The sequence below is a fragment of the Cupressus sempervirens genome, chromosome 9, assembly GCF_028749045.1.
Source record: "Cupressus sempervirens isolate cs-2001-9-10 chromosome 9, ASM2874904v1, whole genome shotgun sequence".
Lineage (NCBI taxonomy): Eukaryota > Viridiplantae > Streptophyta > Pinopsida > Cupressales > Cupressaceae > Cupressus > Cupressus sempervirens.
In genome coordinates, this window is record NC_143126.1 from 762,297,609 (window position 1) to 762,369,697 (window position 72,089).

The 72,089-nt window shown below is 35.1% G+C and overlaps 1 pseudogene; it reads right to left on the reverse strand.

The window, feature by feature from the left end:
* Nucleotides 1-12,246: 12,246 nt before the first annotated feature.
* On the reverse strand, nucleotides 12,247-30,958 carry LOC149540907 (ribosome production factor 2 homolog; annotated as a pseudogene).
* Nucleotides 30,959-72,089: the final 41,131 nt, after the last annotated feature.

The following is a 72,089-nucleotide window of genomic DNA, read 5'->3' on the forward strand; positions in this document are numbered from 1 at the left end:
TCATGTTTAATTAGAAAGTTTCAATTGGACATCATTAGACCTTGGATAACTGATTTACCCCCCCCCCCCCCACCCCTCTCAGTTATTCTAAAGAATTCTAACAATTGGCATCAGAGCTCACTGCTGATTTGTTTCAAGGTACTAGCAGTAGGAAGATCAAGATGTCCAAGAGAGAAGTTCCCAAGCTGAATAAAGACAACTTTTTTGCATGGCAAAGTCTGATGAAGCTACACCTTGGATCAATAGGTGACTATGCACAAACCACAATCATAGTTGATCATGTAGACCCTATAGGACCCCTCACTACAGATGACATGAGCAAGAAGAAGGAGCACAATCAAGTGATGTTAGATAATGCTTCAGCACTAAGCTATGCCGAGTATGATGACATCAAAGGATGTGATACTACACATCAGATGTGGGAAACATTGTCAAGAATCTATTGAGGAGATGACAATTTCAAGAGAGCCAAAAGAGAGAGCCTAAGAGGAAAGTTTGATGATATGAAAATGGAAGAAGGAGAAAATGCTGCTTAATATGGTTCAAGGATGAAGGAAGTAGTAAGTGCCATAAGAAGTCTAGGAGGATAGTTAGCAAAAGAAACAATACGTAGCAAATACTTGAGAACTTTACTTCCCATCTATGCTATAAGAGTATCAGCCATCTAGGAGCTAAGGTGTGTACCAGGCAACACATTGTCATTTGAAGGAATAATTGGAAGACTCACTACCTTTGAGCTATCCAACTTTGACAACTACAAGCCAAAAAAATTTGAATCTACATTCAAAGCCAAGATGACATTAAAAGACAATGAGGAGATGCAGACAAAGAAAAAGAGTGGAAAATGAAAGTATGTATCCAATGATAGAAGCACTGATGAATATGATGTGGACCAACTGGAGGCATTACTAGCAAGAAGATTTCATAGAGGAAGAGGAAAACTCAAAGGTAAGCTACCAATCATTTGTTTCAATTGTAATGAAGTTGGTCACATTGCAGCCATATGCACACAAAAGAAAAATTACAAGGATGGAGGCAACTTCAAGAACAAGAAAGAGGACAGTAAGGATTACAAAGGTAAAGGAAAAAGATGCTACATTGTTGAAGAAGACTCTGATGAGAATGATGATGAAGTAGTCTATGTGGCTATGAAAGATGAATCAGATGAAGATGAAGCAACTGCCCTGGTAACCTGCATGAACAAGAATGATAGATGGATCATAGACAGCGGATGCTCTCATCACATGACTGGAGACAAAAGTAAGTTCATTTCCTTTACTCAATATGAAGGAAATAGTGTTATATTTAGTAACAATGCACCATGTTAGATAAAAGGGAAAGGTTGTATCAAGCTTACTGAAAGGATATCATGTGATAATGCATACTATGTTGAAGGCCTGAATTATAACTTGTTAAGTGTCTCACAGTTAGGCAACATAGGATACAAGGTTGAATTTGAAAATGGAATTGCTAAGATCTATGATTCTCAAGGAAGTCTAATAGGAAAAGGTGACTAGACTAGGAGTAATTTGTTTTACCTAGACATGGAAGATGCTTCTTGTCTCATTGTTCAAACTGATGATGTATGGTTATGGCACAAGAGGCTATGTCATGTAAATTTTGACAATTTGATAAGCATAAGCAAAATGAAGAAAGTCAGAGGTCTACCAAAATTGAAGAAGCCTGATAACACAATGTGCAAACAATGCCAACTATGAAAGATGAAAAAGTAAACTTTCAAAAGCAAGGCTTATAATTCTAATGAAGTATTAGAGTTAGTTCATATTGACTTATGTGGTCCTATTGAAGTACAAAGCTACAAAGGTGACAAATACATGATGTTATTTGTAGATGACTATTCAAGGATGATGACAATCATGTTCCTGAAACTAAAATTAGATGCATTTCAAATGTTCAAATGGTACTTGGACAGAGTAGAGAAAGAGACTGGGAAGAGTCTAAAATGTCTTAGATCTGATAGAGCAGGTGAATTCACATCAAGAGAATTTGAAGAGTTCTGCAATGAAAGAGGAATCAAAAGGTAGACATCAGCACCTAGGACTCCACCTCAGAATGGTATTATAGAGAGAAGGAATAGATCAGTCATTGACTGTGCTAGGACCTTAATGATGGAGAAAAATGTTGCACTCAAGTACTGGAGAGAAGCTATAAGTGCTGCAGTCTACAAACTCAATAGAGTTCAAGTCAAGAAAGGTACAAATGCAACACCTTTTGAACTATGGTATGGACATTTTCCTAATGTAAAAATTTTCAAAATATTTGGATGAAAATTCTATATATATAAAGAGTCTAGAAGTGGAAATTTTGATGCAAAACGTGAGGAAGGTACATTTCTTGGTTATTCTACAAGAAGAAAAGCTTATAAGTGCTTGAATGTTAACACTAACAAAGTAGTAGAAAGCACAAATGTGAAATTTGATGAGCTTGCAGAAGTTCAAAGTGTTGAGAACACCAAGAAAGTAGAAGAATACAGGACCTTTGTATACTTTTATGAAGGTATACCTAATAATGGTGAAGTTGCAACTCAGAATGACAATTAGCAACAAAATCCAGTATCTGCCAAATCACAGACAATGAATGCCGAGCAACAGACACATTCAAAAGTTGAGCTACAGAATGTAGAGAATGTTCATTTAGATTCTAAGAATAGCTAACAAGAAGAAAATAAACAAATACCTGATGAAAATATACATGAAGATTCAGATTCTAAAAGAGACAACATGCAAACAAGGAAAGAACCAGTATTGGAAAAGTATGTAAGAAGAAATCATCTTGTAGATCAAATTATTGGAAACAAAGAGGTAGGACCAATGACAAGGAATAGACTTAGAAGTGAAACATGTATGCTCAACAAAATGGAACCAAAAACAGTAAGAGAAGCTATATCAGATGATGACTGGTACAATGCTATAAAAGAAGAAATAGAACAAATTGAGAAGAACGAGACATGGACCTTAGTCTCAAGACCAAACGACAAGAATGTAATTGGAACCAAGTGGGTGTTTAGAAACAAGTTAGATGAAAATGGTGAAATCACAAGGAAAAAGACAAGACTAGTTTGTAAAGGGTATGCACAAGAAGAAGCACTAGACTATGGAGAAAATTTTGCTCCAGTTGCTAGAATGGAAGGAGTAAGGACCCTACTGGCATATGCTACCTTCAAAGGATTTAAAGTCTATCAGATGGATGCAAAGTCCACATTTTTGAATGGTATACTTGAAGAGGAAGTCTATATAGAGTAACCAGAAGGTTTTGTTGATGAAAAGAATAAAAATAAGGTATGAAAATTACACAAGGCTCTATATGGATTAAAGCAAGCCCCTAGAGTTTGGTATGAGAGACTTCACAAGTATCTAGTGCAAATAGGATTTGAAAAAACTGATGAAAATAGAAACATGTACATCAAATCAGAAGAAGGTAAGGATATTCTTGTATCTAAAATATTTGTGGATGACATAGTTTTTGGAGGAAAGGAAGTACTTTGCAAAAGTTTTGCTGACAAAATGAAACATGAGTTTGAGATGTCTATGTTTGGAGTAGTCAAGTTCTTTGTAGGATTGCAAGTACATCAACTAAAACATGGCATATTTGTGACACAATCAAAATACATCACGAAGATACTCAAGAAATTTGGATTGGAAGACTCCAAACCTGTCAGCACACCAATGGCAACAGGACATAAGCTATCTAAAAATGATGAATCAGCTGAAGTCAATGAAACAATGTATAGATTCATGATTGAAAAACTACAATATGTTGTACATAGCAGACCAGACATAGCATTAGCAGTAAGAATAGTGGTCAGATTCTCTACTAATCCTAGAGAAAATCATCTCATGGTAGTAAAAAGGATAATGAGGTATCTCAAAGGAACTTATGATTTTGGCATATATTAAAAAAAGAATGAGAAGTTTAAGCTCAATGCATACACAGACGTAGATTGGGGAGGCAACATTTATGACTACAAAAGTACAAGTCGAGGAGCATTATTCTTAGGTAAGAGGCTAGTTACTTGAACTAGCAAGAAATAAACATGCACATCTTAGTCCACTACAGAAGCAGAATATGTGGAAGCAATAGTCAATTGCACAAACATTGTGTGGCTTAAACATCTATTGAAAGGAATGAAAGAAGAGGTAACCAAACCGGTGATAATGTATTGTGATAATACAAGTGCCATAAACATATCCAAGAATCTAGTAATGCATGCAAAAACCAAGCATATTGCAATCAAGTATCACTATGTCAGAGAATTGGTGGAAGATAAACAAGTAAAGATGGAATACATTGACACAAAGGAACAAATTGTAGATATCTTCACCAAACCATTGCCCAATGATGCTTATGAATATCTTAGAGGAAAGTTGGGGGTAATGCCCCTAAGTCAAGTAGTTTAAAGCAACAAAGAAACTGCCCTGCATCAACAAGAGTAGATCATTGAAATATCTAAAGAATGATGCAGAGGATGACAATAGGAGTAGAAACTCCAGATCAATCACAAGCATGGTGACAAAAAGAGAAAACATGAAGATGCAAAGCTTATATTTAGCATGTTGAAGATGCTACATCTTTGGCATTTATGCCAAAGAGGGAGATTTATGAGAAATTGATCAATGAAAGGATTAGATATGGAGATTTATGAGATTAGTAGTAAGGATGCAACAGTCTAGAGGGAGAAGCAGAACAAAGGATTTAGTTTGTATCAGCAAAAGGAGTTATATAACAAGTAAATAACATATAAAATTTTGGTGGTAACTAAGTTGATCAATTGATCAGTTTGGTTTGCCATCAATACCAAAGAGGGAGATTGTTGGAAATGATTGAAAAGATCATGAATGAAGAATAATGGAATTGGTAAAGAATGTTTTCAATCATTGTTTTTTCATTCATGTCAAACTTGCTACTTGCAGGAATCAAAACTGCTTAAGTGATTCAAATACTATCAATTGGCTAGTTGACAATGGGGTGGCAATCAATAAGATGTAACTAGAGTACCTAGAGAAAGGTTGAAGTCATGATGTTGTAATGAAGTATAAGGATCAGCTAAGCCATTGATGAAATAGTGTATTGAAGACATCCTCTAAGAGGTTGGACACACTAAGACATATCAAAGATGTAAGGTTTAACTAAGTCATTTGTAAAGCCTAACTAAGTTCATTAGAGAGAGTCGAGCAAGCTAAGATAGAACTGATAAAATTCTTAGTTGAAGCCAATCAAGTTCAACTCTAGTGTGTGCCAAGTGATCTTTAGGTGCCGAGTAGCCTTTAGGTACCAAGTGAAGATCAAGTGCTGAGTGACTTCAGGTGCCAAGCAAGATACAAGAGCCGAGTGATATTCAAGTGTTGATTCTTCAAGTGATGAGAAAAGAAAAAATACTATAGGTGCTGAGTGCCAATAAAATAACAATAGAAGTTGAGTAACACAGAAGGAGCCGAGCATCAGTAAATCAATGATGTTGAATTGCTGCATTATTTGTTAAGTCAAAGATTCACCAGATTAGCAGTGATAAGTTTGTTACATCAAATTTTGTGAATTAGTTGGATGATAAGGATGATGAGTAGTTGTCACAAAATTTTAGGTAAACCATGCAAACCAATTCAAGGTGAATGCTAATTGACTTATCATGAAGTCTAGAAGAAACAATTTGGAGGGAAAACAATACCATTTTCTCAAGATCAAATTAAGATTTGAGCAAGAAATGAAGAACATAACTTCTTTATAAGGAGTTACAAGTCAGAGATCAAATGTGCATGCATGAGAGGGAGTTGGTCATAAAGTATGGTCGTGAGAAGAAGCCAAGAGGAGTAAGAACAGAGCATCAAGACTCTAAGTTGATCAAGTGACCATAGAATGCATTGGCATAACAAGTGGAAGAGCTCAAGGAGACAGATCTTGAAGGGTGAACAAGTTGTCAGCACTACAAGGGAGGAAAGCCAAGCAAAGAAAAGAACTGAAGAGTGATCTAAAATTTGCACAATTAGGGTTGCAATCTGTATCAGGTCAGAACCCTTCTAATACTTTCTTACCATTGTATTAGATATTGAAATCCTACATTACTAGGTTAGCTTAACAGCTAGGTGGATAAGCCTTAGGAAAAGGATAAAGAGATCCCTAGGAAAAGGATAAGCCTTAGGAGAAGGATGAAGAGATCCTTAGGAGAAGGATAAGAGATCCTTAGGAGGAGGATATGAGATCCTTAGAGAGGGATGAAAGATTCTTTTGAGAAGGTGACTGTAAATCCCATGGACTTAGGTGACCCTAATAGCTCTATGTAAATCCTTTAACACGGTGACATTCCAATTTGAATGTTCTTAAGTCCTCTAACAAGGCACACTCCTAACAGGGTGTAGAAATCCTTTAACAGGGTCACATTTAACAGTGTGATGTAGCCTTTAATAGGGCAGACCATCAGAACTAGTTGAAATCAATTGTACAATTATTCAGTGGGTATCATCCCCACCCCAGTCTTACCTTCTTATTCTTGGAGGGTTTCTGGGTTATCAAAACTCTTTGTGTTATGGTGTGATGCATGTTTACTTTTCATGATTGTTTAATGTTTAATTGCATGCATAATAAGTAAGAAGAAGGAAAACACTTCTAATTCACTCCTATTTAATTAGAAATCTTGAATTGGACATCATTAGACATTATAAAAGGTGTCAGCTACTATTTTTCTATTATTCTAGCCCTAATTTTGTAAGCGAAAAAAGCTTGTATAAAAATGCTTAGGGTTAGGGATTTTATTATGAATTGTGATATTGTAGCTTCTTATGATAGTATTGAGTTGTAAGAGATTATGGATTATAATCAAGTTGTAATCACTAAATCATAATAATATTAGACTTTTTGATGGTTGATGTAGCCTAGGTATTGGGTGAACCACGCCAAACCTTGGTGTCTTTTGTTCTCTTTAATGCGATCTACTATTTTCGTGTATTGGTTATATTTGCATGCAGTTGTTATTTATGTCTAAGATTAATCCTAACAATGTGAAGAATTGAACTTCAATTCTATGCTCAAATTCTTCCACAAAGTCCTCCAAAAATAATGAACAAATTTAGTAGCTCTGTTGGAAAGAATCCTTTTCAGGAGACCACGTAGCCTCACCACCCCTTTGAAAAATAAATTTGCAATAAGAACTACATCATGAGTCTTGTGGCATGGAATGAAATGTGGAATTTTGGGGAACCTATCAACTACCAAAAATATTGAGTCATTACCCTTTGTGTCCTTGGCAATCCAAGAAAAAATCCATACTTATGTCCTCCCAAGGCTTCGATGGAACAGACAATGGCTGATAGAGTCTAGTATTTTGACTAAATCACTTAGTTGTTTGACATACTTGAAAACTATGTACAAAATTCTTCACATCCTATGACAATTGAGGCCCAAAATAATATTCACTAATAATGGCAATGGTCTTATCTTGACCAAAGTGTCCTCCCATCCCTCCACTATGTTTCTCCTCGATCAAGTTCTCCTTCAAGGAACTCCTTGGAATACACTATTGACTGCCCTTGAATAGAATACTATCCTAAATAATGTAATCTAGCCACCTAGTCCTATCTAGAGTAACAGGTTCTTTACAAGCCTTCCAAGCCTCTGCAAAGTCAAGGTCCTCAAGGTATAGATTCTTGAGTTCATCAAACCCAACCACTTCAACCAACATTTCTATCAGCAATGACTATCTCCAACTTCATGCATCTGCAACCCTATAAGACCTGCTACTTCTATGTTTCAATATAAATGTATAACTTTGCATGAACTCTACCCAGTTCAAATATCTTTGATTTAATTTACCTTGGCTATTTAGATACTACAATGCCTAATGATCGGTATACAAGACAAATTATTTTTGTAGCAAATAATACCTCCATTTTTTTAAGGCCTGAATTATTGCATAGAACTCCTGATCATAAACATAATACTTCATTGAATCATTCAATTTTTCACTAAAATAGGCAATAGGTTTAGTTTATTGGCTCAACAAAACCCCAATAGCACTACCACTAGCATTGTAATCCACCTAGAGCACTTTGTTGAAATTAGAAGTGCCAACACAGGTTGCTTTGTCACCTTCCTCTTTGGAAATTCAAAACTCCTTAGTCCACTTGAACTCTTTTCTATCCCCCTTCATTGTTTCAGTTAGGGTTGCACATATATTACTGAAATTTCTAATGAACTTCCTATAAAAACTAGCTAGACCATGGAATGACCTCACCTCAGTGGTAGACCTTGGTGTAGGCCATTCCAAGATGACCTTTACCTTCTTTGGGTCCATTTTGAGAACTTCAGTTGATACAACAAACCCTAAATAGACTAACTCCCTTTTGACAAAGCTACACTTCTTCAAATTAATCAACACTTTCTCTTCCCTCAACCTTTTAGGGACACTACAAATGTGCAATAAATGTCTATCTAAAGACTTACTAAAAATCAAAATATCATTTAAATAAACAATAATAAATTTTCCCAAAATTTTCTTTAGTACCTCATTCATAAGTTGCATGAAGGTGCTTGGTGCATTCATCAATACTACTCATATAGACACTTATTGGTCTTTAATGCAATCTTCCACTCATCTCCCTCTCGTATCTATATATGGTGATAGGAACTCTTGATATCTATCTTTGTGAAGTACTGAGCTCCACTCAAGCAATCCATAAGATCATCTATCCTTGGAAAGGAAACTAGTACTTGATGGTTATTTTATTTATATCCTTAGAATCTATACACATTCTCCACTCTCCATCCTTCTTTGGTGCCAACAATGCAGGTACTACACATTGACTTAGACTCTCTTGAATTAAACCTTTCCTCAATAGCTCCTAAAGTTGTCTATTTAGCTCCTCAGTCTTAGTAGGATTCATCCTATGAGTAGCCTTGTTAGGAAAGCTAGCACCAAGGACTAGATCTATTTGATGACTAATTTGCCTTATTGGAAAAAACCTTTTTGGAACATTATCATAGATGACATATCCATACTAACTTAATAGACCTAAAACTTCAAGTGAACTTTACTACTACCTTCCTTATTCTTTCTTGGAATTAAAGCATAACACATGTGCTGATGTTTTATGCTATCTAGAAATTTTCTTCCATCAACAAGACATACCCTAGCACTACTAATACCTTTTCACCCAGCTTTATTAAGGGCTTCAATTTGTGGTGAACTCTAGCCTTTGTTAGAGAGTATGTATTTGCATGACCATCATGTATAGCATGCCTATCAGACTGCCACAACCTTCTCAACAATAAATGGAACACATCCATTGGGATGATGTCATAGAGAGCCTCATCATGGTAACTCCCAATCTTAAACTTTAGCAAACATTACTCACTAACTAGGACCTTATGATCATCTCGCACCCAAGCAATTTGATAGGGATGGGGTGTTTCTCTCTCTTGAGCTTTAGCTTTAAGACCATTTCCTCTAATACCAATTTGTTAGTGCTTCCACCATCACACTTGCACCTAGTATGAAAAAAACTCCTTATTAGTCTAGATTTAGTCTCACCACTCAGCAAGGCCCTTTCATTAACTAGAACCTCTCCTCTTTTTGCATCCTCTGAATACAATGACTATGCATCATCATCCACATGAGCAACCCTTTCTTGACCATCATCTCTCCTATTTGTCCTTTCTTGGTAGTGAGGGCATTGATAGATACGATGACCTACTTCATTGCAATGAAAATAGGTACCACAAAAGCATCCTCTTCCTAAACCTTGTCAACATCCTCTACTTCTTCCTCTCTGATCTCCAAAGTTTTGATCACCAAAGTGGTTGAAGCCCTCGTTCCTCTGGTTTCAGCTAGTACCCACATCTTCATTTTTCTTTTAGTTCTTGTTTTGGCCTCAGAATAACCTACCACTACCCCTTCCTCCTTACTATGCCCTCTTTTCCTTCCATCAAACTTTTTTTTAAAATTCTCCTCAACTCATAAGGCAAACTAGTATGCCTCTTCGATGCTAGTCATTCTAACCAGACTTAACTCCTTTTGAATGCTAGGCCTTAACCCATTAAGGTAACTATCAACCTTCTCCTTGTTTTCTTCTACATGCCCCACCCTAATAAGGACTTGGTAAAATTCCTCTATGTATTCCTAGATAGATTTTCCTACTTGCTTTAAACCTTGCATCTTCTTGAACAAATCAAGTTCATAGTCAACAAGAATGAACTACTTCTTTAGTTTGTCCACCATGTGATCCCATCTTGTGATTTTCTCCTTTCCTCTTCTATTTCTTTCCAACTAAATCTCTTGCCACTAGATTTTGGCATGGCCTTCACAAACTTAACCCTATCAGGGTCCTCGATATCCTCACACTCAAAATATTCCTCTAGCTCATTGATCCAATTGATCAACTCATCTGGGTTTAGATTTCTCGAAAAAATGCCAACATAAATTTTAGGTCTTCTTCCCAGATTGGAAATGGACCTAAAATGCTTCTTCTCTACTTGGTTATGACTTCTCTATCTCCTTCCCCTTCTTGGACAATATTTTCTTCTTCTTCATTTTCCTCCTCATTTTTGTTTCCTATGGAATATTCATCCCTCCATGGATCTCCTCTTGCAATGCCTGAACTTTTCTCTAGAGGGTTCTAACCTCAAGGGGAACAACTCTAGCCCTTCCACCATGCTCCATTCATGGAGGTATCTTCTTGCTATATCAAAATCCACAACCACATAGTCCTAGTGTAAACTGCCTCATAGTTGGCGCTCTGTCTACACACTCAAGAAAACCTACTTTGATACCACTTGATGAGGGAAAAACCCAAGACAAAATGAACACAACATGAAAAAGGGAATATTATTATCAAAAGTGATATGATATTACATTTAGTACAATAAAAATAGACTCAATAACATGTCCTAGGGGTTTATAATGTTGTTTGATTCTGGAGAAAAACACTCCTCACAGTATCTTCTCTCAAACTCTACTAAAACTGTGTTTACAATGCCTGAAATGACCTTAAGTAACCTGAATAAGATTTAGGGTGAAGAATACATTTTAGAATATGCCATTTTTCATCCATTGAAAAAACAAAAGGTTCTCGAAAACACATTAGAATTTGGTGTCAAATTAGAAGAATCCAAAAATGGTATTCCAACTTCTAGGAGGCATAAGTTTTGATCTAGGACTTTGATTGATGAACTGTTTACATTTTTGAAAAGCTCTCCAAGTGCTCTATACCCCTATGGAGAGCTATTCTCATCCCCTAGTTTTTGGGCCCATATGAGACCATTTACTACTTCAAATCTAACTTTGAAGCAGTCTTAGGGGGTCTTTGGGCAACTTAAAACTGCAATAACTTTTAAACTGTAAAGCCTTTTGACCTGATTCTCTTTCTAGAGTGCTTTAAATTACAATTATAATCATCTCCAACTTACACACTCTAACACATCATAATTATGGATCAATTATAAAATAACCTATTTTCTACACTAGCACATATCCCAAGGTGCTCAAAAACACTAACTCAGAAAACCAATAGTGGAACTATGAGAGTTGGAATCTCTATTTTACACAAATGTGTATCCAAAAATAAAAACACATTAAATAGAAACTAACACTAAGCATTTTTGGGGTGATACGGGATTTCCCTTACACCACTAGATGCTCCTACATCAAACTCAAAATACATTCTCCTCAATAGCTTACCTGACTCTTCTATCTTATCATTTTCTTAGCCCTTGAGCTACTTTTCTATCAAGAGATGGCCCCTAAAATCATTGCATGCCCTTTATAGAGGAGTGTTTACACAATTAGAGAAGAAACCTTCCCTTTACCTCCATCTATTCAAGAAAGGAACTTTAGTTTTGAGTATCAAAAAAAAAAAATAGGGCATGATCACAACATCTACTCAATTGATGATGCATGTCAATGAAGCCCTCCTCATACCCAAACCTTTAACTTTTAGCTAAGAAAACTCTACTCACATTGCCAAAAAAAATGTGCAAAAAACAACTCTCCACATACACCACATCCTTATTTCGGTAAGAATTTGTGAACAATGGAGCAACACACTATTTCAGCAACAAGAGGTTAGTTATATCATGCATAGTTTTTGTCTGATGTCTCATTTCCATTTTATCTCTTGTGTTTTATGCCAATAGTAATCTTCCAAATAGAAGGAGGTGTCTCCTCTTCTTTCCAATGTATAACTCATCTTTTCCATATAATTTTTTTTTTAATACAATTCCTAATCAAGGTCAAATGAATGTCTACTCATCTTTGATCCTAGACTTTTAAAAAAATTCACACAATGCATGAAAAGAACTATATTATGACCTAATGTTGTGTAGATACATATGACATCTAACCTTTTAAAATTTATTTTTTCAACAACCTCCCCTCTGAACGTCTCCAGTAGAACCTCTTTCAAATGTTTCAAGTGCTCCTTGGTCTCAAAACCTTCCCAATAAAGGAAAATAAAGGTTTTGAGCCTACTCGTGGGGCTATTTTCTTTCAATAGCCAAATGATTCCATTGAACTAAAATTTTCTATGCCAACCTCAATTAGATCATATACATGATGCTCATTCATTCTTCCCAAAATGAGATTGTTAGGCCACTTCTTTTAATGTGAGCCAAAAATGAACAAAATGCAATTAGTGTTTTGGGAAAGAAATTCCAAGGTAGTTTGATGTAGGGATGAGAAGAGAACAACCAGGGCCAAAGGCATGCCTATCTATTCACCTAGCTAAGCATAGTCACATAGCAAAAACTAATACAAAATATAAATAACTTGGGATATAGAGGAAGTAAAAAACTTCATTCATATATTTATCCAAAGATCAATTACATGCCCAGGTGTAAGGCCTTCTAGGTTACAACCACATATATCAATTCAATTGTAATCTTTGATTATCCTACTTCACATTTTTCTTCCACTCTCTCTCTAAGCTACCTCTTCCAAGACTCAAACCAAGGTCTCTTAAATACACACATGGCCACAAGTCAGCCTAGTGTAAATACAACCAAATAAAATCTCATATTAAATGCTAGGACAAGCCACAAGTCAACTCATAGTTGACATCTAACAAATTATATTCAAAGGTTAGTTTCAACAAGAAACCACACAAATAACTTGGCAAATGAAGACTCCAAAAAATATTGACAATTGGCATCTAAACAAATTCACCAACCACATGAACTCGACATCCTAAGGATGACTCAGCAACTAAAGTACAGTCAGCAAAAAAGGAAACTTAGCAACCAAAGAACACTTGGTTGCGAAGACTAATTTGCAACCAAAGAACACTCTACAACAAATGACACTCAAAAATAACAACAAAATTGATAACAACTAGGAAGCTTGACCTCCATGAGAAGCTTAGCAAAAATTAAGAACTCATCAATGCAAGACATTGCAACTCAGTAGAAACTAAGAAAATTGAAAACATGTAGGATAGAAGTGCAACCTAGGATGTTCCTGCATTAGACAACCAAGGTAGAAAGAAATGATTCTCCTGAATCATTAAGATTTCACAACTCAAGCTAAATCCAACTCAAATTGACAAATCCATGTATCATCTTCACTAGGTCTATTTTTTCTTTTTACCAAATATCATCTTACCAACTCTTTGCTCTAGTATCCATTCAACTTCTTCAATCTTCTTCTTAGGATAGTCATCTAATACCTCCACTTCATCTTCTTACTCATGATATTTGTATAAATAAATAAAATGGGTAATAAGAGATATATCCATGTTATTAGGTAAATCAACTTCATAAGCATTACCACTATCAAACTTTTTTAGAATCTTACAAGGTCCAAAATTTTTCATCTTCAACTTACTATATGTTCCAACAAGAAATCTTCATTTCTTCAAATGAACTATCACCTCATCACCAACTCCAAAAACTTGATTTCTTCTAGACTTATCAACATTCTCCTTATACTTTTGACTTCTTTGTTCCAACCTCAACTTCACTTCCTTATGCAAAGAATCCATAAAATCATCAAATTCTTCCACTACAACACTTCTCTTTTCTTCACCAAAAACTTCCTCAAATCTAATATACCTCTAGGTAGCATTCCTATAACAATCTCAAAATGTGTCTTCCCTATACTCCTATTCATAGAATTATTATATGCAAACTCAACTTGTGCTAATAGCATCTCCCAATTACTTGGCTTATCTCCAACTAAACATCTCAACAAATTACCCAAGCTTCTATTCAAAACCTCTTCCTATCCATTTGTCTGTGTATGGAATATATAACTAAATTTCAAATTAGTACCCATCTTATTCCATAATGTCTTCCAAAAATAACCAAAAAAAATTACTATTCGTTAGAAGTAATACTTCTTGGTAATCCATGCAATCTCGGAATCTCTTTAAAGAAAATTTCATTAACATGCTCAAAATCTAACATCTTCTTACATGGTTTGAAATGAGCCATCTTAGATAATCTATCCACAAAAAAAAATATAGAATCTCACCCCTTCACTATCTTACAAAATCCAAGAACAAAATCCATCTTGATGTCACTCTAAGGTTTCTTAGGAATAAAAATAGGTGTATACAAACTGGTATTCTAACTTACTCCTTTTGCAACTTGAAAAACTCCACAACTCCTTACAAATTTATGAACATCCTTATACATTTGTGGCCAGTAATACTTATCCTTTAGCAAACTCAATGTCATATCAATTCCAAAATGTCCAGCATATCCCCCACTATGATTTTTCTTAACCAAATTAACTCTCATGGAACTTCTAGGGATACACAATTGAATTTCTTTGAACAAGATACCTTCTTGAATGAAATATTCATCATACTTATGTGATCTATTAGATTTGGTGCTATACACTCTCACCATGTCTTGAAAAAACTAGGATTAGTATCATACAACTCTTTCATTTCATCAAAACCAAGAACTTAAACCTTCATCTTAGTTAATAAAGAACATCTTCTGCTTGATGCATCAACAACTCTATTAGTAACTCCACTCTTATGCTTGATAACAAATGTGAAACTCTACAAGTATGCAACCCATTTCATATGTCTTTGATTCAATTTATGTTGGCTTCCCAAGTATTGTAAAGCTTTATGATCAGTATATAATACAAACTCCATAGGAATCAAATAATGTCTCCACTTCTTCAAGGCTTGAAAAATAGCATAAAATTCTTGATCATACATGGAATATTTCTTTTTAGTATCATTCAACTTCTCACTAAAGAAAGTAGTAGGTTTACCTTTTTGAGTTAATACAACTCCTATTGCACTACCACTTGCATCACATTCAACTTGAAATACCTTATTGAAATTATGCAAAGCCAATACAGGAAACTCATCAACCTTTTGTTTCAAAGTCTCAAAACTCTTATTACCTCCATGTGTCCACTTGAATTCCTTTTTATCTCCTCTTATTGTCTGAGTCATAGCATTACAAATAGAACTAAAATTCCTTATAAACTTTTTATAAAAACTAGGCAAACTATAAAATGATCTTACCTCACCCACATTCTTAGGTGTAGGCATTCCAAAATTACTTTTACCTTCTTAGGATCCATCTTCAAACCATTAGCTTAAATTAAAAATCCTAAACACACAATCTCTTCTTTCATAAAAGAACAATTTTTAAGATTAATCATCAACTTCTCTTCTTTCAATCTCTACAATACTTTTCTATCAAGCTCAATATGTTCTTCCTTAGTCTTACTGAATATCAAAATATCATCCAAATAAACAATCACAAACTTACCCAAGAATATCTTCAAAACTTCATTTATTAACCTCATGAAAGTACTAGATGCATTAGTCAAACCAAAAGGAATAACCAACCATTCATACAAACTATCTTTTTTCTTAAAAGAAATATTCCATTCATTACCTTCTTTGATTCTAATCTGATGATTTCCACTCTTCAAATCAATCTTGGTAAAATACTTTTCTCCACTCAAACAATCCATTATGTCATCCATCCTCGACATAGGAAACCTATATTTCACTATGATCTTATTCATAACTCTAGAATTAGTACACATTCTCCATTCTCTGTTATTTTTAGGTGCTAATATGGTAGGTACAACACATGGACTCAAACTTTCTCTGATCAAACCTTTATGCAACAACTCGTGTACTTTTTTGTTAAGTTCTTCATTCTTTGTAGGTGTTAATATATATGGTTCTTTATTTGGAAAACTAGATCTAGGAATCAAATACATAAAATGACATATACTCCTTACTAGTGGTAAACCATCAGGTATATCCTCTGCAACAATATCTTTATACTTATTCAACAAATTTTCATTTTCTACTGGAACTCAATCAATACTACTAGTTTCTATTGTTACTTGGTCACCATTGACTCGTACTTGATTAATACTATTTTTTGACACTTAGTTTCTATTGAAACAACTTGGTCTTCTTGGAATTATAGTAAAGTAGACATTATTCTTTTTCATTTCCTTTTCAAATTGTTTCCCATTAACTATGCAAATTCTCACAGTAGTACAATTAACTTCATCTAGACTTTCAATCAAAGGAAACATTATTTAATTTTTCTCATTCACCCAAAGGGTATATTGATTCAATCTCATCATGTATATAATATCTATCATATTTCCAAGGTCTACCCAAAAATAATGACAATAATCCATAGGAATAATATCCCACAAAACTTCATCAAAATAATGTTCAATCTTGAACAACATAATACATTGCTCACTTACCAATGTATTATGCTCATCCTTGATCCATGAAACATAATAGGGTTTAGGATACTTCAACCTCTATAATTGCAACTTTGTAACTAGCCCTTCTAATGCCAAATTTGTAGAACTTCCACTATCAATGATCACCTTGCAACATTTTTTGGCCATCTTACATCTAGTTTTGAAAACACTTCTACTTAGGATAGGTTCCTCATCACTTCCATTATTACATAAGGCTCTTCTCACCATCAAATTTTCTCTAGCCTCATGTCCACTTGGTAAATCCCCAATGTCTCCTTGATTCACAACATTATTGTTACCTTGCCCACTTTCATAGGATCTATATTCAAAGGATCTATGCTCTTCTTTATCACATCTAAAACAATTACCACAAAAACCACCTCTAGAATAAGAATTACCTCTTCCTTGGTAAGAACCAGTACCTCCTTGGTAAGACTCACCACCTTTCTAGTTGGTCTTTCCTTTTTCATCATTCTTCCATTCAAATTTTCCCTTATCTAGCATAGAATTGTCAGATCTGCCACCTTCTCCATAAGATCTACCTCTACCTCTTTGTATTTGTTCATGCTTCTTTGCCAATATCTCTTCATCTTTCAAGGCATATTGGTATGCTTCTTCCACACTTTCAAATTTCACAAAGTTACTCTCATCTTGAATTCAGATCTCAATCCATTTATATACCTTACAATTTTCTCAAAATTATCATCTACATATCCATATCTGATGTCCAAACTATAGAATTTCTTGATATACTCCTTTACAATCATATCTCCTTGTCTCAAATTTTGCATCTTTCTCAACAAGCTAACTTAGTAATCAGTAGGAAGGAATTTGTTCTTTACCTTGTTCACCATTTTCACCCAAGTTTTGAGCTTCTCCTTTCCTCTCCCTTGTCTATCAATTTTAAAATGCTTCCACCATAGTGAGGCATGTCCTTTCAACCTAGTAACTGCAATCTTCACCTTCCTCTTATCAGAAGTGTTTTCACAGTCAAATAACTCCATTTCAAAGACCCAATCTAACACAACATTAGTTTCCAATTTTCCATCATAAAGAAAAACTTCTCTAGTACACTTTGAATTTCCCCTAGACAATAACCTCAACTACCTTTCCTAATATTGATCTTCTTCAGGTTCTATCTTAGGGTTTGGTGCTACTGCTTCATCATCACTCACAACATCAAGATGTGCTCCTCTCCTCTAGGGAGTCTCTACAACATCTAATCTGGCTACAATCTGCCTCAATGTTCTTTTCAAGTGTTTAGTGGAGGTCAAGCTTCCTATTTATTGCCAAGTTTTTGTTGTTGCCAAGTGTCCTTTGCTACAAACTGTTCTTGCATAGAGTCACACAATGGAAACTATATATATATATATATATATATATATATATAACTTAGGAGATAGAGGATGTAAAATAATTCATTCATATATTCATCCAAAGATTAGTTACATGCCTAGTTGTAAGGCCTTCTGGGTTAGGACCACATATATCAATTCAATTACAATCTTCAATGATCCAACTTTGTATTTTCCTTCCTCTCTCTCTAAGATACCCCTTCTAAGACTCAAACCAAGGTCTCTTAAATACATGCATGGCCACAAGTTGGCCTATTATGAATACAACCAAATAAACTCTCATAATAGATTCTAGGACAAGCCACAAGTCAACTCACAATAGACATCTAACACAAATTTAATTCAAAGGTTTACCTCAATAGGTAACCACACATAGAAAACTTAGAAAATGAAGACTTCATGAAATATTAACACTTGACATCTAACAAAACTCAACAACCACATGAACTCAAAATCCAAAGGATGACTCAATAATCAAATAACACTTGGCAGCAAAGGACACTCAGCAACCAAAGAACATTTAGCAGTGAAGGATACTTGGCAATAACTAGGAAGCTCGACCTCCACTAAATACTCGGCAAAAATATGCAAGATAGCAGTGCAACCCAAGATGCTCCTACATCATAGTTTCATCCCCACTCTCAAATGGTCAAATATCTCCATTATTTTTAGTATATTTGATGGCATTTCCACCAACCGTCTTGAGATGAAATATGTCAGTCAAGACTGAATTCAATACATTGCAAGTCTTTATGCCATGCAAGATTAGCATTCTCTTGGCATTTTCAACCAGCTTTGGAGTATGGTTTTCAAGAATCCTCCTTGCATGATTTGTCTTAGGTTTTACAACCTTCAATATCCTTCCAGGTCTCTAAAATAGTGAATGAGAAAATATATAACAAGTTTTACGAAACTCCTGAAACAACTAAGATGCCTTTGTACATATGAGATATGAAGAAGTTAAAATGTGACCTATTGCATCACATATCATCTATATTGAATTGATAACCAATGATGATGATAAGTGCATATTGGGTGCTATCCTTTTAACCAAGAATAATTCATCCCCTTTAGTGATTTGATGAATTTAATCGAGCCCCAAAGTGGGTCCAACTAAAAAAAATGTTTTCAAATGACTAAAACTTCAAATTGATCTATTAATCATGTGATATTGATTTGATCCCAATTTAATCATTACTTCATCATTTGAAACTCATTTTACCTCTTTCTTTAAACTGTAACTTTTTTCCAGGAAGGCCTTTGAACTGGCTTAAAGAACTTACTGAAACACCTGACTAAGCTCTGAAAAAAGACATATTGATTCTTTGTTATACATTCTTGCACCCTATCAAATTTTGTCTATTACAATATTTGGGTCAACAGATATTGACCATCAAATTCACTCACTTGAAATCACCTACAAAAAAAACATGTCAGAAAATAGTAAATTATGTTTAGTTTTGGCTTTGAAAATAGGTCAAACAAACACTTTTGGTGCAAAAATTGGGACATTAGTTCATTGTCATGAGGAGAGAATAAACCTATGATTTGGGTTCATGACAAATAAATAGGTGAATTTTTCAAGTAGTCAAAGTGCGGTACTCAGAATTGCAGGATTGGGGACATTGGTAGAAAATTGACTTGCTCAAATAGAATAGACCTGGGAAAGTGTGTAGAGAAATTTGCAAAGACTTAAAAATTGGCACACTTTCTTAGAGTAGAGCATAGTGGTATAATCCATTTGATCTCACCTATCACAGATTTAGAGTTATGACACCCCAAATAGGTCTTCTGATCAATTTGCACTTTAGACACTAGTAGAACTTTATAAATTGCATTTGGAACCGTGTTTGAAAACTAGTCAAAAAAAAATTTCATAGGCTCAAATCTAAAACATAGAAAGAGTCTGACACCTAGAATAGAATGAAAAAGAAATTTTCTCATTTTGGCCATTTGGGTCAAAGTTATAACTTATGAAGCAGGGCTTCCTAGAATTTTGAGCAATATGCATCAGCATGACAATAGTAAAGAATCAAGTTTGAGGGATTCAAAACCTAGACAAAACATATCAAAATGACTTGAAAAATAAAACATAGGTTACATGATATACATACTAAAAATTCCCAAAGAATTGAGTCCTAATTCTTAACTAGGTGTAAGATATTCAATTTCAAACTAGGCCTCATGTCACTGTTTGACACTTACGAAAAAATGTTGATTTGAACAATGCTCAAAATGAAACTTCATAGAATGACTTAGAATGACAATTTATCATCATGGGCCACATGCATTTTTGGATACAATTGATTAATTTTGTATTGTCTTTAATGTTACACAAATGTCATATCATTATTAGTTAGTATATGCGTAGCTCACTCAGGCAGTGAAGACAGTTTTCTATGTCTACTAAGCATTCCTATGATTGCCTAGTTCAGAAGGTAGTGTCTACCGAGTTCACTTGGGCATCAAAGGAAAATCTACAGAAGATGAGTGTTAACTGAGCTCACTTGGTTAATAAAGTTGGATGGAACTAGTGCTAACCAAGCTCACTCAGTTGCCAAAGGATCTTCATGAGTTTGTAGTGTTAACTGAGCTTCTGTTGGTTAACACAGGAAAATTCTTCTAAGTTAGTTTCTACTGAGCTGGGTCAGCTAACAAAAGATTTTCTTATTTTGTCATATTAAGCTTAATTGATATATCTATTAGTTCTAGCTAACTGAGGTGATGAATATTAATTATTCTAAGTTTTATTTAAGCCACCTTGACAATATGGAAGATATAAGTACAAGGTCAAGTTGATAATTTAAAGGTGTGCAAGTATGAAGATGTTATGAATGTATTGAAGATGAAGAGAGGAAGCAAATTTGAAGGATAAGTAGAATATGCTTGTGGGGTAGAAAAGCTATATTCAATTAGGAAGGATCAAGTAAGAATAGAGATCTATAATCAGCAATTTAGTTGCATTCAAATCAGGTCATCTCATTTTTACTCTCTAAACATTGTAATAGTGATCTAAATCTCTTAACAGAGTTGGCTAAATAGCTATTTGTAAATCCTCTAACAAGGTGGTAGTTCTATTTAATTTTCTTAAGACCTCTAACAAGGTCACTCCTCATAGGGTGATTAAATCCTTTAACAGGGTCACACCTAACAGTGTGTGTTTTAACCTTTAATAGGGTTGTCTCCTAAGAGGGCTCACTTCAAAAGAGTGAAAATAGTAACTAGTTGCAATTGGTGGTTTTTCCCAAATTGGGTGTCCATGTTAAATCCTAGTGTCAAATGTGTTCATGCTATTTTTTTTTATGTGTTTGCAACTAAGTTAAAGTAATGGTAATCATAGATAGCATCTAAATTTTTCATGCCAAGAATTTAACGAGTATAATCAGTACTTACCAAGTTACAACATTTCACGTGTGTTTACCGAGCATCACTTTTTAGATTGTATTTTGTACTGACATCTAAGGGATTTAGGATTTATTCTAGTGGTAACCAATTCACCCCTTCCCTCTTAGTTACTCCACTTATATTTCCAAAAATTGGTATCAAAGCTTTTGGTGCTTGCAAAGAAGGTTTTAGGAACCTAAGCTAAAGATCAAGATGTCATACAGAAGAGATATTCCCAAGCTGAATAGAGACAATTTTGTAGCATGGAAATGACTTATGAGGTTGCATTTGGCTACTATCAGTGACTCAAGATACAAATATCTTGATACTGAATACAAGACTCCCACTAGAACATTATCAGTTGAAGATATTGTTGAAAAGAAGAATCATAACATCATGATGATTGATATTGTATCTATTCTTAGTTATGCTAAATTTGATGAATTCAAAGACTGCAAGATAGCTCATTAGATGTGGATCAACTAAAAGACATATATGGAGGAGACGACAATGTAAGAAGAGCTAAGCCTGAAATTCTTAGAGGTCATTTTGATCAGATGAAAATGAGAGAAGATGAGAACATTGTAAAATATGTGGAAAGAATCAAAGCAAGTGTAAGTGCAATCAAAGCATCTAGAGGAGACATTGAAGATAAAATAGTTGTAAGAAAGGTACTTAGAAATATTCTTCCTATTTATGAAATTAGAGTATCTACTATTAAAGAGATGAGATGTGATCCAAATAATAAAATATCTTTGGATGCTCTAGTTGGAAGATTGACAACTTTCAAGTTAGAAACTTTAATAATTATGTTCCTAGTTCAAAGGTTATTGAATCTTCTTTTAAAGCTAAAATCTCACTCAAAGAAAAGGGTTAGAAATCAAAGTCCAGTCAATCAATAAGTGAATAAGAAGAATCAAAGGAAATTTCAGATAATGATCTTGAAGTTTTTGAAGTCCTACTTGCAAGAAAGTATACCAAAAGAAGAGGAAAGTATAAAGGTAAAGTTCCTCTGATCTACTTTTCTTGTGAAGAAATTGGTCACATTGCTATGAGGTGTCCAAATAAAGAGATCAAAGATGAAAAAAAAAGAAATAAGTACAAAAGTAAGAAGGATTCCAAGAACTATAAGGATAAAGGTAAGAAATCTTGTTTTATACCTAAAGATTCTGATAACAGTGAAGATAAAATTGTATATATTGTTATAAAAGATGAATCTGATGATGAAGAAGATAAGATGGCACTTATCTCTCATATTAGAACAAATGATATATGGATTACTATCAGTGGATGTTCACATCATATGACTAGAGAAAAAACAAAATTTGAGCACATGGAATATTATGATGGAGGTAGTGTGAGATTTGGAAACAATGAACCTTGTAATGTAAAAGGAAAAGGATGTATTTCATTAACTAAAGAACTTATATGTGGCAATGCTTATTGAGTTGAAGGACTAAAGCATAATATATTCAGTGTGGCATAGTTGAATAACATTGGATTCAAGGTAGAATTCATGAATGGATAGACCAAACTATTGGATGGAAAAGGAAATTTGATTAGATCTGGCAAGCAAACAAAAGGCAATCTATTTTATCTTGATCTTAGTGATTGTTCATGTTTTATTGCTCAAGTAGAAGAAAGCTAGTTATGGCACAAAAGGATATGTCATGTAAAATTTGATAATTTGGTTAAGATAAGAAAACATAGAAGAGTAAGAGGTATTCCTAGTTTGAAGAAGCTTGATATGGGTTTATGTAAGAATTGGTAAGATGGGAAAGACTGGTTTCAAAAGAAAAAACTATCAGTCAAAAGAAGTTTTAGAAATTGTTCCTATAGACTTATGTGGACCTATTGGAATAGAGAGTTTTTGATTAAGGAAAATAGGTTTTGAAGGGTGCCTGAAACCCTATTAAAAATTAAAAAATTTCAATGAAGCCCAACACAAACTGAACTATAGACCAAAGGTAAAATAGGTCACCAACTAGAACTAGATGACCATTGTAGCAACATAGATAACACATTACAACTCAACCACAAAATAAAAGTTTTGACCAGGCACCTAAATCCCCATGGTTAGCAAAGAATATACATTAAGCTCCTAACTATAAAAAATTGCGATGGACAACAGGCCAATAAAGTTAGGAGATCAAAAATAGGATAGGGACTCAAGATTTACCTTTTAGTCCCACCTTTTGAGAACATAATGCCATATCAAAAGTTGGAATGGAGGACTTAACCTTTTTACTTTTTATAGTTGTCCATCCATCATCCACCAAACTAGCATCCTTCTACCATGCAAAGTTGACAACACCACAATCAACCCCCAAATCCTCCACAACCTATGAGGGAATCTGGATCATAGCAGAAACAACATCATTTAGAGACAAAGCCACAAAACAAGCCCCATCATCAATGACAAAATCTATAAAAGGGAGAATAGGAGAGGTCACCACCATAGAATTTAGAGGAGGGAGAATAGGAGAGGTCACCTCCATTGGGGAAACATCAGCATCGGTTGAGTCTGCCACCAAAGAGTCTCAAGGGGAGCCACAATCCCCAATAGGGGGGCTTTATGAACTGTATAGTGATTATCAAAAACCCCTTTCCACCAAGTGGGAGACTTCTTGTTAGCATGAATGCTAATGCTATGAGAAAACATTGCAAATTAGTGTTATGACTTTGTTTGTCATAGATGACAACATAGTAAGACTAACAGAGCAGGAGACTAAGATTTATGTATTAAGGACATCACATTGTGTATCTACCCATGCATAGTTAACATCATATACTATGGCATGTATCTAACATGTGGTCAAGTGTACAGAACTTGAATTGACAATGTACAAAAGATATTTATGATTTATTGAGAACCGCAGGAAAACAGAGTATTGAGAAAACAATTTTTGTTGTATGATCAATATAGCATATTGTGCTTGGAATAAAGGGTGTTACAGTTAAATGGAGGGAGTACACTAATAATTGATGATTTAGCAAGTGCATAGGTACAAAAGTCACATGTGTGAAAGTTAGGAAACAACTATGAGCCGACAGCATTAATTAAATGTATATTTCATATGAAGCTAACTAAAATGAATGTTAAGTGTATGAAGCCAACTCAAAATATTAATAATTGAGTATGGTATAAAGGAAAGATGTTTTCAAAGTTCTAGAGACCATCATTGTGATCGAGAAGTAGAGAAGACTTGTGAATTGTGAAGTAGAAGAATAGAGTAATCTACTAATGTATGTAAGTGACCTTATGGGTTACTAATGAGTTCTAGATCTGTTTGCATGATCTGAAGTTAAAGTAGTCTGATGTACTAGATAGAGGAAGAGAAAAGAGATTGTTCCACATCTACTATTCTGAAAGGAATATTATCGAGACCAATTGGATAGTGGGTTCATTGATTTGATCCTGAAGCTATTTGGACAATGGGTTCAACTACCTTCTTCAACTCCTAACAGGGTTGGAATCTCCTAATAGGGATTCAAAGTCACCTAATAGGGACTCTTTGTACTAAGAATTATAATAGACTCATAACAGGGTCTATCCTCTAACAAGGAATATTCAGATTAGTACATTATTCTGTGGCCATCATTCCCATTGGAGTTTTCCCTCTGATCAAGGGTTTCCCTAGTTGACATATTTGGTATATGTGTGTATGTGCATTTCTTTATGATTGTTGTTTAATTTATTGATAAAGTAAGAATTGTTTAAGTTTGATACATATCTAATTCACCCCTTGCCTCTCAGCTATATTGGTGAACTATTATTTCTAACAATTAGTATTAGAGCATTAGGTCCTTGAAAGAAAGTCTAATAACTTTGGGAGATCCATGGCGAATATGTTTAGAAAGGAAAATCCTAGATTTGACGGCACAAAATATGACAACTAAAATGATAAAACGAAGACTCATCTCTTGTGCATGGGACCAAGATATTGGCTTGTAACCAAGACATCCAAAAACATTGTAGAAGAAGACAATCTTGAAACCTGCACTGAAGAATAGAGAGAAGTGTTTATGTGCAACATAAGGGCAAGATAAGAAATACTATCAGCATTACCTAAAAGTGAGTATAGTTAGGTAAAACTACTTAAAACATCTCATGAAATTTGGAAAACTTTAGAAGCTAATTATGAAGGTGATACACATGCAAAAAGAGTTAGATTGAAAAATTTGTATTGCACATTTCAAGATGCTAGAATGATGGAAGATGAATCAATGAGAAGCTATGTTGGAAGAATATCTAAGATTGTTGCAAGAATCACATCTCTTGATGGAAAGAAATCTGATGATGAAGTGATATGGAAGATCTTTAAAAGTTTGACACCACCTTTCAAGTTAGTGGCACAAATGATTCAATTGATGATACCTTGCACTACTAATTTCACCAAAGAGAAATTGCTTGGTAGATTAGAAGCTGCATAATTTGATTTGAAATAGTCTGGTGAATTGGAAAAATTTGAGACAAAATTCAGTGCATTAAACATCAAACCTGGTTTAGCAAGGAGCACAAAAACACAAGGAGACATTGCTAGCAGCAGCAAATCCATTGAAGAAAAGACCCAAGAAGGAGTGGCTCTTCTTGTGGAAAGAGAAAAGGATGGTAAGAATATCTTCAAATGTTGGACTTGTAATGAATATGGTCATTATGCATCTAAGTCTCCTAAAATAGAAAGGAAGTTTAAGGGTAGATTCAAATCTAGAAGATCTAGTAATTGTTTATATGCTAATGAAGAAGAAGATGAAGAAGAATTTGATCAAAGAAAAAGTGAAGATGAATTAGGATTTGTAGCTATAATAGAGGATGATCTTGATAGAGAAATTAGAGAAGAAAGTACACTAATTTCACAAGTAGAAAAGAAAGATCGGATCATTGATAGTGGTTGTTCACATCACATGACTAGTGATATGAGAAAGTTTGTCAAATTTAGAAGCCATGATGAAGGAATTGTCAAAGTAGGGAATAATGTAGTCTATCATATTATAGGAATTGGATCTATAACACTTGATGCTAAAACATATACTTATGATGTTTATTTTGTTGATGGACTTAAGCATAAATTGTTGAGTGTTGGAAAACTTATGGACAAAGGCTATCAATTGCAATTTGGTAATGATACATGCATTATCAAGAACAAGGAAGGAAAACTACTTGATACTGGCACAAAAATCTTTAAGCCCACTAACACTATTTATAAGGAATGTATTTTGCCCAAGCAGAAAAGAGTCTCATTTCCTAGCAAGCAATTTTGTACTACACAAAAGCTAGAACTAGTACATACAGATCTAAGTGGTCCTGCAAGAACAAAAGGATTCTATGGAGAAAGGTACTTTATGATTTTTGTTGATGATTTCAATAGAATGATGTGCATAGCCTTTCTCAAGGAAAAATCAAAAGCATTTGAGAAATTCAAGATATTTAAGAACAAGGTTGAGAATGAATCTGGACTTAATATCAAAAGCTTAAGATCACGAAGAGGAGGAGAATTCACCTCTAAAGAATTCAATATATATTGTGAACAACATGGCATCAGGAGACAACTATCCTCACCCCATACATCGGAGCAAAATGGGATTACTGGAAGAAGAAACAAATCAATTGTTGAAGTAGCAAGAGCTATGTTATTTGAGAATGATGTAACAAAGACCTTTTAGAGAGAAGTAGTCAATATAGTAGTATACACACTAAACAGAGTGTAGATTAGAAATGGTATGGGAAAAACTCCCTATGAATTATGGTTTGGTCACTCATCATTAGTCAAGTACTTTAGGATATTTGGAAGAAAATATTACATCAGAAGAGATGATGATATTGGTAAATTTGATCCAAGTAGCAATGAAGGTATATTTCTTGGTTATTCATTGAAAAATAAAGCTTATAGATGTTTCAACTACAGAACAAAAACTATAGTAGAGTGCACAAATGTTAAAGTTGATGAAAAGTTTGGTACCATAGAAAAGATAATGGACTATAACTCTAATGGAGATGATTACTCTACAAAGGATTAAAAAAGTAATGAGTTACTTTTCAAGACTAACAATGACTTGCAGAATAATGTGCAAATTGAAAATGTAAGAGAAGAATAGAACACAGTACCAGAGATAAGAATTGAAGTAGAAACTCGTACTCCAAATAGGAACTTGATAAATAATCATCATGTAGATTAGATAATAGGTAGTAAGGAAAAAGGGGTAATCACAAGGAGAAAAATTAATGAAGAAATATGTCTGATATCTCAAGTAGAACCAAGAAGCATAGATTAAGAAATCAAAGATGATCATTGGATAAAAGAAATGAAGGAAGAACTCTAGTAGATAATCAACAATGACACATGGGAATCGGTTCCTAGACCAAAGGAAAAAAATATGATTGGCACTAAATGGGTATTCAGAAATAAAATGAACGAACAAGGAGAAGTGATAAGAAAGAAAACAAGACTTGTATGCAAAGTTTATTCTCAGCAAGAAGGAATTGATTATGATGAGACATATGCACTTGTAGCAAGAATGGAAGCAGTTAGAATGTTCCTAGCATATGTAGCAAACAATAATTTTAAGGTATATTAGATGGATGTTAAGTCAGCATTCTTAAATGGAGAACTTGAAGAAAAAGTTTACATTGAGCAACCAGAAGGTTTTCCTTTAATAGAAGAAAAGGACATGGTTTGTAGACTAAAGAAAGCATTGTATGGATTAAAATAAGCACCAAGAACTTGGTATGCAAGGTTGGACAAATACTTAGCAAAGCTTGGATTTACTAAAGGAACAACAGATGGTAACTTGTACTTGAAGAAAATAGAAGACAGTTTGCTAATAATAATTGTATTTGTTGATGACATCATTTTTGGTGGAAATGATGAAGACAGTAACAAATTCTCAGAAGACATGAAGAATGAGTTTGAAATGAGCATGATAGGTGAAATGAAATTTTTCTTGGGATAGTAGATTGTTTAGAACAAAGAAGGTATCTTAATTTCTCAAACCAAGTATTTGAAAGATTTACTAAAAATATTTGGTTTAGAAAGTTTTAAACCTATTGGAACTCCTATGGTAACTGGTCATAAATTATCTAGCAAAGATGAGATGCCTACTGTTGAACAAAAGAAGTACAAATCTATGATTGGAGGATTACAGTATCTAACCCATAGCAAACTAGATATAGCCAATTTAGTTGGAATTGTGGCAAGATTTCAAGCTGATCCTAAAGAATATCACAAAAATACATATGGATATCTGAGACATATGTGTATCTATAGATATCTAATCTATCTATTTAACTTGTAAATAGACATCAATGCTCAATTTAAATCCCATTCTTACATGATATCCCCATCAGTAAACTTGCAACCCTGTTGATTCCCTGAAGCATTTACATAACCTCTTGGGTTATAAGCAATAATGAAATAACATACAGCCTTAAGGGACTACAACTACAACCTAAGCTCTATGTCAAAGATTGTAAAACATTGAAAATTAACTGATAAAGGAGACAAGATTCAAGCTAAAACTCAATCATCTATTACTCTTTGCATTTATTTCCTTGAAATTAATACAGTCATATGCATGAAAATGAAAACATGGAAATACTTAATAGATCTGAACTATCTATATTAACCTTCCTAATGCTATTCATACAAGAGAGAATATGCTGAAGAAAAATGGTTTCACAGTAAAACATTGGAACCCTGCTAGTATTACCTAGAGCAAACTACCAACCCCTACAATGAAGGAAAGAAAGAAAGATATAGGTGAGAAATAATTCCCCGATCTAATCTATGCCTCACATGTGTCCACTCAGAATTCCTTCCCAAGAAGATGAAAAAACCTCTTTCTACCCTCTCTCTTAATTTTCATATCAAATCCCATCATTTGGCCTCTACAAGGCAAAGATATCTCAGAAATCTCATGATATAAGAATGTAACTGATTTTGGTGTTAAAATAAAATCACGGTAAAAGTGAAAAACCAGTTACAATAACCTCCAAAAGCCAAGAAAACATCTTAGAATTGATATTCTTCATTTTCACATTTCATCAAACCTTCATATCTATCTTTTAACCAATTCTGATGATCAATGTTGAAATTTGCCTGTTTTACTGAGAATGCCCCAAAATTCACAAATTGGCTTATAGCTCAAATCGGTGAGCACCTGTGCACAATCTGACTTCATATTTGGAAAATTTAGATCTTTCCAGTTCCAGTGGTATATTGGACAGCCCATTTTTGATAAAAAGAGGCCCAGGTTATGCCCTTCTAAAGATCAAGCATCTGTCTCATGGCTTCTACAACATTTGAAATTTTCAAAAATTTATCCATTTATAAAGTTCAAACTTTATCATAAATCCTTTCAGATTTTAAAAAATTGGGTATGGGAATGTCTTTGGACACGTATTTCAAATAATTGATTTAAAGTCATTCTTGCATTTTCCTTACCCATGAATTCTGGGTCAACCTTCCTTGACCACTTGCCATGTGTTGATCTCTTACTTGCTCACTTTCTATACAACTAGAACAACATCATCACCACCTCTTCGCACCACCTTAGCATCTCTATCTTGCTAAATAATTATCATGCATCTTCCCTATAGTGAGATAGCAACATCCACATGATTAGGACATGTGTTGCAATCTCCTTCCATCTCCATTTTACGTGTCATGTCATCACAATAGGGACCCATCGTTGTCCAGCTACCACATGTCAATTTTTGGTTCACTGACACTACCACATCACTACCACATAGGACCCATGACTATCTGCTAGATTTTCATGGTATTTCGGTGACTCACTATGTTGCTAGCTGAAAAATTTGGGATTTTTTGGCTAGCGAGGTAGCGAATAGCTGAATTTCCTGATTTTCCCGGTCACCTACAACTTGCTAACATCACCATTTTGTTTTGCATGTTTGTTTAAAATTTTACCTTTACTTGTCTCTAACTATCCTAGTCGAATGAGTGGGGCCCTTACACAAGTCACAACCTTTTCAAAAGGCCTTTCTCTTTAATCCACAATATAATAGCAATGATTTGTATTTAAAGACTCTAAAAGTCCTAGCCACAATGAGTGTGGGATAACTCACCTTTGTGAACTCTTGGTTTTCACACACAATTTTCTTATTAACATTATACTTTTTCCCAAAACATGGGCAAAGGCATCATAAGATCGATTCTTGTAAATCATCTAGCATGGCACAGGTGTTCCAGGCCCACTCTTTCTTTGCACAGTGACTTACCTTTCTTAATGCTTGAGTTTTGGCTTTTATCTCAACTACTATCATTTTTCATGGGCTTGACCATTAAGTTGCGGCCTCCCCATGTGTGGGATACCTTTCCTATGAGTGCTCAGCCCTGGGCATGGGCTTTGAATGCATTTTTATAAGACGTGGGCTTCTGTGTTCATACAATCACAAACATGGAATAAAAACATCTACCTTTATATCCCCTGCAGCCTTAACATGAACCTCTTCATACTTGGCATCATTTGCACCTCTTTCAATCACCATGGGAGCTCCTTGTTATATGCATATGGCTTCTTGATTCATGCAACTTGTTTTATGATTTGCAAATAAAAAACTTCTCCCTTTTACCTTGCATGGAGGATTTTTTTGTTTTCATATGCTCTGCCCTACGTAATGAAGACTTGTTCTCCTTCATTTGTTGCTTTAATGAGTACCCAGGCTTTGTGTGGGTCTACCGTAGATATTTTCATTTAAAAATGTGGGTTTCTCATTGTTAAGGCTGTGTTATTTCCTAAAGGTGGCCCCTCTTCCCTTCAAAAATGTGTGTGTGCTTCTTTGAAATGCCACTATAGATTCTTGTGCTACATGCTTTCCTACTTCCACCATCATGTATGGGGCTTCTCTTTTTCTTTCAATACATGAATGTAGGGTCCTTTTGGTAGCTGCTCCCTTTTTGATGCCCTTTTTTTAGCACTCGGGTGTCTATTTTCCTTGCTTCAGTAACTTTTCTCTTTAAATCTACGGCTTTGGCTTACTAATGCATGAAGCCCTTCTAACATCTTTCCCTCCTTTAAGATGTTCTTTTCATGACAAACCAAAAGGGCAGTGATTACTTTTAGCACTACTTCATTATCCTCTTTTAATAATCTTAGAATGGTCTAAAAGAAAAAGCCACCAGAAGTGTTTGCTCATATTACAGAGATTTTATATTTGGAATATTCAAGGATTTTGATAACAATGAATTTTAACAAGTTAGGAAAAGCCTACAATAGTGTAGGGTTGAATTGCTTTGTAGGCATTTGGAAAGACCTTCTCAACCTACTTGCTAGAGTTGAGGCACTATTTCTCACATGAAATTTTTCTAGAGACTCAAGCAATGTACCATTGCAGAGACATAGAAGACTACACAAAACATGGGATCCATATTGGTCACACATAATATCTAGAACATTTTCAGCAACTTCCTTGCATATATTAGTTAATGCCTCCTCTATGACTTTGTGACTCTCTGTCCTTGCATCACAATCTTGTAGAGCTAAATATTGTGATTTCAATGCAGCTTCAGCAACATGTGATCCTAATTGATTCATTGAAATAGAAGGAAAAACTTTGACACATCTTAATAAAAATAGGCAAAGCTGGTCCCCTTCACAGCTTGAGGTGAGATTTTCAAATAATCTACTAAAAACTTTATCGCATACAAGTTGGAACTCTTTGTCCTGAATTTCTTCAAGAGCATTTGAACAAAGGATAGCCCTCTCCTCTATGTCAGTGTTAATTTTTTTAAGAAGAGAGGATATTTCTATACAGTACTAAACTATTTTAGGATCAAGATTTTTCCTTGTAAATTTATCTGTTGAGATCCTCAAGCTAAACTGAAATCAAAATCAAGCACTTACCTATCATTAAAATTCATTTTATCCATTTTTGCAACCTGTCACTTTTGTGCCAGGAGGTCCATTGATTGCCCTAAAAAATTGATCAAAACACCTGATCAAGCTCTGAAAACTGGCACACTGAATCTCTATAACACACACTTTTACCCAATCGAATCTCCTCTCATGAGGAATTCAAGATCAGAAGATATTCAGTGTCAAATTCGCTCACTTAAAAACACCTACATGAAAACATGTCAAAAAACACTAAATTGGGTTGGTTTATAATCAGCTTCAAAAATTGGGTAAACTCACACTTGGGAACACAAAAATTGGGGCATTGGTTCTCTATCATGAGGTGGGTATGGATCTATGATTTGGGATCATGAGGAATAATAGGACATGTTTGGAAAGTAGTCAAAGTGGGCTACTTGGATTTTGACAACTAGAAACAATGTCTAAAAAATGATTTTTGCAAATGGAATGGACCTGGACAAGTGTGTAAATGGATTCGTCAAGACTTAAAAACTAACACACTTGGAGTATTTTTAGTGAACAACATAGGGGTACAATCTATTTGATTTTATCTATCGTGGATCAAGAAATATAACATCACGAATAGGGGTATCAAACAATCTGCAAATACTAACAACAATAAAAAGATAGAAATTCCATTTGGAATCGTGTTTGAAAACTAATCAAATCGATTCGTCATGAGCTGAAACTTGAAACATAACAAGTCTTTGACATCTAAAATACATCACAAAAGGAAATTTATCATTTTTTTGAACTAGATAAAAGTTATAGCACGTCAAATAGGGCTTCGCAGAATTATGTGCAAAGTGCATCAACATGAAAACAATAAACTACCAACTTTGAGGGATTCGAAACCTAGTCAACCAGATTCAAAACATCTCAAAATCTGAAACATAGGTTTTTATGTATGGACACTAAATACTCCCAAAGTGGTAAGTCATAAAACATTTTTGGGTGCGAGATATTCACTTGTGAACATGGCCTCATGTCGATGTTTGACACTTAGGTGAAAATGTAGAAATGACACTGGCTCAAAATGGGACTTCGCCAAATGACTCAGAATGTCAATTTACCATCATGGAACAAGTGGACATGCTGAAGGGAAAATGTTAGAAACATTAAACACCTCTTAGGCCTCAAAAGTACAATCAGGCACAATCACATTTATGAGCGCTTATAGGGCTTCATTTGACTCAAAATTTGAAATAGATGCTCAAAATGAGAATGCAATTTTGAGCATCAATAGTGGCTCTATCTGGGGATTCAGTCCCCTTGTGGGCATGGAAATATTTTAGATATCTGGTAGAAGCAGACCATTCCCAAAAACTTCTCTCGAATAGCTTTATTGAAAACAGGAAACAACTACTACTATGTACACATAATGGCTCGAGCCACCAAACTTAACATAAACTTTTACCTCTATCATACACCTAATTTTCATTATCATCTTCTTGAGGTAAACTGAAACTTTCATTTACATTAATTTCACCACATACATCAAATCTTCTCATCAGCAAATTAGGTGAAACAAAATCATTCTCATAGTGCATATAAAAACTTGAATTACTTTCTTCGTCTTTCTCACTGTGAAAAAATGAATCAGTGTGATCATAACAACCGACATCAAACTGAAATTGATCACCACTAACTGATTCATGCATGATGTCTACCAGAAACACAAAGTGCTCATATTCAATTTCATTCAACAAGTTACATGAATCAGATGGTAACTCACCTTGTGCATCCGGATATGAAGAAAATGTAAAATCTGATTTCTCCTTATTTGCAATACTAGTACTCCATAAATTAGACTGAACATATGCTACATTTTTTTCATATTCTAGCAAATGATTAGATCCCAAATCACAAGAATTATCATGAAATTACCTTCTAACAACATGTTGATCTATATCAAATTCTCCCTCAAATAAATCACTAGGATAAACCATTTCATTAGTATTACTTTTCTTATCACATGAGCTATATGAATGTATCTCATCTTCATGAAAACAAGAAAACAATGAACCAAAAATAGACCTTATCTCTACATCTTTATTCTCAACATAGAAGTCATCATGTGTATTGATAGATGGATTACCATCACTTACACCTCCCAAAGTTGACATAGCATATTCTGAAACTACATCTTCTTCAACATCAAATTTAGGGGAAATAACTTCACCATAAGGAAATGCAAAATGTGGCAAAGCACAAGCATCCTTAAATAGATTAGCATACCTTTCAAAATCATGAGCCAACAAATCAGAAATCTCATCAACACTTAACAAGATTTTGCTACTAGTTTCTTCTCCTTGGCTATGATTATTATCCAGATAGCTTGGAACATTTACAATAGAAGACTTATTAGTAACATATTCTGAAAAATCAGCATTCTGATCATCACATACATCTTCTTCTATACAAAATACATCAACAACTGGCATCATAACAAATTCACATTCATCACTATAAGGAAGACTATTACTAGTATCACATTGTTCCTCTTCTTTATATTCATTATCATAAGAAGATGAATCCACATTATGCACATTATCAAATTGCTGATTACTATTCTCTAATTCATAAAACTGAGACTCTTCATCTTTAACATCATTTTCAATGGACTTATTGCATTCACTGTTATTTGCAGCATATTCATTTCCACTATCATTAGATTCATTAGCATTTAAGCATTTTCAATCTCCATGATAAAATCTTTGATTTCACAAATCTTATCTGACCTTGACTTTCCTGACCAATCAACTAAATGTGACATAAAAACTTCTAAGAGTACCATTGGCCATGAAGATTTCTTAGGTCTGAAAAACTCATCAAGATTCATAACTACTAATTTTAATTTAATGTAAATTTGAAATCCACTAAGACCCTTAATATCACCAATTGTACTTCGTAACATTAAAATGGTCTTATCATGAATCTTTCTTTTCAACCTAGCAATATTTGCATGAACACTTTCAGGAGTTGGTACATCATTTTTAGACCTAAATTATGATTCCATCTTATAAACTATTAAACTCCTACCTCTACTTTCTTATTTCTGAAATCACCATATGGAGGCAATCATTTCTAACCCTTCAACTCTCATGAATGACAAAGACATGAAAACTAAAAATACCTTTATGTGTTGCTGTTTGAAATCTCAGATCTGCTAATTGGCACAGGTGCAAATATAAAACCCTTCACACCATAGATAGAGTCCTTTGTAGAGTTTCCATCTCCTTGAGGAGAACTAAATGAAATCACTAATGTGATTCATTTTTTCATTCAAAAATCTTATGACAACAGATCAAAAAACACTTCTAAACTTATCGGTTAGAAACTTATATAGATCTCTCTTCTTGTTTTAAAAAATTTGACACAACTTTTAGATCTACCTAGTTCAACTAAAAACTCTTGAAAACATTTATACATAATCGATCTATACTAGTTTAGAGATCCTTTAGAGAGTTTCCACTCATGATTGTGAGAAAGATTTTAACACATGATTCATACATGACAGATCTAAACTAAAATTTCACTTTGTAGAATTTGCAAAACTTCAAAAACTTAGAAGAGAGAAACCACCATGAAACAATTTTGACTCTGAACTTACAACAGTAACTCACACCAACATGAAATTGACTGAAGACATACTCATTTCTCAACACAATTTGCATCCAATTTAGGAACTATTGTTGTAAGAGAATAAAGCTCACTGGGGAACATGAAAATATATTAAGGAAATGGATAGAACACATCAACTTACTATTGTATGAAGCTTTCTCCATGTCATTCCTTTTGCTTTGTTGAATCCCTTTAAATTATCAAGGTTTTTCTATCATGAATCTCAATACAACTCCCCAACAGATTCGCCATTTTGTTGGTGACTCAGATGGGCAAAACAAGACTGAGATATTCAATTCACACCAAAGATTCTTGTCCTTTTAACAAGGTTTATTTTCCATCTTATCTCCCCAGCAGAGTCACCATCTTTTTGGTGACTAGGATGCGAAAAACCATACTAAAAAATAGGACTGAGATATTCAATTCACACCAAAGATTCTTGTCCTTTTAACAAGGTTTATTTTCCATCTTATCTCCCCAACAGAGTTTCTATTTTGTTGATGTTTGAAAATTTTGGAAGGTTTTCAATTACCCTGATGAGAAAATGACGCATCTAGGAGTAGCTAACTCCCATTTTCAACATGCCATTTCGAACACTGGGCCAACTATAAGGCATGACCTTTTTCTACTTCAGGCTTTGTAGGACCTAGGCGGGTAGACCTTAGATTCAATTGATATTGTACCAGTGCAAAACATATCCCTGAATCTATTTACTGTAGATGAAAAACCATTATATCTCCTAATAACTTATGAAATGACACAGATCTATAGTAGCTAAATGAAAATCTATGAATCTCATAAGTTGAGTGAGGGAATTACATTTAGGTCCTTCAACATGTGAGGGGAAAATATGCTTGATTAATAATGGTGATTTCAACAAAACCTCAAATATGCAGCAATAAGACCTAATGATCATGTAAGTGATCAATGCCTTGACCATTGGGAAAATCCATGAATCACAAACATACATATGGATATCTGAGACATATGTGTATCTTTAGATATATGATCTATCTATTTAACTTGTAAATAGACACCAATGCTCAATTTAAATCCCATTCTTACATGATATCCCCATTATTAAACTTGCAACCCTGTTGATTCCCTAAAGCATTTTCATAACCTCTTGGGTTATAAACAACAATGAAATAACATACAGCCTTAAGGGACTGCAACTACAACCTAAGCTCTATGTCAAAGATTGTAAAACATTGAAAATTAACTGATAAAGGAGACAAGATTCAAGCCAAAACTCAATCATTTGCTGCATTATTTCTCATTGTTAAGGCTACATTATTTCCTAAAGGCGGCTCCTCTTCCCTTCAAAAATGTGTGTGTGCTTCTTTGATATGCCACTGTAGATTTTTGTGCTGTGTGTTTTCCTGCTTCCACCATTCATGTGTGGGGCTACTATTTTTCTTTCAATACATGAATGCAGGGTCCTTTTGTTAGCTACTCCTTTTTTTGATGCCCTTTTTTCAGCGTCCAGTGGTCTATTTTCCTTGCTTCAGTAGCTCTGCTCTTTAAATGTGTGGCTTTGGTTTACTAATGTGTGAAGCCCTTCTAACATCTTTCCCTCCTTTAAGATTTTCTTGTCATGAAAATCCAAAAGGGAAATGATTACTGTTACCACTGCTTCATTATAGTATTTTAATAATCTCAGAATGGTTTGAAAGACAAACCCACCAGACGTGTCTACTTGTATTATAGACATACTATCTTTGGAATATTCAAGGATTTTGCTAACAATGAATTTTAACAAGTTAGGAAAAGCCTATAATAGTGTAGGGTTGAATTGCTTTGTAGGCATTTGGAAAGACCTACTCAACCTGCTTGCTACAGTTGAGGCACTATTTCTCACATGAAATTTGTCTAGGGACTCAAGCAATGTACCATTGCAGAGACATAGAAGACTACGCAAAACATGTGATCCATATTGGTCATACATAATATCTAGAACATTTTCAACAACTTCCTTGCATATATTAGTTAATGCCTCCTCTATGATTGTGTGACTCTCTATCCCTGCATCACAATCTTATAGAGCTAAAGCTGGTAATTTCAATGTAGCTTTAGCAACATGTGATCCTAATTGATCCATTGAAATAGAAGGAAAAACTTTGACGCATCTTAATAAAAACTGGCAAAGCTGGTCCCTTTCATAGCTTGAGGTGAGATTTTCAAATAATCTACTAAAAACTTTATCGCATACAAGTTGGAACTCTTTGTCCCGACTTTCTTCAAGAGCATTTGAACAAAGGATAGCCCTCTCCTCTATATCAGTGTTACTTTTTTTTAAGAAGAGAGGATATTTATGTATAGTACTAAACTATTTTAGGATCAAGATTTTTCCTTGTAAATTTATTTGTTGAGATCCTCAAGCTGACTGAAATCAAAATCAAGCATTCCCTATCATTAAAACTCATTTTATCCATTTTTGCAACCTGTCACTTTTGTGCTAGGAGGTCCGTTGACTGCCCTAAAAAAATGATCAGAACACCTGATGAAGCTCTAAAAATTGGCACATTGAATCTCTGTACCACACACTTTTACCATGTTGAATCTTGTCTCATGAAAAATTTTAGATTAGAAGATATTCAGTGTCAAATTCGCTCACTTAAAAAAACCTATAGGAAAACATGTTAGAAAACACTAAATTGGGTTCAGAATCGGCTTCAAAAACTAGGTAAACTAACACTTGGGAACACAAAAACTAGGGCATTGGTTCTCTGTCATGAAGTGGGTATGGATCTATGATTTGGGCTAATGATGAATAACAGGACACGTTTGGCAAGTAGTCAAAGTGGGCCAATCAGATTTTGACAACTAGAAACAATGTCTGAAAAGCGATTTTTGCAAATGGAATGGACCTGGAAAAGTGTGTAAATGGATTCATCAAGACTTAAAAACTGACACACTTGGAGTATTTTTAGATGACAACATAGGGGTACAATCCATTTGATTCGACCTATCACAGATAAGGAGATATAATATCATGAATAGGGGTATCAAACAATTTGCAAATACTGACACCAGTAAAAAGATAGAAATTTCATTTGGAATTGCATTTGAAAACTAATCAAACGGATTCATCATGAGCTAAAATTTGAAACATAACAAGTCTCTGACATCTAAAATGTATCACAAAAGGAAATTTAGCATTTTGATGAACTAGGTCAAAGTTATAGCACGTCAAACAGGGCTTCCCAGAATTATGTGCAAAGTGCATCAGCATGAAAATAGTAAACTACCAACTTTGAGGGATTCGAAATGTAGTCAAATAGATTCAAAATGAGTCAAAATCTAAAACATAGGTTCTCAGGTATGGACACTAAATACTCCCAAAGTGGTAAGGAACAAAACATTTCTGGGTGCGAGATATTCATTTACGAACATGGCCTACTGTTGCTATTTGACACTTAGGTGAAAATGCATAAATGACACTAGCTCAAAATAGGACTTCGCCAAATGACTCGGAATGTCAATTTACCATCATTGAACAAGTGGAAATGCTAAAGGTAAAGTGTTAGAAACATTAAAAACCTCTTAGGCCCCAAAAGTACAGTCGAGTACAATCACATTTATGAGCGCTTATAGGGCTTCATTTGACTCAAAATTTGACATAGATGCTCAAAATGATAATGCAATTTTGAGCGCCAATAGTCAACATGTCTAAGAATCCTATTTTGCATTCTAAAACTAAGCACATTGCTATAAAATATAATGTATTGAAAGAAAAAGTTGCAAAGAAAGAAATCAAATTGGAATACATCAACATTAAGGAACAGATTGTAGATATTTTCACAAAGGCCTTACCAAAGGATACATTTGAGTACCTAAGAGGTATACTTGGGGTTATGCCCCTACGTAGCTCAAAATAGAAGATGCAGAAGTGCATCAGTCCAAGGTACACATCACCATTGTTAGACTGAACTGAATGATGATGCTTCCTTAGTGGGGGTGTATCTATGATGAACAGAGTCAGTCAAGGACTATTGGTAATAGGTAATTGGTATACAACAGTATCTTTAGATACTTGTTTTATTCAATTATATGAAAATATTGTAAAGAAATAGACCAGCTTGTGGTCATGCTAATAGGTTGTTATGTATTCTATTCTTGTATTACCTTTGACATTGATGTCAATGGGGGAGAGAGAGTGATATGAAAAACATTAGAATGAGAGAGAGTAATATGAAACACAATATAAAGAACTTGCACCTGGGGGATTAGTGTTGAAGGACTTAAATGAAGCCATATTTGATTGATAAAAAAAACTCATTGGTATTCTTGGAACTAGATGTTTTTCATCTATGTTGCCATCACTGCCAAAAGGGGAGATTGTTAGCATGAATGCTAATGCTATGAGAAAATATTGTAGATCAGTGTTATGACTTTGTTTTTCATTGATGACAACATAGTAAGACTGACAGAGAACAAAAATAAAATTTATGTACTAAGGATATCACATTGGATATCTACCCATGCACAGATAACAACATATACTACAACATGTATCTAACATGTCGTCAAGTGTGTAGAACTTGAATGGACAGTGTACGGAAAATTTTTATGATTTACTAAAAATTGCAAGAAAATAGAGTATTGAGAAAATAGTTTCTGTTGTATGATCAATATAGCATATTGTATTTGGAATGAAGGGTTGCATAGTTAACTAGAGGGAGTACACTGATAATTGATGATTTTAGCAAGTGTGCAGGTATGAAAGTCATACGTTTGAAAGTTTGGAAACAACTGTGAGTCGACAACATTAATTAAATCTATATTTCATATGAAGCTAACTCAAATGAATGTTAAGTCTATGGAGCTGAATCAAAAGATTAATAATTGAGTATGGTATAAAGGAAAGATGTTTTCCAAGTTCTAGAGACCGTCATTGTTATCAAGAAGTAGAGAAGACTTACGAATTATGAAGTAGAAGAGTAGCATAATCTGCTAATATGTACAAGTGACCTTAAGGGTTACTAATGAGTTCTAGATCTGTTTGCATGATCTAAAAGTAAAGGAGTCTGATGTACTAGAAAAAGGAAGAGAAAAAGGATTGTTCCACATCTACTATTCTGAAAGGAATAGTACCAAGATCAATTAGACGGTGGGTTTATTGATCTGATCCTAAAGTTGTTTGGGTAGTGGGTTTAGCTTCCTTCTTCAACTCCTAAAAGGGATTCAAAGTCTCCTAATAGGGACTCTTTGTATTAAACATTTTAATAGACTCTGAATAGGGTCTATCCTCTAACAAGGAATATTTAGATTAGTACATTATTCTATGGGCATCATTTCCACTGAGGTTTTCCATCTGATCAAGGGTTTCCCTAGTCAACATATCTGGTGTATGTGTGTATGCACATTTCTTTATGATTGTCATTTACTTTATTGATAAAGTAAGAATTGTTTAAGTTTGATACATAACTGATTCACCCCCTCCCCCCCCCCTCTCAGTTATATTGGTGAACTATTACTTCTAAGACTTCTTCAGTCTAGATTTTTCAAAAAAGCAACAGGCAACTAGGTGGTCTATCTTGTGGCATTTCCTATAATGAAAGTGGATACTCTTGTAATCAAGCATCTAAATCTGAGAGCCAAGAGGAGAATCCAGCTTAATATTTTTAGGGAGTCCCTTGGAGATGTCAATCTCCACAAGAATGCGAGTATACATAATCTAAAACACATTAGATGATGTCATATCAACTATTAAGAAATCCCTGAGGGCCTCCCCCACCACCTCCAGGATTGAATCTAGCCAAAGGTAAAGGGGGAGGTTCGGAAACCTAACTCACAATAAGAATTTATTGAAGGATTAAATCATCGAGTCAAAATCTTTACACCAATGTTTGGCCATCAAGGGGACCTTCTTCCCCCATGAGAAACCATGATGCAAAATGGAATTTCTATCTTTAGTAGAGGCAAATTTCAAAATGAACAAACCCCTAGCAATAGGGTTAATCAATCATAATTGGGTTCCTTACAGTGACAGGATTAGCATCCTAGATCCTTAAACACAGGCCACCAAAGCCACCACCAATGTCATCCTCCTAAGCTACAACATCAACATAAGAGATAGCTAACCTACCCACAACACCATGAGGTGGAGATGCCTTCCTACCAGGAGAAATCATAGAGGGGCCACCAAAACTAGACCCAAAGGCAAAGGGCAGGATTTGAAAACTCATCTAGGGCATCACGTAGGGAAGAGGCTTGGATAGTTGAAGCTGGAGATGACCCAACAATCCCCACGCCTAAGGTGGAGGACCTTCCAAATGCTGACATAGAGGTAGCAAAAGCAGGCATAGGCATAGTAGATGCAAAAGGGGTCATAGACATGCACATAAACACAAGTGCCATTATTAATCAAATGTGGGCGCCACTATTGGAATGGAGAGTTATAGTGGAGAAAAGCTTTCCATTCTTTTCATTAATGACTATTCTAGAATGATGACTATAATGTATCTAAAAGAAAAATCATAAGCCTTTCAAAAGTTCAAGAGATATCTGGTAGGAGTTGAAAAAGAAACCTGAAAGGGGTTGAAATGTTTAAGATCAAAAAGAGGTGGTGAATTCATCTCAAATGAATTCAATAATTTCTACATTGAAAGAGGAATTAAAAGACAAGTATTAGCCCCTGGTACACCACAACAGAATGGTATAGCTGAAAGAATAAACAAATCTATCATGGATTGTTCAAGAACATTGATGATTGAAAAGAATGTTACTCCTAAATATTGGAAGGAATCTATCAACACTATAGTTCATACCTTGAACAAAGTATAGTTGAAGAAAGATTCAAACAAAAATCCTTATCAACTATGGTATGGCTACAAACCTAATGTAAGTTACTTGAAAGTATTTGGCAGCAAATTTTATATCTTGAAAGAGTCTAGAAAAGGAAAATTTCATGTAAAAGGTGATGAAGGCATATTTCTAGGATACTCCTACAGAAGTAAAGCATACAAATGTTTGAATTTTTCTACTCATATAATAATAGAAAGTGCACATGTTAGAATTGATGAGTTTGTAAAAAAGAGTAAAGAAGAAAGTAGCAAGGAGCTGGAGGATTATAGAAGATTCATTTACTATGAATCTGATACCCTACCAAATCTATCTGAAAGAAAGGAGGCTTCATCTCCTGAGTCCCCAAAACTCCAATAGTTACTAAGTTTCAAAAAGTGCAACTTGAGTCATAGTCTGAAGGACCTGAGTCATACTCAGAGGCTATAGAGCTAGTTCAAACTGAGTCTGATGGAACTGAGCCACAGACAAAAGAACCTTAGCTTGAAATTGGAATCCATGATGAAGATAGTGGACCTCATTCAAAGCCCAAAGAGCCTATGTTAGCAAGATATGTTAGAAGGCATCATGCACCCGATCAAGTCGTTAGAGACAAATCAGATGCAACAATGACAAGAAGAAAATTAAAAGGTACATGTTTACTTGCTGAATTTGAACCTAGAAATGTTAAAGATGCTCTAGAAAATGAAAGTTAGATTGAAGAAATGAATGAAGAGATATATCAGATAGAAAAGAACAAAATTTTGACTCTTGTTCCTAGACCCAAAGATAAAAATGTAATTGGAAAAAAGTGGGTATTCAGAAATAAACTAAATGAAGATAGAAAAGTTTCAAGAAACAAGGAAAGACTAGTATGTAAAGGTTATTCTCAAGAAGAAGGTATTTATTATGGTGAGACTTTTGCTCTTGTAGCAAGATTAGAAGGTGTTAGAACTCTACTAGCATATGTAGCACACAAAGGGTTTAAAGTGTATCAAATGGATGTTAAATCTACATTCTTGAATTGAATTCCTTATGAGGAAGTCTACATTGAATAACTAGAAGGTTTTGTAGATCCTAACAAAAGAGACATAGTTTGCAAGTTACACAAAGCATTATATGGTCTCATGCAAGCTCCTAGAGCTTGGTATGAAAGATGTCATAATTACTTGGTATAGATAGGCTTTCAAAGAACAAATGATAATAGTAGTCTATATATCAAAGAAGAACTAGACAAGAAGATTGTGTTGGTATAAATATTTGTTGATAATACCTTATTCACAGGAAATGATGACATGTGCAAAGCATTTTTAGAAGAAATGAGTAAAGAATTTGAGATTTTCATGTTTGGTGAGATAAAATTCTTTGTTAGATTACAGATATAGAAAAATAAAAATGGTATCTACATCACTCAATCTTAGCATATCAAGGAGATATTGAAGAAGTTTGGAATGGAAGATTCAAGACTAGTTGGAACCCTTATGTCTACTAGACACAAGCTTTCCAAGAATAATGATTCCAAAGAAGTAGATTAGACTACATACAGATTAGTGATTGGAAAATTGTAGTATGTAGTACATACAAGACCTGATATTGCTCTAGTAGTTGGAATGGTGGCAAGATTCTCAACAAATCCTAGAGAAAACCACATGATGACAATCAAGAGAATCATGAGATATCTAAAAGGTATTGAAGACTATGGCTTATGGTACAAACTTGGAGGCAATTTGGACTTGAAAGTATTTACTGATCCTAATTTCATAGGAAGTCTTGATGATAGGAAAAACACTAGTGGTGGAGCATTCTTTCTTGGTAAAAGACTAGTGTCTTGGACAAGAAAGAAACAAAATTGCATCTCTCAATCCACATAAGAGGTAGAATATGTGGTGGCAATAGTTAATTGTTCTAGAACATTATTTGGAAAGTACTAAGTTTTTTGGATTCGATTGTGTGTGTTTATTTCATCAACTTTTCAGATCACACTACATGATCCATCATCAAGATAATGTTGATGAAATAAACACACACAATCAAATCCAAAAAACTTACTACTTTACAAATGGATTGTGGAAATCTGTTACTTGTAACATTATTTGGTTCAAATAATTGTTGGAAGGAATGAAGATGGAGATCAAGGATCCAATAGTCATATATTGTGATAACATCAGTGCAATCAATATATCAAAAACAATCCAGTGATGCATACCAAAACAAAGCACATTGCTATAAAATATCACTTTTTAAGAGAGTTGGTGCAGGATAAAGAAGTCAAATTGGAATATGTGAATAGAAAAGAATAGATTGCAGACATATTTTCCAAGCCATTACCTAAGGATGCATTTATGTATCTAAGAGGTAAGCTAGGGGTCATTCCCCTATTTTAAGTTCACTAAAAAAATCTTAGTGATGCATCAACAAGAGCTAAGTTGAAGATCAATTAGTTGGTGTAGAATTAATGAGGGTATATTTCAAATGAATCAGTACTTAAGGTACATTGACATTAATAGAGTTGTTTTCTTTGGCATGTTTTGTCAAAGAGGGAGACATTTACTATCATATCTAATAGAAATTTTTTTCATTACAAAGAAGGAGAATTTTGTTGGTGTAGAATTAATGAGGGTATATTTCAAATGAATCAGTACTTAAGGTACATTGATATTAATAGAGTTGTTTTCTTTGGCATGTTTTGTCAAAGAGGGAGAAGTTTACTATCATATCTAATAGAAATTTTTGTCATTACAAAGAAGGAGAATTTTGTTGTAAGAGGGAGAAATTTTTGTGAATGATCTTGGAAAAAGTTGTTGTAGATAGAGGAATAATCCAGTGAAAGGAAGAACTCATACTAATAGAGGGAGTTGTCAAAGATTAATCCAAAATTTCATTGTGTTATGACATGTTGTGTTGTCATCAATTTCAAAGAGGGAGATTAATAGATATAATTGATTAATTATGTATTGTCTTTGATGTTACACAAATTTTATATCATTATCAGTCATTATATGTTGAGCTCACTTGAGTAGTGAAGATAGATTTTTGTGTCTACCAAGTATTCCTATGATTTTCTAGTTTAGAAGTTAGTGTCTACCGAGTTCACTCGAGTGTCAAAGAAGAAGATGAGTGTTAATTGAGCTCACTCAATTAATGAAGGAAAGTTGGATGGAACCAGTGCTAACCAAGCTCACTCGGTTGCTAAAGGATCTTCACAAGTTTGTAGTGTTAATCAAGCTTCTATTGGTTAACATAGGAAATTGCTTTTGAGTTAGTTTCTACTAAGATGGGTTGGCTAACAAAGGATTTCCGTATTTTGACATATTAAGCTTAATTGATTTATCTATTGGTTCTAGCCAACTGAGGTGATGAATATTAATTATTCTAAGATGTATTTGAGCTGACTTGACAATATGAAAGATATAAGTACAAGGTCAAGTTGATAATTTTATGGTGTGCAAGTATGAAGATGTTATGAATGTATTGAAGGTGAAGAGAGGAAGTGAAATTGAAGAATATGCAGAATATCCTTGTGGAGAAGAAAAGCCATATTCAATTAGGAAGGATCAAGTATAAGCCAGAATAGAGTTCTATAATTAGCAATTTAGTTGCATTTAAATTAGTTCATCTCACTATTACTCTCTAAACATTATATGAGTGATCTAAATCTCTTAACAGAGTTGGCTTAACAACTATTTGTAAATCCTTGAACAAGGTGGCAGTTTTATTGAATTGTCTTAAGACCTCTAACAAGGAAACTCCTAATAGGGTGATTAAATCCTTTAATAGGGTCACACCTAATAGTGTGTTCTGTAACCTTTAACAGGGTTGGCTCCTAATAGGGCTCACTTCAGAAGAGAGAAAATAGTAACTAGTTGCAATTGGTGATTTTCTCAAATTGGGTTTCCATGTTAAATCATAGTGTCAAATGTGTTCATGCTATTTTTTTTAATGTGTTTGAAACTAAGTTAAAGTAATGGTAATCACAGATAACATCTAAATTTTTCATGTTAAGCATTTACCAAGTATAATCTGTACATACTAAGTTACAACATTTCATGTGTGTTTACTGAGCATTAGTTTTTAGATTGTATTTTGTATTGACTTCTAAGGGATTTGGGATTTATTTTATTAGTAATTGATTCATCCCTCCCCTCTTAGTTACTCCTCTTATATTTCCAACAATGCATATACTGAATGCAAAGTGTTAGAAACATGAAACACTTCAAAGGCCTCAAAATGATGGTCAAGTACACATGCTTTAAAAGCACTTATAGGACTCAATTTTTGGGACAACACTCAAATTTAGGGCTTAAATTTTGAGTCCCAACTAGTCTTTCGATCAAGAGTAATATATCCTTTTCCTTTTAAATGATAGGATACATTATTTCTAGCTCTAACAATTCCTCCATCATAGTTATTGAATTCAACAAATGTATTCATGTCTCTAGTCATGTGATGGGAACAACCACTATCATTAATCCAATCAAATTTGTTCTTTTCAACTTTTGATACTAGTGTATATTCTTCTCTAACTTTTTTTTTTCCAAGGTTTTCTTCCTTAATAGAAACAAATCCCATCTCATTATTCTCATCATCACTTTCACTCAAGAATTCTTCTAGTCTAGCATAAAATTTCTTATCATTTGTAAAAAGGCAATCCTTAGGAATTCTTAATTTATAGGGATTCTTGTACTTACTTACTCTCTTAGGACATTTAGAAGATAATGACCATATTTATCACAAGTCCAACACTTATATATTTTGTTACCTTTAGGTTCTATTTTCATAAGCAGGGCAAGTCCTTCCTTAATCTTCTTGTCTTCTTCAACTTTTTTTTAGATTCTACTAGCATAATCTCCACTTGTACATTCACTCCTTGTTAATATAGGTTGAACACTTAATGCACTAAAAGTAGTTTCAACTCGAGGGTATGTGCAGGATCATGGTGTACCAAACTATGGCCTTAAGTGGCAGTGAAAAATCAGCAAATCATGTTTATATCAACTTGACACATAATTTTGAAGTGGTTATGGACTTTATATCAAAAAGTTGTAAGAATATAATCTGTAAGAAATTGAATGTAGTTTCTAAACTACTAGGCCTTATAAGGAGAAAAAAATAATTAATTGATCAAAAGTTTGAATTTTAATGCAGTACTAAAAAAATTTTAGGACGAAAATAAAAAGTAGGTGTATGTTTGACCACCTTAATCAAAATCAAATCATAATATTTTTTTAATATAATTATAGATATGAAAAGTAGACTCATGCCCGGATGTGATTCATATTTTTTGGTATTTTTATTCCAAATAAATAATTAAATATGAATTTTCTACCAAAACTTTTTCAGAAAAAAAAAAGTCCCGTGTCTGACCACCCTAACTAATAGAAAATTTTACCAAATTAATTTTTATTTTTTCTTATACTAGCCGAAGTATAGAATGTGACGCAACTTTTAGATTTAAAAAATGTTATACCATTTGAAAGTTATAGCTATTTTTCAATCAGTATGTCAATCAGCACTTTACAATTATCTTCATTGATAATTAACTAATAAATACTTATCAAACTCATAATTTGACAGAAATTATATTGATGGAATCTAAAGAGCGATATTAAAAAACCCTTTTCGTTTTATTCAATTTTGATCAAAATAACATTGTCAGATGGCTACCCGAAGTCTGAGTATCACTAAAACCCTCTTCAAACACGTCTTTTGGGATGACCGGGTAGGCTTGGTAAATACCAAGCCTAATCGAATATCCGATTATTAATCTGATATCCAATATGTTGCGATTGGAAAATTCAAAATTCCAACCCATTTTGGAGGGAAAATTGAGTTTAAACATCATAGCTTATTCTTTATAAGTTTTTTCACTTATATTACTATATAAAGACGTATTTTAATACATTATATATATATATTAACGTAATGTAAAGATATAAAATATAATCTAGCAATATATAATAATATATTATGTTAATCGTATTACAATCTATAAATATAATTTATATTATTATTATTTTTACTAAATATAATAACGTAATTTATATATATATATAAAATAACGTAATATATTAAATATAAATATATAATATGTATTATAATTATTTATATATATTAATATGTATGTTATTAATATATATATATATAATAACATAATATTTTCATTAAATATAATAAAGTAATATACATATATATATATATATATATATATATATATAGATGTTATTAATATATATAATAATGTCATAGGTATATTATATATGTTAATAATATACATATCTATTATATTAAATATGTATACATATTAATATATATGAGTCAAACGGGGTCATAGGTCAACCATTGACCCCCTTTGACACATTAAACGACAACATATGCTCTTAGGGCTCCTAGGAGCCCTAGGGACATATTACAATGGTTAATATGGGTCAAAGGGGGTCATAGGTCACCCATTAAATGACAATATATGTCCCTACAGGTCCTAGGGCCTCAAGGGACATATTTGAATCATTCATATGGGTAAAAGGGGGTCATAGGGTGACCTATGACCCTCTTTGACCCACTAAATGACGACATATGTCTCTAGGGGTCCTAGAACCCCTAGGGACATATTCAAATGGGTAATATGGGTCAAACGGGGTCATAGGTCCCTTTGACCCTATAAATGATGACATATGTCCCTAGGGGTCCTACGACCCCTAAGGACATATTCGAATGGGTAATATGGGTCAAAGGGGGTCATAGGGTGACCTATGACTCTTTTTGACCCATTAAACGACGACATGTCTCTAAGGGTCCTAGAACCCCTAGGGACATATTCGAATGGGTAATATGGGTCAAAAGGGATCATAGGGTGACCTATGACCCTCTTTGACCCATTAAATGATGACATATGTCGCTAGGGGTCCTCAGACCCTTAGGAACATATTCGTTCATATGGGTCAAGGGGGTCATAGGTCCTTTGACCCATTAAATGATGACATATGTCTCTAGGGGTCCTAGAACCCCTAGAGACATTTTGAATTGTTCATATGGGTCCTCTGAATATGTCTCTAGGGGTCCTAGGACCCCTAGGGACATATTCAAATTGTTCATATGGGTCAAGGGGGTCATAGGTGACCTATGACCCCTTTTGACCCATTAAACCGTGACATATGTCTCTGGGGGTCCTAGAACCCCTAGAGACATATTCGAATTGTTCATATGTGTCAAAGGGGGTCATAGGGTGACCTATGACCCCCTTTGACCCATTAAAAGATGACATATGTCTCTGGGGGTCCTATAACCCCTAAGGACATATTTGAATCGTTCATATGGATCAAAAGAGGTCATAGGGTGACCTATGACCTCTTTTGACCCATTAAACGATGACATATGTCCTTTGGGGTTCTCAGACCCCTAAGGACATATTCAAATCGTTCATATGGGTCAAAGGGGATCATAGGGTGACCTATAACCCCTTTTGATCCATTAAATGACGACATATGTCTCTAGGGGTCCTAGAACCCCTAATGACATATTTGAATTGTTTATATGGGTCAAAGGGGGTCATAGGGTGACCTATGACTCTCTTTGACCCATTAAATGATGACATATATCCCTAGGGGTCATAAGACCCCTAAGGACATATTCAAATTGTTCAAATTGGTCAGAGGGGGTCATAGGGTGACTTATGACCCCCTTTGACCCATTAAATGATGACATATGTCCCTAGGGGACCCCTAGGGACATACTCGAATGGGTCATATAGGTCAAAGATGATCATACGGTGACTTATGACCCCCTTTGACCCATTAAACGATGACATATGTCCTTAGGGGTTCTAGTACCCCTAAGGACATATTTGAATCATTCATATGGGTCAAAGGTGGTCATAGAGTGACCTATGACCCGCTTTGACTCATTAAACGATGACATATGTCCTTAAGGGTCTTAAAAATCTTAGAAAAATATTCGAATCGTTCTTATGGGTCAAAGGGGGTCATAGGGTGACCTATGACTCCCTTTGACCCATTAAATGATGACATATGTCCCTAGGGGTCATGGGACCCCTATAAACATATTCAAATCGTTCATATGGATCAAAACGAGACATAGGGTGACCTATGACTCTTTTGACCCATTAAACGACAACATATGTCCCTAAGGGTCCTAGGACCCCTAGGGACATATTTGAATGGGCCATATGGGTCAAAGGGGGTCATAGGGTCACCTATGACCACTTTTGACCTATTGAACGACGACATATGTCTCTAGAGGTCCCACGACCCCTAGAGACATATTTGAATCATTCATATGGGTCAAAGGGGGTCATAGCATGACCTATGACCCCCTTTGACCCATTAAAAGATGACATATGTCCCTATGGGTCCTAGGACCCCTAGGGACATATTTGAATTGTTCATATGAGTCAAAGGGGGTCATAGGGTGACCTATGACCCCTATTGACCCATTAAATGATGACATATGTCATTAAGGATCCTAGGACCCCTAGGGATTTATTCGAATCATTCCTATGGGTCAAAGGGGGTCATAGGGTGACCTATCACCCCCTTTGACCCATTAAATGATGGCATATGTCCCTAGGGGTCCTAGGACCCACAGGGACATATTCTAATCGTTCATATAGGTCAAAGGGAATCATAGGGTGACCTATGACCCCCTTTGACCCATTAAACGATGACATATGTCACTAGGGGTCCTAGGACCCCTAGGGACATATTCGAATCATTCATATTAGTCAAAGGGGGTCATAGGGTGACTTATGACCCCTCTGACCCATTAAATGATGACAGATGTCCCTAGGGGTCTTAGGACTCATAGGGACATATTCGAATTGTTAATATGGGTCAAAGGGGGTCATAAGGTGACCTATGACCCCCTTTAACCCATTAAACGATGACATATGTCTCTAGGGGTCCCAAAAACCCTTGGGACATATTTGAATTGTTCATATGGGTCAAAGGGGGTCATAGGGTGATCTATGACTCCCTTTGACCCATTAAACGACGACATATATCCCTCGGGGTCATAAGACCCCTAAGGACATATTCAAATTGTTCAAATTGGTCAGAGGGGGTCATAGGGTGACTTATGATCCCCTTTGACACATTAAACGACATATGTCCCTAGGGGTCCTATGACCCCTAGGGACATATTCGAATAGGCCATATGGGTCAAAGGGGGTCATAGGGTGACTTATGACCCCCTTTGACCCATTAAATGATGACATATGTCCCTAGAGGTTCTAGTACTCCTGAAGGCATATTCGAATCATTCATATGGGTCAACGGTGGTCATAGGGTGACTTATGACCCCCTTTGACCTATTAAACGATGACATATGTCTCAAGGGGTCCTAGGACCCCTAGGGACATATTTGAATCATTCCTATGGGTTAACAGGAGTCATAGGGTGACCTATGACTCCCTTTGACCTATTAAGCGACAACATATGTTCTTAGGGGTCATGAGACCCCTACAGACATATTTGAATCATTCATGTGGGTCAAAGGGAGACATAGGGTGACCTATGACCCCCTTTGACCCATTAAATGACAACATATGTCCCTAGGGGTTTTAGGACCCCTAGGGACATATTCGAATGGGCCATATGGGTCAAAGGGGGTAATAGGGTGACCTATGACCCTTTTTGACCCATTGAACAATGACATATGTCCCTAGTGGTCCTACAACTCTTAATGACATATTTGAATCGTTCATATGGATCAAAGAGGGTCATGGCATGACCTATGACCCCCTTTGACCCTTTAAACGATGACATATGTCCCTAGCGGTCGTAGGACCCATAGGGACATATTCAAATCGTTTATATGGGTCAAAGGGGGTCATAGGGTGACTTATCACTCCCATTGGTCCATTAAATGATGACATATGTCCTTAGGGGTCCTAGGACCCACAAAGACATATTTGAATCGTTCATATCGGTCAAAGGGGGTCATAGGGTGACCTATAACCCCCTTTGACCCATTAAATGATGACATATGTCACTAGGGGTCTTAGAACCTATCGAGACATATTCGAATCGTTCATATGAGTCAAAGGAGGTCATAGGGTGACCTATGACCCCCTTTGACCTATTAAATGACGATATATGTTCCTAGGGGTCGTAAGACCTATAGGGACATATTCAAATCATTCATATGGGTCAAAGGGGGTCATAAGGTGACCTATGAACCCCTTTGACCCATTAAACAATGACATATGTCCCTGGGGTCCTAGGAACCCTAGGGACATATTCAAATCGTTCGAATGAGTCAAAGGGGGTCATACAGTGACCTGTGACCCCCTTTGACCCATTAATCGACAACATATGTCCCTAGGGGTCCTAGGACCCCTAGTGACATATTCGAATGGGCCATATGGGTCAAAGGGGGTCATAAGGTGACTTATGACCCCCTTGACCCATCAAACGATGACATATGTCCCTAGGGGTCCTAGGACCCCTAGGACCCCCAGGGACATATTCAAATCATTCCTATGGGTCAAAGGGGTCATAGGGTGACCTATGACCGCCTTTGACCCATTAAATGATGACATATGTCCCTAAGGGTCCTACCCTTAGGGACATATTCGAATCATTCATATGGGTCAAAGGGGGTCATAGCATGACCTATGACCTCCTTTGACCCATTAAACAAGGACATATGTCCCTAGGGGTCCAAGGACCTGTAGGGATATATTCGAATTGTTCATATGGGTCAAAGGGGGTCATAGGTCGAATCATTCCTATGGGTCAAAGGGGGTCATAGGGTGACCTATCACCCCCTTTGACCCATTAAACAACGACATATGTCCCTAGGGGTCCTAGGACCCACAGGGACTTATTCGAATTGTTCAAATGGGTCAAAGAGGGTCATAGGTCACTTGACCCATTAAACGATGACATATGTCACTAGGGGTCCTAGGACCCCTAGGGACATATTCGAATCATTCATATGGATCAAAGGGGGTCATAGGTCCCTTTGACCCATTAAACGATGATATATGTCCCTAAGGGTCTTAGGACTCATAGGGACATATTAGGAGTCTTAGGACCCATAGGGACATATTCGAATCATTCATATGGGTCAAAGGGGGTCATAGGGTGACCTATGACCCCTTTTGACCCATTAATTGATGACATATGTCCCTAGAGGTCCTATGACCCGTAGTGACATATTTGAATGGGCCATATGGGTCAAAGAGGGTCATAGGGTGACTTATGACCCCCTTTGACCAATTAAACGATGACATATGTCCCTAGAGGTCCTAGGACCCCTAGGGACATATTCGAATCATTCCTATGAGTCAAAGGGGGTCATAGGGTGACCTATGAGCCCCTTTGACCCATTAAACGATGACATATGTCCCTAGGGGTCCTAAGACCCCTAAGGACATATTCGAATCATTCCTATAGGTCAAAAGGAGTTATAGGGTGACCTATGACCCCCTTTGACCCATTAAACGATGATATATGTCCCTAGAGGTCCTAGGACCCTTAGGGACATATTTGAATGGGCCATATGGGTTAGAGGGGGTCATAGGGTGACCTATGACCCCCTTTGATTCATTAAACGACGACATATGTTCCTAGGGGTCCTAGGGACATATTCAAATCGTTCTTATGGGTCAAAGGGGGTCATAGGGTGACTTATGACCCTCTTTGACCCATTAAATGATGACATATGTCCTTAGGTGTCCTAGGACCCATAGGGGCATATTCGAATCATTCATATGAGTCAAAGGGGGTCATAGGGTGACCTATGACTCCCTTTGACCCATTAAACGACGACATATGTCCCTACGGGTCCTAGGACCTTGAGGGACATATTTGAATCGTTCATATGGGTCAGAGGGGATCATAGGGTGACCTATGACCTCTTTTGACCCATTAAATGATGACATATGTCGCTAGGGGTCCTAGAACCCCTAGGGACATATTCGAATGGGTAATATGGGTCAAAGGGGGTCATAGGTCCCTTTGACCCATTAAATGATGACATATGTCCCTAGGGGTCCTAGGACCCCTAGGGACATATTTGAATGGGTAATATGGGTCAAAGGGGGTTATAGGGTGACCTATGACTCTCTTTGACCCATTAAATGATGACATATGTCTCTAGGGGTCCTAGAACTCCTAGGGACATATTCAAATGGGTAATATGGATCAAAGGGGGTCATAGGGTGACTTATGACTCTCTTTGACCCATTAAACGATGACATATGTCGCTAGGGGTCCTCGGACCCCTAGGAACATATTCATTCATATGGGTCAAGGGGGTCATAGGTGACCTATTACCCCCTTTGACCCATTAAATGATGACATATGTCTCTAGGGGTCCTAGAACCCCTAGGGACATTTCAAATTGTTCATATGGGTCAAAGGGGGTCATAGGCCATTTGACCCATATGAACAATTCGAATATGTCTCTAGGGGTCCTAGGACCCCTAGGGACATATTCTAATCATTCATATGGGTCAAGGGGGTCATAGTTGACCTATGACCCTCTTTGACCCATTAAACGATGACATATGTCTCTAGGGGTCCCTTAACTCCTAGGGACATATTCAAATTGTTCATGTGGGTCAAAGGGGGTCATAGGGTGACTTATGACCCCCTTTGACCCATTAAACGATGACATATGTCTTTGGGGGTCCTATAACCCATAGGGACATATTCAAATCGTTCATATGGGTCAAAGGGGGTCGTAGGGTGAACTATGACCCCCTTTGACCCATTAAACGATAACATATGTCTCTAGGGGTTTTAGAACCCCTAGGGACATTTCAAATTGTTCATATGGGTCAAAGGAGGTCATAGGGTGACCTATGACCCCCTTTGACCCATATTAATGATTCGAGTATGTCTTTAGGGGTCCTAGGACCCTTAAGGACATATTCAAATTGTTCATATGGGTCAAGGGGGTCATAGGGGACCTATGACCCCCTTTGACCCATTAAACAACGACATATGTCTCTAGGGGTCCTAGAACCCCTAGGGACATATTCGAATTGTTCATATGGGTCAAATGTCTCTAAGGGTCCTAAGGACATATTCGAATCATTCATATGGGTCAAAGGGAGTCATAGGGTGACCTATGTCGCCCTTTGACCCATTAAACGATGACATATGTCCCTAGGGGTCCTAGGACCCATAGGGACATATTCAAATCGTTCATATGGGTCAAAGGGTGACCTATGACCCCTTTTGACCCATTAATCGATGACATATGTCCCTAGGGGTCCTAGGACCCATAGGGACATATTCGAATTGTTCGTATGTATATGAGTTAAAAAATGAAAGGATATATATATATATACTATTTATACTATTTTATGATAATAATAATAATATAAATAAAAATTAAATATTAATATTATTATATCTATAGTAATAATAATAATACTATTATAGCTATAATAATAATATATATATTAATACTATATTGTAGCATAATAGTAATAATAAAATAAATAAACACTAAATATTTACACTATTATATCTATAGTAATAATATTAATACTATTATGGGTATAATAATAATATTGATACTATAGCTATATTAATACTATATATTAATATTTCTATATATTAATACTACTATATATTAATACTATTATACTATTGATACTACTATATATTAATATTACTATACTATTAGTTTAGTAATAAACTAAAGTCGGTTTCCCTCCAATGATTTTCATAATATTAATATAATTATGGCAAAGGAGGGAAATCATAGCAAGTTTTTCTTCCAAAAATTCTTTTTACATGATCAGATATCCGATTTCAAATCGGATATCCAATCCTAGATCGAATATCTGATTTCAAATCGGATATCCAATTTTACTGGCACTTATTTCCAATAATTCCCTGTCCCTGCAGACTCGACAACATCACTTTTTCACTTCTATTTTCACGGGTTTTGGAAAAAGTCATGTTTTGGGGCCAAACTAATTAAAAAAAATTCAAAAATATAACTTTAGGTGTTCGAATTTATCATCTGAATGGGGAGCAGCAGTCGTCAAAAGGATAAACGCAAAAGGAAGATATCTAATGAAGACATTGCGGCATATAGGGAAAGGGACCAAATGGAATACTGAAGAAAAAGACAAGGTATGCTAAATATCAGTCGTCAAGTTGATGATGAATTAATCAAAGGTGAAATCATAGAGTCAGATAATGAATATGTACAGTTGGAGAATGAAAATGTACCTATTGAAAATGATAATGCCGAAATTGAAAATTTGGAGAATGAAAATTTTGAAGAAGAAATGCCACCAAGTCATAATCCAAATTGCATAATTGACCATGTCGAAGATGACAATGCACAGGAACCTAATGCACAAGAACCTTACATATCTCCTAATTATAATCGACATGAAGGTTCTAAAACACCAAAATGGATAATTGAAATTGATGAAACGATTATTACTAGTTTGGAAGGAAAAAATTAGAAAGAACCATTCGGTTATGGGCTTCAAGACTATATCATATTTTTTTCGGCAACAAGATAGTGGTAGAGCAATGTCAACTTTTCATGCACTTATTAAAGATGCAAAAGATGAGACTTATGCTTTCCAAATTGAAGATTCGTGTCAATAAAAAGTTGGAAAGAAATGCCATTATCGTGAAGAATCTTTTCAGTGCTCTCAATAGCATTGGAAAAAATAGCAGAGAGAAGGATAATAGAGCTGCTCGAAGGGTCATTACAACCTCTTTGGTAAGTCATCATTTGAGAAAGGGTAGATATATGAGACAAACTTGTATTGATTTGAATCTAAATCATACTACTTTGAGAAGAGCACTTAGTCAACGAGAGAAAATTGATAATCCTCTTCAAAATGAAACATGGGCATTTAGTGGGAGACTTCCACGTTTTGATAAGAAGCTATCCGACGATGTGAAGGAAGAAATTACACAATTTTGGCACTCTAACTCACGAGTATCACCCAATGCTAAAGATGTCTTAAAGTTGAGAATTGGCATCAGAGACCGCACGCCACATCCTAAACACCATTTAGAGGTAAGTCAAACTATGTTGTTCAAACAATTTAGAGAGAGTCATCCAAGTCTTCATATATCACAAAGGGCTTTTGAATCTTTGAAGCCATTTTATTGTGTGCCACTCAAAATTCAAAATACATGTTGTTGCAAATATCATGTTGAGTTTTCTATGCACCATGAACTATTAAGCTCCATCCATTCTACTTTGCATAGTAAAGAAATGTTGGAAGATTGTGGGGCTAATGGGCTTCCAAAATCATCAAGAGACTTGCTAGATCAACTCTTATGTTGTAGAGTTGATGGTTGTTCCTTTTATAAAAATGCTTGCTTAAATGAGAAGTGTTCAGAATGTGGTGGCTTATCCAAGTTTGACACATGTTTCCATGAAGGGTGCGAACAAGATCTTGGAAAGACAATATTGAAAAAAAGGGTATATGAAACGGTGAAATACACATTGAAGAGTGGGAGTGAGAGCACTAGATGTGAATTGGTTGGAAAAGATATCAGTGTGGCTAATTTTATTTCAGATTTCAAGGCAAATCTTTTTTACAAGTATGCAAGACATAGTCACAGGTCTCAGTGGTTGGATCAACAATTTAGAACGTGTAAGGAGACTTTTCCCATTGGCACTATTGTATCAATTGTTGATTTTGCTGAGAACTACATATTGCAACCTCAAAATGAGACACAATCTCAGTATTACAACTCCATTTAGATTGCAATTTTTGTTCACATAACATATAGACATGCCCCTGATAGTGCGGAAGATAATTGAAAGATTATTAGAGAGTATCATTTTTTTATGAGTAATGATAGATCTCACTCTCACGAGTTTGTGCAACATTGTTTTGAGATTTTTTTTAATTTCTTACACGAGCATGCAATTGCTATGGATAGACATATCATTTGGCCAGATAACTATACAGGTCAATTCAAAAATGCTCGCATGTTTTATTGGTTGTGTAGGATGCATGTAGAGAGAGGGGTGCCTCATATTTGGATTTTTTTTGAGTCCGACCATGGAAATGGGGAACATGATGGAGCAGGGGCATGTGTGAAGAGAGCTCTAGTTAAGGAGTAACTAAATATTTCAACAACAGAGCTTCTTGATGCTCATAGCATTGTTGATTGGTGTAGTTTAGCATTATCACAGGGGGGGACTCTTGATTCAGTGGTATGCAGGTTCTTTTGGTTGGTTGAGGAAGGGTCCATAAGTGATAGATCATATTGTGCTATAGTGAGAGACTCATCAAAAATGCATTCATTTCGGAGCTTTGATTCTAGTACATGGACCATTTGGACATGACAACTAGCTTGTTTTTGTCATACTTGTTTTCAATGTGATTGGGATAACTATGAGTCAAGTTAGTGGGTGGACACATGGGCTCCACATTATCTTACTCCATTGTCTATCATAACCTCTATCAAAAATGATGACATGAAAAGTTCACTTGAGCATAACCATCTATCAGATCTACTTCAGCCAGGACATGTCTTTGCATTGGTTGCACCACAAGGGAATGATGAGAAATCTGATTATTGGTTAGCACGTTGTGTAAGAGGCAAACAAAAACTTGAACAATCGATCACAGATGATGATGGATTCACATATCCTAATGGTTCAGTGGTTGTTTCTGGAACATGGCTGCAGACATACATGCTTAGAAGGAACAGAATTCCTGCATTCAAAGATTATTAGAAGCACAAAGTAATTCTCATATATTCGCATCTTATTATATCAACAAATGTAAAGTTATTGAAGCATCAAGGAAGACCAAAAGTAAAAGAACTTTTTACTATTGCTAATGCTGATCATGAAGCCCTGTTCGAGACCCTAAAATAGAGAGAGGACCCTATTGGAATACTCGACTAGGTATATATACTTCTTATGTTATTTTCTTCATAATGATTTAATGAATTGATGATTATCTTGTTTAATACAATAAGTTACTAATTTTTTTATGATATTGGAATGTAGGTACATCATGAAGAGTTGGAGGGGGGTGGTATTGGGGAGAATTTCTAAAATTTATGATGTATTATGAAATGTGTACTTTTTTTGTATATGGTTTTTGTATTTTGGTAGGTTCTTTGTAAGGAATTATAAGAGGAAGATATTGAACAAGTTATTGCAAATCATATTTGCATGTGATACAAGGCAATAAGGACAATTTTAAGAGCATTTATAACTATATGAAAGATAATATCATGCAGATATCTTATTACAAATTTGGTTTTTTCCTTATTTGACATAAAGCTGACATTATGATTATTAAAACTATTTTTATCAAACTAATCAAATAAGAAAAATCTTGAAAGTATGGATGAACAATTAGAATACTTGATTTCTTCCATTTTGCAACCAATCATAGCATTTGAAAGCATAAAGAGTCATAATATTGTATAATATTTTGAAAGACTTTCATATTGAAAAGTTGTATGAAGCACATTTGGGATAAGCCATGAAATCCATGAAAGAAGATAGCATGTAGGATATGCAATTAAAGCCAATAAGCAAGATAGAACATGCATAATGACATGATATGAAGTTGGATATGAAGGCTATGAGTGAATGAGAAAGTAAAATAGGGAATCTCATGGATAAGATAATGGTTTTCACCAAGGCACATTTTTTATCTTCTTTTCTATTTTTTTAAAAAAATTTAGAAATAGTTCAACTATTTTCAAGTTAGATAGTGTTCCTAAAGGAAAGATAAGTTATGATAAGCCAAGACCATAGATAAGTATGCTCAATGATGTTGATAGGGTGAAGGAAGTGAGATGATAGTAGGATAAGAGTTCATTCCTTGGAAGGATTGTATGAGTATGGATAGTAGGTAAGTGTAGCTTTGAAAACATTGCATAAGGGTAGGTGACAAAGTGGGGAAGATCAAAATTTACACACACCTTGGAGGGTTTCCAAATGATGGAGGAAATGGATCAAGGTTTAGATGTATGAGCTGGTAGGACAATGTTAGAAGAAGATTGAGCAGAATATTTGTAAGCTTTTGAGAAAGATGTTTGGAAGAAAATGGAGTGGAAGCCTTTGGAATATTGAATGTCAACTTAGATTAATGTTCAATATTAAAGTCTTTCAAGAGAGACTTTGGAGAGCTAGAAGTAGAAAGTGTAGGAGAAGGTTTGAAGACTTTAGATTAGATGGATAAGGACCAAGGTTAGAATTACGAAATGCAAAGGGATAGTGACTAGGGATTTCAACATCTTTAGAGTGAGTAGCATGACCAAAGTCATCAATAGACTCATGAGTACCTTTTATAGGAGAAAGACCTTTGATAGGAGTGTTTGAATCTTGAGCATAGTTTTGAAGTGGATATGGAGAAGTCGAACATGAGGGGACACTTTGATCTTGACATCTTTCTTTATATAGCATAGAAAGATCACTTTTCCCATAAGTTTCAGTAAGCTCAATGGAGGTAGTGTAAATGGTATCCTCATCATATGTAGGAGGTGGGTAACACATAGGATATAGAAAGGTGAAATTTTGGATGAGATGAAAAGGTGTTTGATCTTGATCTTTATTTATATATTTTTCCTTTTGAGAGTCATCTTGATATGGAGCACCTTCTAAGGACAAGGGAAAATGTGAGGTGTGCATGATAGAATCTTAAAGCAATAATGCAGGATTAGCTAAAGTGGGCATAGTAATCATAGTATTGCATGAATGTTGAGGATCTTTAGTCTTAGTAGCATGGAAAAGGTTTGCAGACAAGTGAAGCTTAGGTTGATTTTCTTTTAGTTGTAGCCCTTGAGGGTACGCATGGTCTATATAGAAAGAATTAGGTTCTTTGTTTGGTGGAGGCATTTTCGAAAGCTTTGGCACTTTAGGAGGTTCATTAGTGTTATAAGAAGTGAAGGTGTCAAAGAAATCATCACTTGACATAGGTTCATCAGCATGATCTTGTGACACATGAGTCATTAGAGGTATCAACAATCCCATCATAAATGAGATATTCGATTTTATGTTTCAACACTATGGAATCTTTAGTTTTATGAAATTTTCTTCCATGGAAGTGGAAATAATGATAATTTCTCCACCATGGAGGTTTGATTTTGGGTTCATAAGGTCTAGAGTTGTCTAGTAATGTGATGGATTCATTATCAAGAAGTGTTTGCAAGATGTTATCATGAGAATCTTCCAATGGAGTAAAAGTTCTCTCAAAAATTTCTTCATGAGAATTTTGTTGTTTCTTAAGTGAATATAATGCATCCATGTCTTCATCACTATCTTGGTCAAAGATAAGTCCATAATGAAAGTTTGGCATAGGCTCAAAGGAGGTATCACTTGCTTGTTCTCTAAAGAGGTCTTTAGATCTAGAAGATGAAGATATTTGATGTCTTGGCGTAGAATATGTAGACCTTGAAGAAGATGACCCGTGTGTATGTAAAGGTCTTAAGGGAGATTAATTTAAGAATGCAATATTCTCCTCTAACCTTTTCTCAAGTTTAGAATTGATTTCTATCATGTGCTTAGAGAGATGAAGGTAATAAAGATTATTTGTCTCTTCTAGCTCTTTGTATTGAACATATAGATCTTGAAACTCTTTAGTGGCATGGAGGATATCATGATCATCTAGATTTGGTTGAGGTTTGGTAGCACAAGGTTGGAATACCATAGTGGTAGATAGATAATAAAGCATGAAGGAGACTAGAGGAAGCTAATAAGGTGACACAAGATAACTTGATGTCCAAACCAGAGAGGTAGAGTGTTCACATGTCAAAGAGAGGTAGAAATGAATGAGTGACTTGTCAAAGAAATTGTCCAAGCAAGTTACAACACTAGTGACTCAAGTCAAGAGCTACAAAAAAATCCCAAATAGCAATGTAGATAAAGAAAGAGAGATGACAAGTGAACAAATTTAAGTGTAGTCAATAAATCAATGAAACCATTTAGTGAAATAAATTCTTAGTATGCATATCATAGACCATGAAGTTAGAAATACCAATAGCTCTAAGACCAAAGAGCCATTTTAAGCATGTTCAAGCACTAGAGACATAGAAAATCAAAGTCAATTTATGAAACTCCCCTTAGCAAAAAATACAAACAAATATTTGCACTTGACATTTTGACTTGGTTGAAAAAGTTTGACAATAATTGATAATATTGCAAGCTTGATGTTTCAAAAGAAATTTGTTTTCCAAGAAAGATAGTGACACATGGAGTAGTCTTCAAACAATCAAGCAAGGCATGAAGCAACCTTTCATGATACAAGTCAAAGGGGTCAACCTTTCTTAACAACTTTTCAAAATCTAACTCCTAAGGGCTACAAGTTAGTGCCATTAGCTCCGAGTGGGTGGGTGAACCGTACTGACACCCTTGTTCCAACCACGGAGACCCTCTATCATCTGTGGCTACCCTGTACCTAGGAGTCCCCAATGTTCTCTAAGTGCATTTTGAGGTCGATCTTTTGAGGGTCATAACTTAGAGCTCGTGAGGGCTATCGATGAACTATCGAATACTACAGGATGCTAATGTTGAGGCCTAAAATAACCTATCTCATTTTTTAGAGATCACATTCTATTTGGATTTGGCACAGTGATCTCACTCAATGCTAAAACTCGTAGTGTGCCTCAATTCATAGGTGCACCACAACGTAACTTTGAAATTGCTGATCTTGGCATCGAATCGTCAGTTCCATTAGCTCCAGATGGGCGGGTGAACCCTAGTCACACCCTTGTTCTGGCCATGGAGACCATCCATCATTTGTGGCCACCCCGTACCCAGGAGTCCCCAAGGTTCTCTAAGTGCATTTTGAGGTTGATCTTTTGAGGGTCATAACTTAGAGCTCGTGAGGGCTATCGATGAACTATAAAATGCTACAAGACAGTGATATTGAGGCCTAAAATAACCTATCTCATTTTTGAGAGATCACATTCTGTTTGGATTCAGCACAACGATCTCACTCAATGCCAAAACTCACAGTGTGCCTCAATTCATAGGTGCACCACAGTGTAACTTTGAAACCGCTAATCTTGACATCGAATTGTCAGTGCCATTAGCTCTGGATGGGTAGGTGAACCCTAGTAACACCCTTTTTCTGGCCATGTAGACCATCCATCATTTGCGGCCACCCCGTATTGAGGAGTCTCCAAGGTGCTCTAAGTGCATTTTGAGGTCGATCCTTTGAGGGTCATAACTCAGAGCTCGTGAGCGCTATCAATGAACCGTTAGAGGAGAAAATTTTTTAAGGATGGAGTGGCTTAGTGTTTTTGCTAAAATAAGTTAGTGGGAAGGCTTTATTAGAGGGTCTTGGCCAAACTAGTGGGGTGTTTTCCCACTCTCTAATTTTAGAGACAGTTAGGTTTTGGAGGGAGATTAGGGGAGCTCTACTACAACTATCCTTACCCTAGCTTGGACCAAGGTTGGTATCTCAAACTTGCTTCTTTTCCATTTCTTTCTTTTAGCATGGTTAAGCAAATATGCAAGTGTGGAGTTTATCAATGGAGTATGCATTGCATTGCATTGTGGAGTAGCATTCATGTGAGTGCTTGAATGGTGTTCATTCCATGTAGATTTGTGTGACACCATTGTGCATCTTTTTGTATTGTGAATCATTGTTCATATCTTTCAATGTTTATGTTCCTTATGATTTTGAAAAGTCCCTTATGTTGCCCCATTGTGATGGAAGGAGATTGTATCATTGTTACCTAATGTACATGTAGAGGAAATAATTGATAAGGTTGTATATGTATGTTTCATTTGGAGTTTATATTGTTATGAAAGCATTGGTATGAGTCATAGATTTGCTTTGACATCATTGTTATCATTTGAAAATGTGAAAGAAATTTTTCTCCTTGTGGTATTATAAATGACTAGTTGATAATAACAATCCATAGATGTTATGTGATACCATTGATTGTATAAATTTAAAACTTAGTAGATTGCTTACAATCTTTTTGTACACTCAATAATTTGGAAGGAAAATTTTATGTTCATATCACATGCATGGATAACATTGATTTTAATTACCAAGCTTAATGCAATTCTAAGCAAGGAAATCATCAAATTAATTTCATGATATAAAAAAATGAAGTTTGTTGTAAGAGAAGACATAATAAAATCTATGAGATACATTGTTGTAGGCATGCATTTTCCTCTTTGGAAAATGTATGGTAAAGGCAAATAAATCCCTTTCTTAATACAGAGCAATAAAATATTAAAGAATATTCCCAGATTCTAGACTGCTATCCAATAAAAATAAAAATAATAATAGCATATAGAGACTAATGAGTGTCCTAGACTAATATATTTCCTAAGTGACAGAATGGTACACATTACAATCTTGTGACCTCTAAGTCACATCCAACACTCAAATAATGAATTAGTAATTAAATAAATAAAGGCATATTAGTGTGCATGTTAGAGAATATGAAAAATTTAAATATTTAACTCAAAAATAAAATAAAAGCCAAGATTGATCTTGACCGCCCTTCTAGAGTAGCCCCCAACATTTCCTAAGCCATCATAATGCAAAAAGTTTTCTCCACTCCCCAAGGCATATTGTTAAATATGACATTCATTCTGACATGTCATGTCAAAATTTTTATCCCTGAGCTTGCCTCCTTGAAAAGGGGTTTCATCCCCATTAATATACTTGGGTGCATAGGAGAAAGGGTTTATGTCACATCCTTGTCTTATGCACTAGTCGTCCCCTCCTTGCAGCAGTGGTCACGTGTTCCCAACCATAGGTAGTTGACTTGAAATTTCTTACAGTAGTGGTCACGTGTTCCCAAGCATAGGTAGTCAACTTGAAATTAAGGGGGAGTGGGATAGCAATCACAAGGGATTTGTACTTAGGAGAATTTCAAGTTGACATTTAATATGACTTGTTCATATTAGGATTTTTGATTGGAGGAATGAGAAAAAGATGTCCTAAGGCTTGGATTAGTCAAAATTCTGCACATGACCCACGTGGGACCTTGTGGGGACCACGTGTAGGAAGAAATGTGGCCTTGGTAAGAGTTAGGGAATGATGATGATTTAAGATAGATAGGAGATTCACCCTTTAGATTTTTTTTTTTTTTTATCAGATAATTATTTAATCATTTCAAGTCTTGAATAGAGGATAATGACACTTAGTGTATTTGAGCTTAGTTTAAGGGAATGTTTATAGCAAGGGGCTCATTTAGAAACATGTAACAATTAAACCATATGGTAATGGAAAAGCTCAATATAGGAAAATAAATTAAATGAAATAAATAAGTTTACGAGAATGCATATATAATTGAACATGATGTTAAGTATGGAGGGTTTAATTAAATTAGTGTTAAGATTGTAAATTAGGATAGTTGGATGTACATATAATAGGGTTAATATAAGTTTTCGGAATGATGGGATTGGAGAATCAAGGATAAGGATGGATGATGGATTAAAATAATAACTCAAATCTAGTTTTATCTAGTCAATAAAGCACATTGATAGATAAGAGTTACTAGATAGAATTGAATGCATGACAAACCTGTGTAGATGTTGGATTTAATGTCAAGTGAATTTTATATTTGGCTTGAGGGAATGTTAGTTAGATAATGAATTTTGTGGATTCAATTGAAGATATTAGTAGAATATCAAAGTTGATAGAATATAAATACCAATTTGAAAATGTAGTGTAGGAATAAAGCATTAGTTAGCTAGTATGTAATAAGGGTCAATAGGCATGTCATTAGAGGTAGCTCATCAGCTCATGTACCCTATGTATAATTAATGATAATATGATTCATGTACACCACATTTTAATACGTTAGTTGCATGAAATGATGAATACATATATGTCAGAATGATAAGCTATGTTATATACAAACCTTATTTATACGCTTGCACCTAATCATTGCATAAACAATTCATCTAACAAATTTAAATTGACACACTCAATACGATGGTGTAGTAGGATGTGTTTAAATACAGATCATGAATTATTATTGAGTTAAGTACTTTGAATTGGCCCTTAGACTTACTAAGAGTTCCTCATTTTATGTGGTTACTAATTCGTACTATGAAACTACTTTGAATCTTAACATGCTTTGATAATAATAATATTGATAGTGAGAAAGTGAGCTTATGGTGAATAATTAGATGTAATAATGTAAAAAGTAAATGTAATAGTATAGTAATTATAGTGATTAAAATAGTAAATGCAAAAGCATGGAAATGTAGGTAGATTAGTTAGTAGTTGATGAGCTAGATGGTTAGTAATTGTCTTTTGTTAGAGTGAGTTTAATTTATGTATTGAAATAGTAATTTTTGTGTTTGGGAAACTGTAGTGAGTGCTAGTTTGGTGAGGAAGCAATGTTGATAGAATGCACAAGGATGACTAAATAGAGTAAAGATGGAGAAAATGACTCAGTATTAGTCCAATCTTCGAGAGGACCTGTAACCAGTAAGATATGGATGCAACCACATGATACACGTTTGGCACATAAAACAAATTTTTTATTCCATAAGTTGTGTAACTAATGTGTTGACTGATGGATATTATCAATGCAAGTGGATCCTTCTCCATCATGTAGACTTTGAAGCTACCTTTGGGGCATATCTTTTCTAATTTCCAATGGTTAGATCCGATATAGTGTGGTAGATAAGTACACATTTTCTTATTTGACTAAGGGTGCTCATGTGATGAGTACTAAATCTAAATTCTCTAGATACGTGTGTTTAATCGATTAAGATATACTACACTTCCACACCATATAGTAATTGTCACATTAATATATATTGTAATGATTAATGAATGTGTGTATATTGGTAATGAGGATAATAAGTAATTCTGATCCCCTTCCCTTACATGCTAGAATCACGACCTAGTCCATATGATACAACCGACAGACCCTAATAGAATATTAGTATTAGAGGCTTGTTAGGATATGAATTACCTCACTAATTTATGAGTGTTGTATCTTGAACTTGCTCATTTAATTCATGATGCTAACTTGAACTAGACTATCATCCAATCTATTTGAAAACCACCTGTGACTAAAATGTTACAACCGGATGACACTATCCACATGAGTCTTGAACTCCTATTCAATGATAACCTTGTTTTACAATATGTAATTTCTTATGCGACTTCATAAGCTACAAAAAAAATTAAAAAAATTTGTGTTTTTACTAGTAAATTTTAGGGCATGACACATGAACCATGATAAATTGAACAATACTAGATACTAAATTAATATGTATATCATTGTGCACATAAATGAAAAATATATATATCAAAATACATGTATCCATAGAAAAAATTTTACACAAATATATATCAAAGATCATGTATCCATAGACAAAGTACTCAAATATATATCAAAATACATAGATCCATAGACAAAATGTGGCTGATCATGCCATCAGAATGTGCATAATATCAATGTTTATGTATACAATGTGGCATATGCCATCTCAAAATTTATCATGATGCATCCTATGAAAACTATACTATCCTAGGGTGCTGGTGGATGATCAAAATGAAGCCTCTTCGCTGCACTAGGTGGATTGGATGCCTCCTACATAAACAAAAAAGGAAAACCCAAAGTTAGCTACTAAATTTATATGATTCTACGTATCTAACATTGAATTACTCAAATGCATAATGATCTTTTCCGTAATGGACATTAATACTATCAAAATTTTCATAATAAATACCTCTCTCATCAACCTCCTGCGTTGATCAGGAGTCCTCTTGTATGCCCTCGGCAATGCTGGTACCTCTCTGATTGTGGGATGTATATGTTCAAATACCTTTGTCAGATGAATCTACAATTTAAACTATAACATTATAATTCATAGTATGCTAAATTTATAACATATTTAATCATGAATTCAAACTACAACTTACTATTTTAGGCTCCTCCTCAGGAGTGAGTGGCCATGTCATCAAATCTAGATAACTATCCTGTCAAACCTCATGTGCACTAGGAGTCTCCTATGAGATACAAAATAGTAGTTGTTAATATCACAAAAATTAGTTTTGAATTTATTTATGAAGATAAGTGATGCAGGAGCATCCCATGCTCATCAGGGGAACATTGAAGATCCAAGGCATTACAAAGGTCATGGAGCATCTCTTGAAGTCAATTGGGCAATCCTTGCACCAATTATGGCTCATGGAAGCATACAAAGTTATAATGTTGGACTCATATGTGGAAAAAAATTGTAATTGGGCATGAGATAGGATTTTAGGATTTCACATGATAGATGAGTCATTTGATAGGTTCATGTAGGGGTTCATGATCATATCTTTTCATTAGACAAGTCAAAACGTTCAATAAGCCCATTAAAAGCATAGTTTAATAGTTAGAAATTTGAATAGTAACGGTTATGTGTTTTTTGGAGGGAAACTCCATAATTTAAATTTTATGAAGAGATAACAAATGAAACTGATTGGATGTGGTTGAGAGGGTTACTAACCATCCCTTGAAACTTATAAATTGTGATTGTACAGCCTAGAGGGTCATATTTGTAAGGACTGTCTCAGAAAATTGAATGAAAGTGCTTGGTTTTCAAGAGCAACTTGAAGAATCCTTTGTTTTTTAAGTGCTTTTTGGTATTTGAATGAGTGGTAATATCATCTTAGATATGTAAATTCATCGTGAATTCTGAAGGAGAAGTTCTAGAATTGAGTTTTGGGGTTTGAACAAGCAGGCCCTAGGTTTTAAGCCATTTTAAGGAGGGTTTTGAAGTTTGGGTGTTTAGGAGTGTGACCAAGACCTATAATCTTGAAAATACTTTGATTTAGATTATTAATATAGACTATGAAAAATTATTAAGTCAGATTGCAAGTTTGAAGGGTACTTGCTTTGTAAAAGTGGTCTAATTAGGCCTAATTCTGAGACAAACTGCCCTGTTCTGTACAATCTTTCCAAAGGAGTGATATCTAATTTTTGGATATGTTATAAAAATGAAAAAAGGGTATCTAAAAAGATAGTTTATTTTCTTTTTTTTTTGGAAAGTTTTGGAGAAAAATTAAGAAAACACGGTCTGTTGATCCAAAGAAGAGAATAGCCTAGTAAAGGGCAAAACTGGTCTCTTTTGTATCTACTAAAGATTTGTGGGTTTGGAAACCTTAGAAACATGTTGGTTGAAGTTTTTTAAGGTGTGTAGAGGTGGAGGGAACACTTGGTGAATGTAAATCCAAGTTTGGAGTCTTTGGTGGCATTGTGTGCATTTGGGAACACCATTGAAACATAGGGGTTGGGTCCATATTGTGCTTGAATTTGAAAATTTGTGGTTCGATCCTCCATCCTCTACATAAAATGGTATTCGAGCATCAAAAAGGTCTTTTGGGAGTAGTATGTTGTAGGTTTTGTCATCATAGGAGTCTTCGTCATCCTTAGTGTGCTAGTCCCTTTGTTGAAGCCTTGGCATGTCTAATTCCTCCTTGTGTGTCCTAGAGTTGAAAGGTACATAAGTGGTGTCTAGATATTTCTTGGTGAGGAAAGAAAGAGAATCAGTGAGTTGGCCCTTGGGAAGGAAGAAAACTTGTTGTGAAAATGCCTCCTAAAAATCAAATGGCTAGAGAACTTGAAGAATTGAGAGAAGAGTTGGCAAGAGAGAAAAGAGAGAGGAGAGAACTTGAAGCATCTAGAGTGAGGGAAGAAAGATAGATGAGAAGAGAGAGGTTGAAGCTTATTGCAAGGATAGAATCCTTAGAAAAGGAAAGGCAAGAACCTAGAGGAGAAGAGGTTAGAGGAAGAAATCATGGAGAGAACCATGAAGAAGAAGAGGTTGGTAATGCAAGGCAAGAGCATGAGACAACAGATGATCCTGAAGAAAGGAGATTTATGAGAATCATTAAGGCAGTACAAGGTAATGGTGGGAAGAACCATATTGATTTACCAATATCCTAGGGTAAAATGGATAGTGAAGAAGTGCTAGGGTGGATAGAGGCCCTTGAGAACTACTTTGATCTTGAAGACATAGAGGTAGATAAGAAGGTAAAAGTAGCAAAAGCAAGACTGAGAGGAACAACACTCACTTGGTGGACTAGTGTTCAGAATGAGAGAGAGAAAAGGTGGTGTAGGGCACCTAACCTATGTGGCAGGGGGGAACAAGTATCTATGTTTCCGAACACCTTGCCACTCCATGAAAGCGAGGATTCAAGTAGATTAGGAAGTTGGAATAAAGGTTTGGTCCATATTTTACAAGTTGGTCTATGTTTTGTAATAAAGGCACATGTAAGGCCCACAAGCATTTTGGTGTGGTTATAAAACAAGTGACTCCATGGGACCAAAAGGCCTTACAATAGGGTATTTAGAGTCTAAACAGTATTAGCAAAAAGTGGTTGTTTGTTTGTTTTATGGTTGGGAATTCCTATATGGTTGTTCCAAAAGTCATGTAGACCTTTATATATGTCATATGTGATCTCAATTGAAAGGGGGAGATCAAAGTGTATGGTGGTTTGGAGAAAAAACAATAAAAACTTCAATTTTCTAGAAATTTACTGGTAATCGCTCAGCTGTTACACTAGTACAGATCCATATGGAACTTTTATGATTGCAAAGTGTATGAAATAGTTTCAAGGGTGAGTTAGGAAACTTTTGGTTTTGGTTTGACTCAAAAAGGAGTTGGGGTTTAAAAGTTATCTGCATTTTAGTAGAAGGTGCTATGAAAAGCCTTGTTTCCTAGACCCTTCCACAAATGCATCCCTAACTTGCATTCCCACTGGTGGAACCCTCTAAAATTGAGGGATATTCAAGTTAGGAGACTAGGAAACATAATGCCAAAGGTTGGAGGCCTGGAGAGAAGGGAAACTATTTTTCCAAGTCGGCCCTAGGTCAAGCAAGCTCATGTGCTTGACCATTTTTTGCAAGGTAATTGGTGAGAGTCATGGTTGCAGGCACTTCTGATCAGTTTGAGTGTTGGATTTGGATGCATTGACTATGTTGGAGATTTCCTTAAGTGTTTTGGGTCTTTGGAATCCACCTTGCCCATTCTTCCTTGAAGCCCTAGCATAACTTGATCAACCACGCCTAGGTACCAAGAAGCAATTTGGAGGGTGTTGGAGCAAGATTAGCCCAAAAGCTTTTGGATTCTTAGTAGGTGCCAAGAAGGGTGTTTGGACCTATGGAGAAGTCCCTATGCTATTAAGGGATACTGGGAGAAAAGTGCAAAGAAGCTAATTGGAAGGCTACAAGGTTTTTAGGCCTATAAGTGCAAAGGTGTGTTGAGATTTTGGTGGAACCAAAAAAATTGATGATTTTGGGTTGGAACAGTATGTCCATGATTGTCTCCATTTTTGGTGATAGTTGGTGAGGCTTTTGAAGTGGGATTGTCTTGTTTGGCTTGGAGGTCGAGTATACCTGGAGTGGGTAAGAGGACTTGTGAGAAGTCCTAGAATCCTAAGT